Here is a 72,089-nt window from a genome sequence, read left to right on the forward strand (position 1 = left end):
GAAAGACAATAGATAATAGAAGATAGATAGATAGATAGATAGATAGATAGATAGATAGATAGATAGATAGATAGAGATATATCTACAAGAGCTAGTTCCAGAACAGGTTAGAAAGGTGCAGAGAAACCCTGTCTCTAAAAACTAAAGGTAAAAATAAAATAAAATAAAAAATTAAAGATTGAAAAAAAGAGAAAGAAATCTACAAATGCTAGTTCCAGGAAAGGCTCCAAAGCTACAGAGAAATCCTGTCTTGAAAAACAAAAAATTAATTAATTAACTAATTAAATAAAAATCTAGAAAATAAAAATTAAAGACACAGCTCAATGGTTCCTGAGCCTGCCTTTCATCCCAAACAACTTTTCTAGTTCAGCAGAGATGCATTTCCATAGCATGTGCCCCTGGCTCTAATAGCAGACCCTGCTGTCTTCCTGATCTCCACAGGCACTTTCCATTCTTCTCCTTGACACAATGTGGCTATCTAGCTCATACAGGCCACAATATACTATGTCCCTGTCCCACAGGTGGAAGGATGTCTAGAATATTAACAGCTAAAGGGAGATTTAAAGATACAAAAGGAGATATTTGTTATTGTGAGACCCTCACCCTGTGGGGGCCAGCCATGAAAGCTAAGTCTGGGCAGCTCATCCAAAGGAAGTTCTTTACTTCCAACCATTATCACCTGGGACTCTGGCCATCAGTGAATTTAAATGGAGTCTGGAGTCTCAATAGTTTACTTTGAGACAATGCCTGGCAGGGCGAGATTACCCAACCCCTACCCAAGAGCAGACCATTCAAAGGAAATTCCTAGCTTTCCAAGCACTGTAGATAGAAACACCGACCAGCACTTACCAGGACACCCCTAGACAAATGTTAGCCACACAGGGGTCCTGAACCTCAGAGATTCCTCACTGTAATGTTCTCTCTTTTAAGAGAGAAGCCAAGGCCACTCACTCTCCCATTCCACCTGAGGAGCTCTTCCTTCCTGCTTGCAGGCTTAGTCTCTTTTTTTGTTTGTTTGTTTTTTTGTTTTTTCGAGACAGGGTTTCTCTGTGTTTTTGGAGCCTGTCCTGGAACTAGCTCTTGTAGACCACACTGGTCTCGAACTCACAGAGATCCGCCTGCCTCTGCCTCCCGAGTGCTGGGATTAAAGGTGTGCACCACCACCACCCAGCTTTATTCTCTCTTTTTTTCCACCTCCCTCTCCCTACTTCTCCCCTTCCCCTGCTTCTGTCTCCCCCTTCTCTCTTTCTGCTCTTCTCCCCCTTTTCCCTTCCTCCTCATAATCCACCAAATAAATTTCAACCTCACTGTGCATGGTGTGCCTATCCATCTGTCTCTGACCTGCTGCCACCATATGGCTCACCACTGGGGACCAGCCACCTTCAGAGACCTGTGGCATTGTCTCATGCTCTCTCCCTGCCTGGGACTGGCTGCTTTGGGACCCGCTGCCCACTGCCTGCAGCCATTGGGATTCTTGCACCAATTTTTAATAATCTGTTACACTCACCCCCACCTTTACTACTATAAAACCCTATTCTAATTGAGCTCCAGACTCTCCAGTTATTCCAATACCTTGTACATGTGGAAAGACCGAGTTTGCAAACTTGATTAAAATAAAGGCTCTTTGCATTTTCATATGGGACTCAGTCTCCTTTGTTGGCTTTTGTGGGGACCTACGGATTTGGACAGAACACACCCCTCATTCTCAAAAGGGATGAGAAGAAATTTCCTAGCAAAATGTTTTAAAATTAGAAACTAGCTTCAAGTTCCCTTTTTTTTTTATTAAGAAAAGAAGAAAAAAAAACATAAACAAAAAACAAGTTTCCACCTCCTCCCAGCCTCCCATTTCCCTCCCCCTCCTCCCACCCTTCTCCCCCTCCTCCCACGCTTCTCCCCCTCCCCCCACTCCTCTCCCCCTCCCTCTCCAGTCCACAGAGCAGTCCGGGTTCCCTGCCCAGTGGTAAGTCCTAGGTCCTCCCCCCTCCGTCCATATCTAGGAAGGTGAATATCCAAACTGGCTAGGCTTCCACAAAGCCAGCACATTAAGTAGGATCAAAACCCCGTGCCATTGTCCTTGGCGTCTCATCAGCCCTCATTGTTCGCCATGTTCAGAGAGTCCGGTTTTATCCCATGCTTTTTCGGTCACAGTCCAGCTGGCCTTGGTGAGCTCCCAGTAGATCAGCTCCACTGTCTCAGTGGGTGGGTGCATGCCTCGTGGTCCCGACTTCTTTGCTCATGTTCTCCCTCCTTCTGCTCCTCATTGGGACTTTGGGAGTTCAGTCCAGTGCTCATGTGTGGGTCTCTGTCTCTATCTCTATCCATCACCAGATGAAGGTTCTATGATGATATGCAAGATATTCGTCAGTATTGCTCTAGGATAGGGTCATTTCAGGTTCCCAATCCTCAGCTGCCCAAGGAACTAACTGGGAACCTCATCTTGGGCACTTGGGAGCCCCTCTAGGGTCAAATCTCTTGCCCACCCTAAAGTGGCTCCCTTAACTAAGAATTGTGGTTCCGTGCTCCCCTATCCACCTTTCCTTTATCCCAATTCTCCTGATTCCCCAAGTCCCCCCTCCTTCCCTTCTACCTTTTCTCTCCCCATCTCCCCTTACCCCCATCCCACCCCACCCCCAAGATCCTAATTTTCTCCCCAGCAATTTGGTCTACTTCCCTTAGTTCCCTTTAAGATAGTGGCCTCCCCTCCCATTTGTGAAATTCCAAAGCACAAGGACACCTGGCCACCTGGCTGGTGGAGACTGATGAAGATGGCCTGATTTAGGGGCAGGGTAGCCTTGCTTTGAAAACAAAGAACAAGCTGAATAAACAGGATGGGAAAGGGAGCAAAATCTCACACCCATGTCAAACCCCTGTGATGGCTTAAGGGTTAGCTTGTTGTCTATACCTTTAAAAAAGCAAACCCAACAGAGGGACTCCGAACTCCTCTCTACCTTGCTGTGATGGAGTGTTGGAGACAGTTCCGAACTAGTTAGTATTACACTAATTCTAAACCTTGCTTATTGCAGTCTGGGTTTCTCTGGTTTCTGGTGGTCTCTCTGGGGGTTGTAATCTGGGCACAGCAGGTATTTGAGGCCATACTGAGGGCACATGAACTGAAGGCAATTTTTACCTGGTTGTCACAGGAACTTCAGATAACCAGGAAAGAAAAACAAGAACTAGATCACAGATTAAAAACAGATAAGAAGTCTTTCTCCTACCAGAAAGCTACATGATGATTCCCTTCCTTTGGAGTTTCATTCCTGAAATTCGGAACAAACTGTTGGCAAATGGATAATAACAAAGAGTAGTCATCAGGGAAAGTTGAATACTTAGAGAATAATGAGACTAGGAAAAAAGTGTTTGAACACTAATGCCATCACATCTTCCTCAATGGGCAGGTGAAAAAAACCCACAGCAGCATTATGCAAAGTTGTCTCCATGAATAAGACTGGTAGAATGAATCTCTCCATGTATATAAAAAGTGGATTTATTAGACTGTCTTACAAGCTGTGGTCCAGGTAATCCAAAAATGACTGCCTAACAATAAAAATTTGAAGAGTCTAGTAGTTAAGTTCATGAGGCTGAATATCTCAGCTGGTCTTCAGTGTATACCAGAATTGCAAGGAAGTAAGCTCCAATGCTGGTAAAGGAATCAACTTGGTAGCCAGAGCTAGGGCAAGCAGGCAAAGAGAAAGTTACCTTTATCAATAATGAGGAGTCCAGGAATAAAATATAGAAATTAAGGGTCTATTCCAGAAATACAGAAATGTAAAGTTTTAAGCCCAAACACATTATGGAGAGAGAGAGAGAGAGAGAGAGAGAGAGAGAGAGAGAGAGAGAGAGCTGGCAGCCACTGTTAACCTTTAACAAACACTTTCTGCCTTAAGAGCAGACATTCTGGCAGCCACTGTGTACAGAGGTAACCTTTTCCAGCTAGGCAGGTACTAGCAAAAAGGTTAGCTTCTAGCTATTGCCTCTATGGAACCCTCTGCTTGTATTCTTCTAATTTTTAACTGTCCCTTTATGTAACTCTACTCTCTGCCTTACATTCTCTCAGGCACAGTGAAAAGTGGCTGTGCCAGCCTCTAACTTTCACAAACATTCTAAGTTAGCATTCTAATGTTCTAGAAACAAAAGTTGCAAAACTAACAATGGAAGGTGACATCAAGCCTGACCTCAAGGTTGTAAAAGCTCTTTGACACACACCTGGTGCTGGTGCTTCACTTTACTGTAGGAAGAGGCTCCAAACAAGCCCCCAAGGCCACAGATTTAGAAGCTGATCTCTGGCTGTGGTCATTGCTATAGGTGACAAGCTTTGTGTGCCCATGGTGGTTTTATTTTTCTCTAGAATAAAGCTTGCTTCTGGTCTAATGGATTTGGTGGTCTATCCCAACATCATTGTGCGACCACCAAACACAACAAATATCCTTTATATATGTAGGTGACTACCTGAAAGTGTGATCCGGATTTAAGGCAGATCTTATTCTTTGTCTCATTGGTTCTTTTTGTTGTTGTTGAAACAGGGTTTTTTTTTTTTTTTTTTTTTTTTTTTTTTTTTTTGTGAATCCCTGGAATTCATTTCTGTAGATAAGGCTGGCCTCAAACTCCAAAAATCTGGCTGTTTTAGCCTTCTGAGTGCTGGGGTTAGATGTGCAGACAACAACCAAGCATCTGAAGGTGGATATTGCCTCAAATGATCCAGATTAAAGACAGGTCTTTAATTTCAAAACCTTTAGAAATATCCCTCAATGTTATACCCATTGGGTTTTAGTTAATTCCAGATATAGTCGATATGACTTCCAAGATTAGCCATCACAACAGTGAAGACAAAGAAATGAGAAAAATTGTTACCTGCAGGAGGCAGGGAAAGCATGGGAGTTATTTCCAGAACAATGCTTTTCAAAACAAAGGAAGCATGTGGATTTTACTAAGGGGGTCTCTACACATTTATGCAGAGTTCCGTCTATTCCTAAGCAGACTCAGTTAACAAACCCGTTTCTGAGCGTGACAACAATGTAAAAACAGGACATTCTCACATCAAAGTCATGTAGAAACATATAAATTATAAAAATGATGTAAAGAAATGTCTCTGGCATGTTCATCTTGTACCACAAGTGTTAGTATTCAGACATCTGTACTGGGCTGCCCTTGGGGTTCTGACAGGCTACATCCTCAGCTGTAGTCACTAAGAGCACCTCCTATGAACCTTAAAGGTGGGCCATGCCCACTTCCTCTCTCTCCCTCTCCCTCCCCCTCCCTTTCTTCCTTTTTTTTTCTTTCTACTTCTTTGCCAGTCTCTGTCTCTTCCTCTCTTCCTCTCTCTCTCTCTCTCTCTCCTGCTGCTGCTCTTCTACCCAAACTCTGGTCTTCCCACCTTTTTTCACATTCCCTCTACCATAATAAAAAATCCCTCCATGTGAGGTTTCTTTTTGTGACACTTTTTTTTTTTTTTTTTTTTTTTTTTTTGGTTTTTCGAGACAGGGTTTCTCTGTGGCTTTGGAGCCTGTCCTGGAACTAGCTCTGTAGACCAGGCTGGTCTCGAACTCACAGAGATCCGCCTGCCTCTGCCTCCCGAGTGCTGGGATTAAAGGCATGCGCCACCATCGCCCGGCTTGTGACACTTTTTAAATTTACGACAACAAGGTCGTGGCTCAAAATCAGGTAAATGACACAGTGAAAGAAAATTGCTTTGGAGCCTATGTGACCTGTCAATCTTGATGTTTGATCTAAAAGATAACTACCAGTGCCACAGTTCTCACATATACAAAAGATAGAGAACATAAATACAAAAGATTTCAAGGAAAGGTCATTTAACAGCACTGTGTACTCTGCTCTTAGATGGGGATTATGGTGAACTCCATTAACCTCAGAATAAAGCTGCTTTCACCAATGAGCAGGCTGCCTTGGCAGAAGACCACAAATGTTTCCATACAAGCTCAGAAAGAGTTCATTTTAACTAACCCTGGCTGCTGTCTCAGGACTGTGGCATCAGTGTAGAGAATTCTATTCTTTCTTTTCTCTAACTTTAAAAAATAAATAATTGTATGGCTATTTTGCCAGGATGTGTCTGTGCACAGTACTTACATAGGCCAGAAGAAGGCAGGAGATGCCTGGGATTGGAGTTACAGCAAATGGTTAGCTACCATATAGATTCTGGGAATGGAACCTTGGGATCTGTAACAACACCCAGTGCTCTTAATTGCTGAGCCATCTCTCTAGTCCCTCTTTTTATTTAAAACTTATTTCCATAATGGTGTAGGAGGTCCTTCTGTCTATATGTTGATTTTATTGGTTAATGAATAAAGAAAACTGGCTTGGTCTATAGTATGGGAGGAAGAAGGCAGAATTAGGAGAAGCCATGGAGCTGCCGGAGACAGACACTAGTTGGAATCTAGCTGATAAGCCACAGTCATGTGGCAATACACAGATTAATATAAATGGGTTAAATTAATATTTAAGAGTTAGTCAATCAGAAGCTAGAGCTAAGCCGGGTGGTGGCGGCACACACCTTTAATCCCAGCACTCGGGAGACAAAGGTAGGCGGATCTCTGTGAGTTCGAGACCATCCTGGTCTACAAGAGCTAGCTCCAGGACAGGCTCCAAAACCACAGAGAAACCCTGTCTTGACAAAAAACAAAGAAAGAGAAAAAAAAAAAAGAAGAAGCTAGAGCTAATGGGCCAAGCAGTTATTTAATCAATACAGTTTTATATGTGATTATTTTGGGTCTAAGCTAGTTGGCAGCTAGGAATCAACTAGCGACCTCCCTACAACACCATAAAATGATAATTAAAAGATATTGCATCACTTTCCCCTTTTATCTCTTCATTCCCTCCTTTCCCAAATCCATTCCAATTTCTCCCTTGATTTTTTATTACTTTATAAATAATACCAATCAAAATTACCACTCTTCCCCTCCTCCCACTTCCCTCCCCCTCCCCCCCCACCCCATCCCCCACGCTTTCCAGTCCTAGGAGAGGGCAAGGTACCCTGCCCTGTGGAAAGTCTAAGGCCCTCCCTCCTACATCCAGGCTTAAGAAGGTATGCATCCAAAGAGAATAAGATCCCAAAAAAGCCAGTACATGCAGAGACAAATCTCAGTGCCATTATCATTGGCCCCTCAGTCTGCCCCAATTGTCAATCACATTCAGAGGGTCCAGTTTGATGCCATACTCATTCAGTGCCAGTCCAGCTGGAGTTAGTGAGATCCCATTATCTCAGGCACACTGTCTCAGTGGGTGAACCAACCCCTTGTGGTACTGACTTTCTTGCCCAGCTGGTACAAAGTTTGCCTAGAGATCAAAGGGCAGAGCTAACCACTATATACAGCAACACATATACAGAAGGACTTTCTACATCATCTCCCATTTTCTGCTTAAATAAAAAGGAAGGCTTAGCTTTAACATAGCAAAATTACATATACAAAACAGGTATCAAGCAAGAATTACTGTTACAATATTTATATCTACTTTATCGTTTATCATAATTAAGAAAAACTATCACTTTTATTATTATTATTCAACTCCATCAAAGATCCCAGAAGGATAGAATATTACCTACATAAACAGGAAGTACATTGTAAGCAACTTCCAAAACTAGAATTGATGGAGACATCTCACTGCCTGGACAGTCACCCAAAGTTCTTCTGTATTGTTAGAGTATCCATCTTCAGCCTACAGGCCTATAGTGTCTGGCAGACTTTTACATGAAGCAGGAAATTTCAAAGACAGTTCCACCTATATTGGCAGTTTGTCAGTGGCTTTCCTCTGTGTCCTGAAGAATGTCTGGCAGACTCTTTCATGAAACAAGAATGCCAAAGGGGTCTCACGTTTAGGCAAGTTCAACAATCATCTCTCCATGGGTACTGCATGTCCAGCTCACACAGCATAACATCAAGCAATCCAGGCAAGAGCAGTTTCTTGCCCAAATGGCTAACCAATACCATAAGGAGCCTCTTCAATGCCCATCTTCCTTTTGAAGTAAGTGGTGCTGCCAGGAGCAGATGTATCTCATTGTCATGAAAAGTTCTAAATTATTAAAACATTTCAAATGCCATATTCTGTAGCTCTTTGAAGTGGTTGAAAATACTTATCTATCTGAAATATATCTCTAGATCTAGAAAACCTAATTAACATGTCTATAAACTTGATTATTATAGATGACTATTAACCTATATTTCTTAATTATATATTGCATTTTTAATGAGCTGCACAAACACTAATTACCTTAAAATCAAGAGCAGAAATATATATAACCTAAATTTGTATCAATAGATCATGATCCATACCAAGTAAAATATCTATATCATATCTATAGCATATTTCCCTTTAAATATAAACACACATTTATAAAATATATTTGGAAATATGGGTGTAATTCTCTCCAAACTTCTTCCTGCTTTTTGTTGGGCAAAGTAATTTTTTGCAGGTGTTCACAGCAACCTTTCAGGGGATTTTGGTCCATCAAACCACATTAGTATGGAAGAAATCCACAGGTTCTTGGCTTCTATGGAAACAAAAGCAGGCCCTCTTTTCCAAAGCAACAAATCCTTAGACCCAAATTTGGAGGTCAAGATATCTTTAATATATATAGGTTTGGCTTAGCAGCCCATATAATGAAATGCTTCTCTGTACTTAGCTCCTTCACAGTCAAAAAATTCAAAGAAAACACAATGTTGTACATAATTCAGACCCTCTGTATATATGCCATCTTTACGTGATTTATTTGTTTTTATTCTTTTACTTCTATATTTATTTTATTATCTTTACTCCTTTAATCTATGACTGTCTGTACTATGTTTCTTTAAAGACTTTGTTTTATTTTTTTATAAACCATTTACTTCATTTTACAACTCTCTAAACTTTTTTTCTTCTCTCTCCCAAGCCTACATACTTCTTAATAACATATTGTCTCTCATTTAGAGGTCTTTTTTTTTTTTGTCTGACTCTATCCTATTGTATATCTGAAATCCTTTTTTTCAGGAGCTTCTTAAAATGTTAAGCAGCAATTAAGGCTGTTTTGCCTTTTGGCTCTGCTCAGTCCAACATGGCAAGGTGGGGGTCTGTTTAGTGCAGGCTATGCTCACAGTCCCAGGTATGCAGTAGATCTATGTCATGCCATTAAGCATATTGTAACATGGTGCTCACAAAACCCATTCCAGTTCTTGGCCTCCTGAAAGAGTCAGAGTTTGTGCTGGCAGCATGGCCCAGGAAGTTGCCTTTTTAAAACTGCACATTTTATTTATTTTTTTCTGCTACCAATGAATCAGCAATACCTCTCTTAAAGGAGCTGTGGCATGCTGCCAGCAAAATGCTGGCTAACAAGAAGCCATGCTTAACTCTGTTCTTGTGTGTCTAAAATTACTTTTTAAGCTTTCTCAGGTTTTATGTGGATAGAGTTGGTGTGAAACTGCTTTGTCCTATAGCAAGGCAGAATTTAGCTAGGTGGGGAAGACTAAACTGAATGCTGAGAGAAAGAAGGTAAAGTCAGGGAGAAGCCATGTAGCCCTGCCTGAGACAGACACTGGAACTTTACCCAGTAAGCCACAGCCTCATAGCGATACATAGATTAATAGAAATGGGTTAATTTACCATGTAAGAGCTTGCTAGGATTATGCCAGAGTCATTGGCCAAGCAGTGTTTTAAATAATATAGTTTCTGTGTGATATTTTGGGAGTCTAGGTGGCCGGGAAACAAACAAGGAGCCTTCCTATTACAGTTAACCATAGAGGCCAGGCAGTTGTGGCACACATCTTTAATCCCATCACTTGGGAGGAAGAACAGGAAGAACAGGAGTTCAAGGCCACACTGGGTTAAACAAGATTGAGTCAGTCTAAAAGAGAAACGGAGCCAGAGGCCCAAACCTTTGATCCCAGGACTGGGAAGGTGGAGACAGGAATATAATGCAGATGGAGACAGGATCTCGGCTGCCCATTCAGTCTAATGATTTGTAGAGACAAGATCTACACCATTTAGTCTGAGATTTCATAGAGGCAAGAAGTCTCTGATAACTGGCTGCTCTGATTCTCTGCTCTTTCGGCTTTCACTCAGATATATTACTCTGGGTTTCATTGATTAAGACTAATAAGGAGGGGCTGGAGAGATGGCTCAGTGGTTAAGAGCACTGACTGCTCTTCCGGATGGACCTAGGTTCAATTCCAAGCACCCACATGGCAGCTCACACCTGTCTGTAATTCCAGTTCCAGGGAATCTGACACTTTCACACCATTGCACATAAAATAAAGTTTGTTTAAAAGAAAAAAAAAGACTAATAAGGATTCAACTTCATACTGTTGAAGAGAAATCTTCACAACGGGCAGAAATTTGGGCATTACACATGGTCATTCAGATTGCTTTGAAGGAGAAATGGCCAAATGTACAATTACTCACTGATTGACCAGCTATAGCTAATGTATTGATTGCATGATCAGGAACTTGAGAAGATCATGATTGTAAAATTGGTGAGAAAGACATCGGGTACATTTGGTAACGAAGTATATGGATATATCTCTCCAAATGGCCAAAAAGTATGAAGATACTTGTATCCCAATGTAAATGTTCACCAAAAAGTGACATCAGATTAGGAGGAGTTCAATAATCAAATAGATAGGATGACTCTTTCTGTAAATAGTCAGCCTCTTTTTTCAGACATTCATGTCATTGTCCAATGGGCCTATGGTTGCAGTGATTGTATCTAAGCATGAGCCCCAAAACATGAACTCCCATTCACACAGCTGACCTGAATACTGCTGCCAAACCAGCCAACAGCAGAAACAAACATGTAGCCCCAGGTAAGGCACCAGTGGCAGGTAGACTACATTGGACCAAATCTCCTATGGAAAAGATATAAAATAGAACTACAGAAAATTAGAGCCTAAAAGATACAAATTAGAAGAGATCAATTGCTGACTCTTAATGACTTTCAAAGATTGCTAGGAGACATATTCGATCTAAGGGCCACTATTGGAATAGAATACAATGAAGTGAATAATTTATTCAAAATCTTAGATGGTGACAAGGACTTAAATGGTCCAAGAGAATTATCAACTGAAGCTGAAAGAGAATTAGCTTTTGTGGAAGAAAACTTAGAGAACACATATGGGGATCATGTGAACCTTAGGCTTAAACTACATTCTAATCATATTGCCCTCCTATTATCCATATGGGGATCGTGTGAATCTTAGGCTTAAACTGCATTCTAATCATATTGCCCTCCCAACATTTCCTTACAGGAATTTTAAGGCAGAGGGATGATAGGATCTGAGAATGGATCTTTTTAACACAAAAACAGAGTAAAAAATTAAAAACTTACGTGGAAAATGTCTCTGAGTTAATTATAAAAGGAAAATTGAGAATATGTCAATTAACAGGAGTAGACCCAGAAGAAATTATAGTACCTTTTAATAAGAATGAAATTGACAACTTATGGGCATAAAGTGAAACCTGGAATAGAGCTTATAGTTATTTTGTGGGAGAGATTTAACAAAAAAAAATCTGAAAAGCAAGATAATTGAATCTATAAAGAGAACTAACAGCATCCTTCCTCACATTGTTAGGGACACACCAATACATTCTATATTGATGCAAATAAATCAGGAGACGCAGGTTAAAAATCATAAAATTTAAGTAAAGTGAACCAAAGCCCTTATGATTCTTTCCAGAAGTCAGAAATATATGGTATTCTCATGTGATTAGTAGAATTTACAGAACCTCTCAACAGTCTACATTAATCATAAACTGGTTGGCCTAGTAGCTCAGGCTTCTTATTAATTCTTACATCTTACCTCTGTGTGTTTCTTTGGGACTAAACGGCTGTGGGACTTGGTGGGTCAAAAACCTCAGTCAACAGCTCATTGACGTTTGACAAAAGCGGGAGGAGACTCAGTCTTCTGACAAACTAAAGTCTTCTCAACAAATATGACTAGAATACACAGGCATCCACGCACACAAGACTTTATAACGTTCACAAAACTAACTCAGAGTGGATCCTAAACCTAAATGCGAAGTGGAAAGTACAGAAATTGTGCAAGAGAACCCCGAGAAACTAGGGGCTAACAGGCATGCCTCACAACTAACAGGCAATGGAGCCTGGTAGGAAATCACTCTATCAACTAAGCTACAACACCATTCCAGCCGTCCTTTTCAAATGTAAGATCTGTGCGCATAGGCGTACACTGAACAGAGATGTCACATACTGGGACGCTTAGGGCAGAGCCTCGCTGAGAGGTCTGTGCAGCTCGCGGGGGCGTGGCCGCTGACCAGGACTTCCATCCCATTGGGTTGCTGACCCAGTCCCTTCCCAGCCACGGGGAGGATCTACAATGTCAGACTCCAGTAGCGGCGTTCACAGGGTGGCTGGCTGCCTCCCCAGGACCCTTAGGGCAGAGCCCACGATTTGGCGATCAGTATAAGTCCGCCTCCGGCCGTTTCCTGGCGTAATTGGAAGACGTGGTCCAGATGTCCTGATTGGCAATAGAATAGAATGACAGGAACAGCATCCTTAGGGAGGGAGTGCAGTGGAAACCTTTGGGTCAGTCTGGCTGGTAAGGTTGGCTCAAACCCGTCCCAGCTGTCCATAGATTTGCAGCTAAGCAAAAAAAAAAAAAAAAAAAAAAATGTTCCCCGGACTCTGAGCTCAGGCCATTTTCCACTCAGTAGGCACGTTTTGTAACAGCGGCCTGGGTCTACCCCTGCTCCCGGCGTTACTTGAGGACAGTTTCTGGTCAGGCAGCTAAAACATTCTGTTTGTTTTTGTGCTCCCTTTGCCCCGCCTGGTGATTAGATTAGCTGTAAGGCTCGTTTACTCAATCTTGGGTGTGGCAATTTCCCACTGCTTGGGGGGAATTCCTTGTGCAGCAGCCAGGTAAAGAAGGATTTCCCCGAAGTTGAATAAGCGGCCTTTGGCTGATCTCCTTTTGAATGATCCAGGTCTCTTGTACGGCTCGCGTAAGGTACAGTGAAGTGCAAACAAATTGTACCGAGAGGGTAACTTTAAAATCCAAAGTCCAAAGGAGTGATAATATTCGCTTAATTGCTAGAAAGGAGCCCAAACTCATGCCAGTTTTCATTCGAACACCACATGATTTCCAGGAATCAGGAATTCACACCAAGGATTGCTCACACCTTTGTCTCTCAGGCTGCATAGGTTCAGCTAAAAAACAATAAGATCAAGTGGGGTCCCAAGTTTGCAATTCCAGTGCTCAGGACAAACGGGAAGGAAGCTCATGAGTTAGAGTCCATCCTTGACTACAGGAGAACGTTTGTTTGTTTCTTTGTTTAAAAACAAACAACCTAACAGATACCAAAAAAAAAAAAAAAAAAAACAAAACCACCATTAACGTCTGCGAAAAGTGAAGCTTAGAAAAAAGATTAAAGGAGAAGTCCATCAAATAGGCATTTTGGAGAAAAGAAAACATTGATACCAGATTTTGGCTCTATTTTGAAGATAAATATAATTATCATAAAGTTGGCTATATTGATTTCTTTAAAGGAGAGTCCACCTGCTAATTTCAGAAACTAAAGTAGAATTGGATGTAGTCATTGTCAGGTCCCAAAGAAACCTGGGACAAGTCTCACTCCTTACCTGCAGATCTGCCCCGCTCTTCTCAATCTGCCACCTCACGTAAACCTCTACAGCCCAGGAACCCCAGCTTCTGACTCCTATATAACCCATTTCAGGCTTGTATTCTCTTGGCCTCTTGATCCCTGGCTCCTCTCTTGGTCCACTTGCCCTCTCTCTTCCTCTCTCTCTTCTCTTCCATGATCTCTCTCCCGCTCTTCTCTCCTCTCCTGGTCCAGTTCAGTCTAGACCCTTCCAGATCCTCTCCTCTCACTCACATCTGAAATAAAACCGTCCTCCTCAACCATATCTTGGAGAACTCATGTCCTCCTTTTCCTTTGGTGGTGCGGTACTGTGATCCAATCACTTGAAAAGGGAAGCAGCCTTAGTCATTTTGCTGCTGTATTATTATAGATAATACTGTGTGGTGCCTCTTCACATGTATTTCACTATTTACACAAGACTTCACAGTTCGGGCTGGAGAGATGGCTCAGTGGTTAAGAGCATTGCCTGCTCTTCCAAAGGTCATGAGTTCAATTCCCGGCAACCACATGGTGGCTTACAACCATCTGTAACAAGGTCTGCTGTCCTCTTCTGGTCTGCAAACACACACAGATTGAATATTGTATACATAATAAATAAATATTTAAAAAAAAACAAGAATTCACAGTTCAAGTCAGTAGTAGTAGCCAATTCCTCTCAACCCAACTTTTGAGAAGCTGAGTTAGGAGGATTACCAAAAGTTGGAGGTAGGTCTGGTGATATTCTGAATTCCATAGTGAGAAACTGTGCCAATAAAACAAAATAAAATAAAAACGTAGAATTTACATACCTTTAGCAGAAACCACTCACTAGGGTTCTGCTATTGACCAATGATTTGTGAATCAAACATCACCTCTAGGTCCTCTTAACATGGCACTGAGTCTTCAGGGTAAGAGTATTCAATGTTGGACCCTAGTGTCCAATCACCGAGGAGGAGGAGTCGCCCCAAGAGACCATCTCTCATCACAGCTGATGTAAAAGCATGAGAATTTTATTAATTCTGTCATGACAGGGTCTTCCAGTAGTTGGGAGGCTATAAGACCTTGAATGTCTGGTACAGGCTATTTTTAAAGAGAAAAACCACAGAAGGAAGAGTGTCTGGGGGTTGTTCTTTAACTATTATGACTGGCTTATTCAAAAAGGCTATTACCAATAATAGCTGGCTGGAGAGTGGTTGCCAGGTCAGATGAGATAAAGGGAAACTTCTGAGGGTCACTTTGCCTCTTCCCAGGGACTAAGTCAAAACATCAGTAACTGAGTCAATACCTAAGGGTTATCATGCCCCTATTCAGGGAGATGGAAAGTTCCCAACATCTCAGTAGGAGCATGCATAGCTGTTAAGTCCTTGGTTCCCAGGGGAGGAGGGGAAGTACTGAGAGTTGTCAGAAATGGCTTCAGAATTGTCTTAAAGTTCTACATTCAATAAGGCCATCCAAAAAGGCAATAACATTTCTCCGGCTCTCTGTACATGTAGAAATAGCTTTCTCTTTCTGGTTTATATCGGACTGATCAATTTCTCTTCTTTTTGTTCATTTTATTTATCTTGTGTATATGTGAATATAGGATATGTGATGGCTAGTCTGGGCTGGTGGCTCACACACCTGAGAAGAGGAACAATACAATTCTGCTACAAATACTTCTAGCAAATTAGTCTGCGGGGACACTTCTTAAAATTTATAATTGACACAGGAGTGCCCAGCCCACAGTGGGCAGTACCATCCTTATGCAGATAGGCCTCTGGACTGTATAAGAAAGTAGTTGACAATAAGCGGGATGACAAGCCAGCAAGCATCATTTCTCCATGATTTCTGCAGTTCCCGCCGTTGAGGAGGTCCCCTCAGGTGTCAGAGAATCAAACCCATGAAGAGATGAGAACGAAAACTTGGTTCAGATCGATTTTGTCAACCTGGATTGGACTTTAGGAGTTTAATGCCAGGAGGTTCTTTGTCAGCATATTTAAAAGAGTACAATTTGAAAAAAAAAAGTTTCCAAGCAACTATCATTGCAATTCTAGGTGTACAATAAAACTTAAGGTGTGACTACTTAGAAACTCTTTTACAAAGTACATGTGACCATGAGTGTGGGTCCTATAGCCAAAAGACCCAGAATCTAATGTGGTCGTTCACTGATAGCATAGAGGTCAGTGAGCCATAAAGTACATGTGACATCTTCCCCAAGGATGGGTTCTAGTAACTGGGAACTAGAGAGAGAAAGAGAGAAAGAGAGTCTGGGGTAAATATTCTGGGGATTTTGATGAGGTCTACCTCCATAGCAAAAGGTGGGTGAGGTCTGCCTCCACAAAGGTCACCATCTCATTAAGAATATCCTCCCCCTCTTTCCACCCCCCCCCCCCCCCACTGGAACCATGGAGGCTGTGCCGGAGAAGAAAAAGGTTCCTGCTGCACCGGGAACCCAGAAGAAAAAGAAAGTTCCTGCTGCTCCAGGAACCCTGAAGAAAAAGAAGGTTCTTGCTGTGCCAGAAACCCTGAAGAAAAAGCGAAGGAATTTCGCAGAGTTGAAGGTGAAGCGCCCTCGGAAGAAGATCGCCCTGAAGTCACTGCGAAGGGCCCAGAGGAAGCTCATCTATGAGAAGGCAAAGTACTATCACAAGGAGATTCGCATGGCCAGGATGGCAAGGAAAGCTGGGAACTTCTATGTGCCTGCAGAACCGAAACTGGCGTTTGTCATCAGAATCCGAAGTATCAATGGTGTAAGCCCAAAGGTGCGTCATCTTCAGCAGATCATCAAGGCACCTTCGTTAAGCTCAACAAGGCTTCAATTAACATGCTGAGGATTGTGGAACCATACATTGCATGGGGGTACCCCGATCTGAAGTCAGTAAATGAGCTCATCTACAAAGGCGGCTAGGCCAAAATTCATAAGAGAATTGCCTTCACAGGTAAATCCTTGATTGCTCGATCTCTTCGTAAAAACTTTAAAGAAGAAAACTCAGCCAATGAGATATTTGAATGCAGTGGGTAAAGGATCCTACAGCCAAATGTGATGAGCTGCTCCTCGGGACTCACAAGGTGAAGAGAAAGAACAGTTCTCACAAGTTGTCCTCCAACCACCACATGTATGTCACGCCATGTGTACTGCCCCACCCACATAAATGAATAAATAAAATGTAAAAACAAGAAAACCCGCTAATTAAAAGAAAAGGAAAATTTAAAAAAATCACCGTTACATATTGGTTTGTTAGCCAGTGGCAAATAGGTTCCTTTACACATCTGTACAAAGAAATCACTTTCAACTCAGAAACTGCGGACTAAGACAACACGGATGTGGGTGTTCCACGTTTGCTCAAGCGGTGCTTCCTATAAAGCAGCATGTTTCTTAAACAATAAATTCTTCAAATCTGTCCTCCATGAAGGTTCACCAGCCCATCCGAGCATGTGCCTCTGGCAGCCCTTGCCCTTCTCCCCAATTCCCTCCACCTTGCTGGAAATCATTCATACATTATGAAATACACTCATAAACATACCAAGGTCTGTTCCCATATTTGGGAACTTCTTCTACCTAAGGTTGACTACCAAAGTGTTAAAAGTCCAGCAATCAAAATCCCCCTTTGGTTCATCGAGTTAACTCGCCCAATCAAAATATACCATTGCATCCTAACCCATTCTAATCTAGACCTCCCCTTTTTCTCTTCTTAAAAATTACACCTGCAAACCGGGCGGTGGTGGCACACGCTTTTAATCCCAGCACTTGGGAGGCAGAGGCAGGCGAATCTCTGTGAGTTTGAGACCAGCCTGGTCTACAAGAGCTAGTTCCAGGACAGGCTCCAAAACCACACAGAAACCCTGTCTCGAAAAACAAAAAAACAAAAAAACAAAAAAAAAAATTACACCTGCAAAGGTCATTTGCTGTGGTTTATCTGCCTGAGTCAGAAAGAAGCCACTTTAACTTTTCTTTCCTACTTAATAATGATCTCTCTGTTAAAAAAAAAAAGTATGTTTGTGCCTAACCAGGGATCCGAAGGAGACCCAGGATGTGCAGGTGTGTGTGTGTGTGGGGGGGTCTCCTTCACTGTACAATACTTCTCTCTGTTAAAATACTGTTTTAACTAGACATTGCCATGCTATCTACAGCACAGTTAATACTACAAATACAAAAGAAAAATTCAGGGTCTTTTCATGCAAAGCCCATGGAAAACTAACACAAGATTCATGATGAAGTATTTTGTATTTTAAGTGTAAAGCACACCAAACTAACTCACAAGGTTCATATTTAGCAATCACTTATTAACAAAATGCCTGGGAAACTTAGGTAGTTAAAAAAAAAGGCTTACTGCTCCTGCAGAGGTTTGGAGTCTAGATCCCCACATCCACACCCAAATCAGCACCCAAACCCATATGCCTGAGTTTTTTTTAAATACTTATTTATTTATTATGCATACAATATTCTGTCTGTGTGTACGTCTGCAGGCCAGAAGAGTTTTAAGGATGCCTTTGAATGCCCTCTTCTGGCCTCCACAGGCTTCTGTATGCATGCATGCATACTCCCAAGCAGACACACATACACATACGCATAGTGTGGACATGCATGCATACTCCCAGGAAGACGCACACACATAGATAATTTTTGCAAAGTGAAAGAAGGAAGAAAACTGCCGTAGCAACAACTGTGGCCAGGAGGTGCATTTGGATTCCATACAAGTGATTCATGGGTTATACTGTTTGTTGTTTGAGACAGGGTCTCTCATTGTGAGGTGCTAGCTGTTCTGAAGTGCACTCTGTAGCCCAGGCTAACCTCAAACACACATGCCTGAACCTGCCTCTGCCTCCAGAGTACTGGGATTAAAGATGTGTGCCATTATTCCCAGCTGTTTGTCTTTTGAGACAGGATGTCTTTGTGTTATCAAGCTGGCCTCTGACTTCTGGAAGCAAGTGATCCCGCTCCCCTTCCTTATTCTTGGTTAATTAGCTGAAACTAATTATAATTGTGTATCAGAGGGCACTTACAAATTTTCTAGTTTGGTGATGTGGGATTCCCCTTTGCATGCTGTAAATATGTTTTTTTTTTTTTTTTGGTTTTTCAAGACAGGGTTTCTCTGTGGTTTTGGAGCCTGTAAATATGTTTTATTACCATTGGTTAATAAAGAAGCTGCTTTGGCCTATGGCAGGGCAGAATAAAGCTAGGCAGGAAAACTAAACTGAACGCAGGGAGAAAGAAGGCAGAGTCAAGGAGACACCATGTAGCTGCCGAAGGAGAAGGATGCTAGAACCTGATCGGTAAGCCATGTATCGTGGTGATACATAGATTAACATAAATGGGCTGATTTAAGATGTAAAAGCTAGTTAGGAATACACTTAAGCCACTGGCTAAGCAGTGTTGTAATTAATATAGTTTCTGTGTGATTATTTGTGTCTGGGCAGCTGAGAATGAAAATGAAGTCTCCATTTACAGTTTGGCTTTTGTTTTTGCTGTGTTTGTTTATTTGTGGTGTTTTAGGTAAAGTCTTGCCATGTAACCAACCTCTGTTGATCACTGAATATTCAAAGTCCAGGTTAGCTTCCAATCTTCTCTGGGAAAGAATTACAGGCATGAGTTGTTTCTATTATTTAAATTATATATACTGGATTGTCTGTGCAGAAATTTGCCCCCCCTCCCCAGTGCAGTGAGAATTCACTCCATACACTCAGGAAAAATAAAGGGGTAAAAACTCTTTAATGATAGTTGGAGTTCAGCTCTGGCTAATGTACAGAGGAGCTGGGTGGGAATAGATTTTGTTAACTTATATACACTTTGGGCTTAGGAATCCTACAAATGCTGTCATCCTTGAATCTCTCTCAGGTCCTGCCCCCAGGTAACACTGAACAATTTAGACAGAGACAGAAGACTGTAAATCTGACCAGTTGGGCATATGGGAGATTTATACAGCAAAGTTATTTTTCCAGAATTATTTCTAAGTACACCAGTGTTTTTATTTTCCAATATCATGCATAGCTGGCAGAATTATGCTCTTCTTGGTAAGAGCAGGGGACTTAATGACGGACCAGGATTTAATGGTGATTGGGACCCTCTGCTGGCACCTCAAGCTGCCCTTTAGAGGCATGTTCTTTGACATGGGATGAGCGAGTGGACTGACCCTCAGAGCTGGTTGAAAGTCAAGACTGAATATTTTTGTTATAGGCATGAAGACAGACTGGAGGTCAGTCTCAAGGTACGAACAACAATATAACTTTTCTCAGCAACTCTAAACTTCAGTAGTACAGAACTTCCTCACAATTTCTAACAAGCCTGTTTAGCACACTACTTATCTTCAGTGGCATTGGAGACCGCGTTCCTTTACCTGAATTCAACTTTGTGTAACTTAATGTTTCCCAAGCAAGCTTAATAGTAAATCCTTTATAGTATCAATTTTATCGACTGATATCTCTGGTATCAGTATAAGCATATGTGCAGTGCCCCAATAAGCCATGAGGGGGCGTTGGAGCCCTTGGAGTTAGAGTTACAGGTAGTTGTGAGCTGCCAAGAATCCAAATTCATCCTTAGCTATAGCAAAACACACTACTGATTGCTGAGCCTGCTATGGGTCTGTGGTTATTCGGAGATTCACCAGTCTGACCATGAACATATTTTAACAAAGACGAGGCTTTTATGCAGAGACTGTTGCTAAGGCTTCCCTCAGGACACAAGATTCCCAAATGTAGCCCAGATTCACATTAGTCGGGGGTTCATAAAAGCTAAAACCATAAAGTTATATTCTTTTTTACAGCCAGTTATCTTTCAGGTGTCCTGCTTATCCCCAGCAAAACATGCTCCTGTTTACAGAAGCAGAAACAGCAGATCACTTTGGGACCATCTTGCACCAACAACAGTTTTGTTAAAGTTGCACAAGACCGGGCAATTACAAAACAACCCCTAACATTTAGATCTCCAATTTTGCTTCGTAGTTAAAATTTTTAAACAGAAAGCAGGCCATCAACATAACTAACGTTAGCCATCACAAGTATCTGTCCCGCCACGGGAAAGTTTTTTGTTTTGTTTTGTTTTTTTTGTTTGTTTGTTTGTTTTGTTTTGTTTTCTGCAAAGCATTTGACAGCACCAGCTACTAGAAAATAAAAAGAATTCTGCTTCTAATTTAAATTTGGCAGTGCAAATGTCCAGTAGAAAAGAAAAAAAAAATCTCAGTCTTTACACATCAATCCAAAATACTTCAGCCTGTGTCTGTTTTTTGTGAAGGCTGATATTATTTCCACTTACGAATAAGAAACATTTGTATATCAATCATTAGCTGATATAACTTTATCAGCTAAAGGTTTTTTGTTTTTTTTTTTCAGCCAAAAAGAAGCTAAGTTTAATTAAGAAGCAACAGCACACTCCTTGACTGTAGAAGACCACTCCAGCTGGTTTTTTGTCATTAACCAAATAAATAAATAAATAAGAAAGTATACTGTATTTTCACATCTTGTCTTTTTCTTTTTAAACTTGGTGGAACTGTGTTAAGGCATAGAGGTCTAGCCACAAATAGCATAAAATATCTTGGGGTAAATCTCAGCTAAAGGTTTAACTCTAATATTTAACCCGGGCCAGTATTTATAGAGGGCTAGAGAGACAGCGACCTCTTCTGGCTTTTGTGACCAACTGCACCCGCACCCCGCCCCTCCTCCTGTCGCCCGAAGCTCTGTCCAATCGAATGCACTGTTATAAGAGTTTCCAATCAGATTCCCTGACCGAGTAGGGGGCGGGCTTCGTTCAGAACTAAGGTTCTCCTACCAGCACTACCCTCCCCTTCCAACCCCTCTTGGCATCTGTCCCGAGCTGCTTCTTGGTCTAGGTACCCGGAATTCTCTGCCTGGTTCTGTCGCTAGTGACTCGCTACTCCCTGTTGCGGGGAGCTCCACTGCAAGGACGCGGGGGGGTCCAGGAACCGGACATGGTGAGAGTGCAGCGTCCAGACCTGGGCTCTGGGTAGACCCTCCGCACCTTCCCTCCCTGCCCCTCCGGGCGGTCCTGTGCTGCCCCGGGCGCTCAGATCTTTATCCGGGCTGCCGGCATCTCGGGCACTGGGCCACTGTGGCCGAGAGCGGCTTGCTTTGGCGGGGCATCCTGGGCCTGCGTCCGTGCCAATGCTTTCCCCAACCCTCGCTGTCCTTTGCGCGCAGAGCTTTACGTGCGTTTCTGGGTTTCTGTGTCTGTCTGCGAGCCTTTGTGGCTTTTAAATCTGACCGACCAAAATCGAGGTGCGTGAGCGCCGTCCTCCACTGTGGTTTTGCTGTCGCGGGCAGTTCTTTTTTTCCGGTGCGTCTCACTACTCTTTCCCTCAGGAAGTATTTCCTTGGGTCATTTGGGGTCAGTAGGAAGCCAGATTCTCACTTTGTGATTCTGATTACTAACTTTAACTCTCAGCTTGTTTCTCTTTGTGCGGTGAGGGGGCGGTTACTGAGAACAGAACCTAGGATTTCCTTACATGCTAGGCAAGAGCTCTATTACCGATGGTGTTGATTTTTTTTCCCTTAAATTTTTTTTTTTTTTTAAGGCAGCTTCCCTCTGTGTAGCCCTGGCTGGACTGGAACTAGCCATGTAGACCAGGCTGGACTATATTATAGGTGGCACCAGCATGACCGACTCCATATTTTTATTTATTTATTATTTATTTATTTATTTTGAGACAAGGTCTTACTCTTTAGACGATCCAGATTGAATTTGTGATCTCTCTTCCTTAGTTATCCAAAATGGAATTACGGACCTGCACTATGAGGGCTGGCTCTGGCGTTTGTGGAACTGGAGAGAGGCGCTCAGGGGAGGGGATAGTACGTGGCAGATACCCGGGAGCCATTTGCCCATCCGTGTCCTCTGCTCCACCTTGTTGCTGATGGGTTTAAGGGTGGTTCAGGGATTCTCAGAAGCTGAATGGGTGTCTCCTTGAAGTGTTCTTGCACCCAGCCAGTGTCCTTGAAGTACAAAGTGAAGCCAGGAGAATCCAAGGTGCACACAGTGAAAGAGATGTGGAGATTTGGCAGAAGTGCCGAGGGATAAACCAGAAAGGCACAGTTAGGTCAGGCAGTAGGGGATGGAAAGGTTGACACCTTCTGCTCCCCCACTTCCTGTCTCCCCTGGCAGAGGGGCTGGCACATGGCCCATTTGGTTTTGTTTTTTTTTGTTTTTTTTTTTTTTTTTTGGTTTTTCGAGATAGGGTTTCTCTGTGGCTTTGGAGCCTGTCCTGGAACTAGCTCTGTAGACCAGGCTGGTCTCGAACTCACAGAGATCCGCCTGTCTCTGCCTCCCAAGTGCTGGGATTAAAGGCGTGCGCCACCATCGCCCGGCTCACATGGCCCATTTGTGAGGACATGATTTCACAGGCAGTCTTCTCTTTTTCCCACCCTGTGTGTGTGCTTGTCCCAGAAGCTCTAGGCTTTTTGAATTTCCCCTGGGATAGAGTCACTGCTGTGACAGGGTTGAGCACAGCCCACTGAGTCCTCAGGGAAGGCGTTGAAAACTGAGTGGGGTACGGGAGTGGGAGAGCAAGGACTATAGACTTGTTAGGGGGGACACGTAGGCCATATACCTGTTAGCTGTCCGCAGACCTGTTAGGGAAAACACAGACCGCACAGCCTGTGCCCAGACCTGTTAGGAGGACACACAGGGGTCCTATCTGCTGTCTCGTGTCTGGGTACTGTTTCTCCATTCCTTGTTGATTCCAGTTTTGTTTTCCCACAGAAAAAGCCAAACTCTGTAGTTTACGACTAGCCTACAAGTTGTTTTGTTACCTAGACTGGCTTATCGATGCAGCCGTTCCCCTGCCGGAGGCTTCCAAGCACTGGAATTAATAGCTGTGAGCAACCAACTCTACCTACGATCCGATTTTTCTCTCTCCCCTATTCTGTGTGCTTGGGTAACTTCTGAGCAAGTCCCACAAAGTAGGTGTGGAGCATTGGCTCGAAAAGGAGCTTCGCCAGCTGGGCTGTGGGGCTCCACGTGCTGCTGTGTACAGAGGTTTTGCTCTTTTTGGTGCTCTGTTTATGGAAAATAGTGGAGAAGTGTTCAAATCCCAGTCCCCCTCCCCTTGGTTGTGTAGTTCTTTAATCCCAGCTGCTGAGGGGAGTGAGGCAGCAGGAGGAATCTAATGTTCAAATGTTCCAGACCACCCTGGGCTACGGAGGCATCTCAAGGCCAACCTAAGCAAGTTAATGAGATCCCCATCTCGAGGGACAGATCAAGAAGGAAGTGGGTACAGTTCGCAGCCAGGTCTGCTGTCTCTACTTCCCACATTAGCCCTGTGTGTGTACAGATTCTTTTCTGTCCAAGCAAGTACAAATGTGTTCTTGCGTGCTACCAAGAGGTCCTGTTATTGAGAAGGCAGTGACTGATTGTCTCTGTCCCCTCCAGTACCCACCCTGTCTATGCCTGGGGAGGTGGGTCCAGTGTCTGGACTACCAACCCCACCACAGTTCTTTGTGGGCCTCTGAGTTTGTGTCTGGGTATTGATCTGATTGTGTGTGATGTTTCTTTCTTGAATATCTCTGACTGGCTTTGACTGTGGGAACCTAGGCACGTGAACCCACTCACTTTATCTGTACTGTCACTTCGTCTTTGTCCAGTATCTGGATCTCTTATTCAACAGAAACTGTTTTTTCTGAGACCCTAGATTTCTAAGGCATGGGTTGGAGTACTGATTCCCACGTCCTGACTTAGTAACTTTGATTAGCCTCTTCTTTGAGCTATTTCCTTGTGTATGTGTGTGTATGGTACTCAAGAACGAACCTGGAGATTTGTGTATGTTAGGCAAGTTCGGTGCCATGATAGAGGCAGGGTCCCAGTGTAGCCCAATGGCCTTTCGCTTCCTATCCTCATGTATTGGCTTCTAAAGTAGCTGGGATTATAGACCTGCACCACCAGAGCTCCGTTTTTGTAGAGAGGAACCCAGGGTAGAGACAGACAGTTGCAGGCACCCAGGCACTACTTTTTTTTTTTTTTTTTTTTTTTTTATAGTTTTTCGAGACAGGGTTTTTCTGTGGTTTTGGAGCCTGTCCTGGAACTGGCTCTTGTAGACCAGGCTGGTCTCGAACTCACAAAGATCCGCCTTGGCTCTTGTAGACCAGGCTGGTCTCGAACTCACAGAGATCCGCCTGCCTCTGCCTCCCAAGTGCTGGGATTAAAGGCGTACACCACCACCGCCCGGCTGCCCAGGCACTACTTACTTGATCTTCTGTCATCTCTGCTTCTGCTTGTGATGAATCTAGTGGCCAGTGTGTGTGCACAGAGGCTGTGAACGGGTCTGGCCTGGTAAGGTCCCAACACCTTGCCCACTGCACAGAAGGTGGTCTTTAAGGAATGTGGATGGCCCAGTGAAAGAGACTTCTGGACCGAGGTGCAGACATGGTGAGAGACACAGGTCAAAAGGCCCATCAGCTGACCACAAATAGAACCCGAGGCCTGGCTCTGGTGTGGTGGCACGCTGATTCCTGTTTCCCTACTTCCAGCATCTGGGAGGGCTTGGCAGGAGGACAGCTGAAAGGCCTGTTTGGGGACATTAACTTGAAAGGCCGATTCAGTTATTCTCCAGTGTACCCTGATACAGGGAGCTTTCCAAGATTTCACCTGGGACAAGCCACTGCTGTGGTTGAGTTCTGGACAGTCAGTGTACGGCCAGGGACAGAGGGAAAGACTGTAGACATCAGGGAGATAGGAATGGGAACTGTACCCTAAACTTGGCCAGGGGCACATGGGTCGTCTGCTTCTTTATCTGTGTGTCTTGTGTCTACAGCTCTCACAGCTCTCCCTATGTCCCTTGTCTCCCATCATCCTCTCTCCTCTTTTTTTTTTTCCCTTGCAAGTAGGTCTCCTTGGACAAGCCTGGCCTTGGGTAAAAGTGGAATGGTTTTTACCACAGCTTGTGACCTTGAAGCATTGGCTTGTGACCTTGTGACCTTGAAGCTTGGGACTGCAGAAGACACTAGGCTCAGGAAAACATCTAATGGCTGGAAGAGACCATGCTGATGGTCCCTAGTCTCTGAAGGTGGACTGCGGACAAAGTGTCTTTTAGAGGGGGATATATATATATTCTAGATATAAAGGGAAAAGACAGGGAGGGACGAAATCAGGGATTTAGCAAGGAGGTGATGGGCTCAGGTAGGGAACGTAGCCTGCAGAAGTCTGAGGAGTAACTGAGGAGAAATAATTCTGAGGGCCCAGAGTTGGGGGAAAGGGGTCTGAGAGAAGACATTTGGCGGGAGTCTGAGGATGTGAGTGTCTGAGGGGGAAGACATTGTTAATCTGAGGTTAAGAGGAGGGCTCCTGAGAGAGAAGAGAATGCGGGAAAGATGTACAAGGGATGAGATTTTTTTAAAGTTAATTTTATTTCTTGAAATTATAATTACATAATTTCCCCCTTTTGCCTCCTCCTTCCAAACTCTTTTCTTCCAAAATTTTTTTAAATTAATTTAATTTAATTTAAAAAGGACTTTCTTTTTAATTTATGTCTCTTTATCTTTAATTGTTGGTGTGTGTTCCTAAATACATAAATACAATCTGTTGAGTCTGTATAATGTTAGTTGTAGGTGTGTGTTTTCAGGGTTGACCATTGGGCACTGGATGGCCAATTGGTGTGTGCTTCTCTGGGAAGGACAATGTCTATTCTCAGCAGTTTGTTGTTGCCAATAGTGATTTGTCTAGAGTTAAGGCCTCCTGAGCTTTTCCCTGTCCATGTCTTATGTCTGTTGGTGTTGCCCTTGTTCAGGTCATATTTAGGCAGCCATGTTGGTGAAACTTCATGGGTGTAGCTTCTGACATTTCTAGGGGACACAATCTCACAGCAAACTCCCTGTTTCTCCAGCTCTTATAGTTATTCTGTGCCCTCCTTGGCAATTGATGGTCCCTGAGCTTTGGGTGCAGGAGTTCTGTTGTAGTTGTATCAGTTGGCTTTAACTGCACAACTTTGCATTTTTGAGAGAAATCCTGCCTAATACTGAAAACCTAGACAACTACCCTGGGCTAGTGAAGTTATGGATCTTGGAGGAGAGCCTGCAGCTGCCACTTTACTAAGCCAGCATAACCTCTAACTACATTCTAAATGTTTGACCTTATACCCATAAGTAAGTGAAGTCCTCACCCCTCATGGAGGAAGCTACCTGCAGCAGAGGGATGAGATTTTGAGGGGACCTGAGAGGGAATGTAGATTGTGAGGGAGAAGGAAGGTTTGAGGAGATCTGAGGGCGGAAGCATAGCCCATGGAAGGATGAGGGAAGGGTTGGGGAAATGGCTTAATCTATAACATTTGGCATGAGAAAGTGTGAGGACCTGGGTTCAAATCCCCAGGACCTATATCAAAGCTGGGCATATGGTGTGCATGTTTGTAATTTCACTGTCCCTAAAGAGAGATGGAAGGCACAGACTGAAGGATCTCAAGGAGCTGACAGGCCAGCTAGCCTGGCGTGTCTTTTTTTTTTTTAAATATTTATTTATTTATTTATTTATTTATTTATTATGTATACAATGTTCTGTCTGTGTGTATGCCTGCAGGCCAGAAAAGGGCGCCAGACCTCATTACAGATAGTTGTGAGCCACCATGTTGTTGCTGGGAATTGAACTCAGGACCTTTGGAAGAGCAGGCAATGCTCTTAACCACTGAGCCATCTCTCCAGCCTTCATACACACCCACACGTTTACACACACACACACACACACACACACACACACACACACACACTCCCTCACCCCCAGGAAAAACTAAGGGGATATGAGAGTCCTTTTAGAGTCTGGTGTCTCTCTCCAGCTGAGAATCAAGAATTCCAGAAAAATCAACACGATTTCCTGTAAAGGCCTTTGTAGAGACCGCAGTCCTATATAACGGTGTTTCAGACAAGAATGTCAAATGGCAGTGTTTACAACTATGAACTCATGACCTTTTTACAAAAAACAGCCTGTGTCTTTTTCATAAACCTGGAACTTCCTGGGCATTGCCCAAACAGGTGTGTGCATTATTAGCAGTAAAAACATCTGAACTACAGCCCTTGGTTTATCTCCCAGCTATAAGCCTCTCCAGTGCAGCTTGGGAACCACCCTGTTATCTCATTTACCTTCCTAAGAGATCCTTGGAAATGCAAGGTCACTAGTTCTCAAAATCCTGTCTGTCTGTCTGTCTGTCTGTCTATCATTGCTCCAGAGAAACTTAAGGGTGTTGCATTGATAAATTCCAACTCTGTTCCACATTGACTTCTTCTGAGTGATTTTTTTTTTCTGTAGCAAAGTTAAGAATTCTGGCTTATCAGACTGGAGAAATGACTCAGTATTTAAGAGCACATACTATTCTTCCAGAGGACTCAGGTTTGATTGCCAGCACCCATATCAGGTGGCTCACAATTACCTGTAACTTCAGCTTCATGGGGATCCAATTCTTCTGGCTTCTGTGGACACCTGTACGTGTGCTCCATAGTTAAAAGTAATAAAAAAAAATAAATATAACTTTAAAAAAGAATTCTGACTTTACCTGAGTGGCAGTCTTCAAAAAGAACACCTCAGGCTGCTGCAGGGATCAGAGGAAAGTTATTCCCCACTACTGCTCACAATGAGACTGGTTTCTGAGGATCCTTTAAAGGAGGTGGAGGGGCAGAGGTGTCTGAAACCCATCAAAGAAGGAGAGGAAGGGGTAAGAAAAGGCATTGCCCTGTTCCTGACACATTTCCTAGTGCACTCCACTACTCGAAGGTCAGTGCCCAAAGCAGCCTCCTGTCTAGTGTCGTCAGGGAGATGCAGATTCAGGATGAGCACCCTCCTCGGCCTGCCAGCAAATTACTAAAATTCCATCACCCTATAAACATTCCCATGTGACTTTCCCTTCCCACACTGTGGTTAACGTTTTGTTCTTTATGGTATATTTCAAACAGTGTTCTGTTTGTTACTTTCCTCTGAATTCTGAGCAATATGTTTGGAGGGATTAAATTCTGTTTGTGAACATTTCACACAAGTAATCTGTGAAGATTCTTTCCTGCCCCTGTGTTACCAATCTTGGTGCCTCTCTTGTCTCACCTAGGCACATGCACCTTAGCAGGGAGTGTTTGTTTTTAACTTAACTTTTGCTGATTTTACAAGGGTGATGTGTCCTTATCCCAGCTGATGTCTTCCGGATCTCAGGTATTAAAACTGTCTAGAACTAGGAAACTAGAACTACTAGGTGCCCAAAGCGGCCATGTCTCTGCCTCATGAGTATCAGTCCTTGGGTCAATGGTAGCCTAAGATGGGATGTGCAGCCTCTTAGGAGAGCAGCTGGGTGACCTGCACTTGTGAGAAATGTCCTTCTATACTCTTCATCTAAGAATCATTTGAAAATGACCATCTGCTTGTGATTGAATACTAATATAGTCAACATTCCAATTCATTCTTTGGAATGCTGTTCTAGTTCCATTCTGTTGCTGTGACAAACATTATAACCAAAACAGTTTGTGGATGAAGGGGTTTATTTCAGCTTGTATTTCCAGGTCATGGTCTATCACTGAGGGAATGCAGGACAGAAACTTGAAGCAGAAGCCATGCAGTAAGCTGCTTGCTGGCTTGTTCTTTGGCTCACACTCAACTAAGCTGTCAACACAACCCCAGATCACCTTCCCAGAGGTAGCACTGCCCACAGTGGGCTGGGACGTTCCTACATCAATCAACAATCATGACAATTCCTCACAGACATGGCCATAGACCAATTTGATCTGGACAGCTTCGGAGTTGAGACTCCATCAGAGGCTGCCAGCCGACATTAACTAGGACAAATACATCCTCAAAACAATGACTATATAATACTATTATTATTATTTGTGTGTGTGTGTGTATTTCTCTGTACATGATGTGTTTGTGTGGCTGTGCCATAGGAGACAGGTTGGGGTCAGAGGAAACTTTTGTAGACTCCATTCTCTGCTACTTTCATACAGGTTCTGGGAATTGAACTCAAGACATCAAGCTTGCTGAGATATAATTTTTATTTTAAAAATAATTATTTTTTATGTATGTTTTGCTCGAATGTGTGTCTGTGCACCATGTGAGTACCTGGTGGCCTTAGAGGCCAGAAAATGACATCGGATCCCCTGGGCTAGCGTTACAGACAGTTGTGAGCTGCCCTATGGGTGCTGTGAATGGAACCCTGGTCCCCTGCAAGAGCAGACAGTGCTTTTAATTGCTGCGGTCCATCCTTGTTTATTTATTTTTTTTTAAGAAATAACCTATTCCTTTATAAAATAGCTGTACTAATTTTATATTCTTCCCCTTTAAAAATTATTTCACACAGGCATATGATATACTTTAGCACATTTACCCAGTTGTCTCTTCACAACAAATCTCCCTAAGTACTTTTATGTTTTTTGCTTGGTTTCTTTTTTTTTTTTTTTGGTGGTGTGTTAATGTGTGTGTGTGTGTCTATGTCCACTCCATTTTACTAGGACTTTTTTTGCATAACTTAGGTTTATTTACTTAAGCAAGGGCCTTCCTGGTTTCCACACCAATGAGAAATATGACAGCTCCTCCTCCAGCATCTAGTAACTGCCCAGAGCTCCACCGAGAAAGGTGAGGCCTTGCTGCCTGTCCTGCATCCATGATGGCTGTGGATGTGCAGGTAGGCACTGCAGGTGTGAGTTCCTAGGAGCAATGGCCCTGCCATTTCTGGAAGACAGCGTTTCCCAGTACTGCTGAGCAGCCAACAGTCACGTATTCTCAGCTGACCAGTTAAAAGTCTCAAGGTTTATAGCTATTGCCTCCTGTGAACAAGCTTCTCTGACCAAGCCGGAGAGCAGTGCTACAGAATGTAATATTCTTTACAACAGAGTCTGAGGGTTTGCCTTTAGCCACACTCCTGTCCTTTCAGACAGTCTCTCTTTGTAGACCATGTCGACCTAGGACTCACAGAGAAACATCTGCTTCTGCCTTCCCCAAGTACAGTACTGGTATTAAAGGCATGAATACCAGTCTCACAGCTGCACTGAGAGAACAGGAAGTTCCTTTCTGCATTACTCCTGGGGATTTCAGCCCATGGAAGTGGTTACATGCCTGCTTAAAGCCATTTGTTTTTCTAGGATCCAAGAGTAGTTGCATGTGTCCGGATCCCTTTATTTCAGAGCTTGGGTTGGGATGGGGGTGTTAGCCTGTCTTCCTTCAAGTCACCTGAGCGGAGACACTCAATGAACGGGCAGATTTAATGGGCCTAGAGACTTCAGTAACTTCAGACAGGGCATTAAATTTTGTTTATAGTATAACTGTATAGAAAGCTCTTTAAATAAATTCTTGAATCCCTGCATTAACACAGGTAAGATGTTTGTATTAATTTTTCTTCCATGATACAAATTAAGCAATACCTTCTATAAGATAGTACATCCTTAGCGAACAGGTTTTGTTTTTTTTTCCCCCTCAGTTAAGCTATTTAAAACCAAAAACAAAGAACACGCACATGCCAACTTAATCTTTACAGTTTGCCTTTGAGGCCTTCTATGATTCCACATCTCTCAAGTGTTAGTGGAAACCATTTTGAGCTCCTCATTTTATGTTTCCAAAACCGAGTGCTTGGGGTTTAAAAAGAAACGTATCATTACAGGATTCTGTATCGTTTGAGGACATCTCTTTGGACTTCACCTGGGATGAGTGGCAGGATCTTGATGCTGCTCAGAGGACACTCTACAGGGACGTGATGCTCGAGAACTACAGCAGCCTCATGTTCTTGGGTGAGTCTGTCCTGTAACTCTGCACCCATTAAATTCTTGGTTGCTAATTATAGGAATTATTGCTGACACTTCCTCCCTCTCTCCCTCCCTCCCTCCCTCCCTCCCTCCCTCCTTCCATTCCTGCCCTCCCTCCATCCCTCTCTCCCTCTCTCCCTCCCTCCTTCCTTCCTTACTTCCTTTCTTTTTCTCTGTTTAGTCTTGGCTATCCTGGAACTTACTTTGTAGAACAGACTGGCCTTAAATTCAGAGATCCACACGCCTCTGCCTCTTACGGGCTGTGTTTGCTGTGAAGAGACACCATGACACTGTCATTTAATCAGGGCTGACTTCCAGGCTGGAGAAGGAGCTGAGAGTTCTACATCTTGATCTGCAGGCAGCAGCAGGAGACTGTATCACACACTGGCTGTAGCTTGGGCATAGGAAACCTCAAAGCCCACCTCCACAATGACACACTTCCTCTAACGAGGCCACATCTCCTGTTGCCTCTTTCTGTGGGCCCAGCATTGAAACACATGAGTCTGTGGGGGCCATACCTATTCAAATCACTACAAACTGGGATTAAAGGCATTTGCCAGCTCTGCCCAGCTAGGATTATTGCTGACTTTTAATTCTAATTGTATATTATACATTAAACTAACATGTACTAGTAGCATATATTTACGGAGAACTTACGCAGTTATATATTAATGATGTGACGCTTAAAATTTAATAAAATTTAATGATCAGATGCAGCTGAGTATTGGGTAGCTCAGGCATTGCTTGTCTGTACTGGGAATATTTAACATCTCTCTCACAGGAATTTTAAAATGTTCAACTAATTGCCATGAACCATGTATTTAGTTCCGTTCTGTTACTCATCAACTAAGTGGTGGTGTGTGCATCCCTTTAAGCTCAGCACTCAGAAGACAAAGGCAGATGGATCTCTGAGTTCAAGGCCAGCCTGGTCTACAGAATGATCCGTGACAGCCGGGACTACAGAGAAACCATACCTTGGGGTGGGGGGAATGTTACTCATCACTTCCTTGTGCCTTTCAGTAAATACTGTCTTCTCTCCATTCCTCTCTTCCCTGTAACTTTTCCACACTAATAATTGCTGTGTTTTCTCTGCTGCTGCAGGGTGGGTAGCCTTAGCTTGCAAATAAGATGAGAACTGTCAGGTGTTTTCTGTTTTTGTTGGTGGTGGGATGTTTTATGACATGTTTGGATTTTGCCTTTGACTTTCCTGGGAAGAAATAAAGTGTTGATGTTCTGAGTTATGCGGGATGATCAAAGAAAGAGGGCCACTTCAAAATATAATCAGGCTCTGTGGCAGCAGGGATATCCAGTGTTGATGGACTGAACCTATAACAGCCATGTGGAAGCATATTTACTGATGGTAACACAAAAGTTTTGGGGGGTAAATCAGGGTCCTCATGCAGGACCAAAGCCTCTGATCTAATCTATGTATTTTGTGAAGGAGAACATCACACCCCTGCAACTTTAGTTCTCATTGTATACCCTTTGCCATACCCAATAATGCAAGACATTCCAGGTGTGGAATCATTCTAGACTAATATGGTTTGATGAACCAAGACCCCCTGAAAGATCACCTTGAACACCTCTCAAAAAATTACTTTATCCAATAAACAGCAGGAAGTAGTTTGGAGAAAACTACGCCCATATTCCCAAATATTGTTTATAAATGTTTGTTTACATATAAAGGGGAATATGATATAGATATGAATAATTTGCATTGGTATGGATCTTGGTTTATTGATACAAATTTAAGGTCAATTCTGTTATATGTCTTATTTAAAATGTAGTGTATAGTTAAGAAATATAAGTTAAGCCAGGTGGTAGTGGCGCACGCCTTTAATCCTAGCACTCGGGAGGCAGAGGCAAGTGGATCTCTGTGAGTTCGAGACCAGCCTGGTCTACAAGAGCTAGTTACAGGACAGGCTCCAAAACCACAGAGAAACCCTGTCTCGAAAAACAAACCAACAAACAAAAATATAAGTTAATAGATAATTATCTATAATAGTCAAGCTTGTCAGTTAGATTTTTCTAGATGTATAGAGATGTATTTCAGGTGAATAGGGATTCTTCAAATTTTTCAAAGACTTTCAGAATACAGTATTTAAAATGTTTTAATAACTTAGGACTTTTCATGATTATGAGACACATCTGCTCCTGGTAGCACCAGTCTACTTTAAGAGGAAGATAGGCATTGAAGAGGCTCCTTATGAAGTTTGTTAGCCATTTGGTCAAGAAACTGCTCTTTCCTGGACTGCTTGATAAACTGAACATGCAGGGCCCACAGAGAAATGACTGCTGAACTTGCTTAAAGGTGAGACCGTCCTTTAGAGTTCCTGTTTCATGAAAGAGTCTGCAGGACATTTTGCAGGGCACAGAAGAAAGTGACTGACAAACTGTCAAGATAGGTAGAACTATCTTTGAAATGTCCTGCTTCATGGAAATGTCTGCTGGATACTGTGGGTCAGAAGGCTGAAGATGGATGCCCCAACGGTACAGAAGAACTTTGGGTGACTGTACAGGCAGTGAGATGTCTTTTTCATTTCTAGAGTTTTGGAAGTTGTTTACAATATACTTCCTGTTTACTTAGGCAATATTATATCCTTCTGGAGTCTTTGATGGAGTTGAAGAATTTATAATTATAGTTTTTCCTTAGTTATGATAAAGGATAAAGTAAATATCAATATTGTAAGTGTAATTCTTGCTTGATACCTGTTGTATTATATGTAATTTTACTATGTTAAAGTTAAAACCTTTTTCATTTAAACAGATAAGGGAAAGTGATGTGGGATTCCCCTCTGTATGCTGTGAATATCATTGGTTAATAAAAGAACTGCTTTGGGCCTATAGTAGAGCTATAGGGGAATAGAGCTAGGTGGGGAAAACTAAATTGAATGCTGGGAGAAAGAAGGGTGGAGTCAGGGAGAAGCCATGTAGCCCCTGCCAGAGAGAGACACCAGATGGAACTTTACCTAGTAAGCCACAGCCATGTGACAATACACAGATTAATAGAAATGGGTTAAATTAAGAAGTAAGAGTTAGCCAGTAAGAAGCTAGAGCTAATGGGCCAAGCAGTGTTTTAAATAATATAGTTTCTGTGATTATTTTGGGGCTGAGCTGCTGGGAACCAACAAGCGCCTCCTAACAACATCATTGTATACTATTTGCCATACCCAATAATGCAAGAATTCCAAGTGTGTCAGGACTGTCTTGTGACTAAAGCCATACAAAGGCTGTAAAGCTCCTTCAGAAAAATAACTCTAAGTCACAGTAAACAATCACCATTTTCTGTTGTTTTAACTTCAGCACAGTGGCTGCACTCTAACCTACTGCTGTTTCAGCCAGCAATTGCAACTCAGCAATTACCGGCCTGTTTCTCTAGCCGTGGCCTGTAGGGAATTCTGTTCCTGAAGGCACTGGCCCTTGCTGCCTCGAAAAACATAGCTTTAACTAAATCTATTTTTCTGTTTATAAATAAGAATTAAGATTCAAAGGCTGGGGTAAAAACCTGCAAGCTAAGAGAGGTTGAATAGCAAAAAGCTAACCTCTCCTTGCTGGGCATTTCCAAAAGACCTGTGCTTCTGCTTTGCCTAACCAGAAAAATGTGCCACTCAGAATCCCACCTATTTCCCATGTCTGTCTGTCTCTCCTGGATGCCCTTTGATGCTCTATGATTATTTTCTGTCAACTGGTTGCTAACTCAGCCTCCTGACCCAAGGGTAATTGTAGGCGGAATTTTCCTTTCACAACCACCTGCTCCCAAATAACCATTCAGAGTCTTAATTATAAATGCTTGACCAGGCCGGGTGGTGGATTAAAGGATTGCGCCTTTAATCCCAGCACTCGGAAGGCAGAGGCAGGTGGACCTCTGTGAGTTCGAGGCCAGCCTGGACTACAAGAGCTAGTTCCAGAACAGGAACCAAAAAGCTATGGAGAAACCCTGTCTCGAAAAATAATATAAAAAAAAAAAAAGCTTGATCAGTAGCTCAGGGTTATTACTAACTAGCTCTTACAATTTAAATGAACCCATTTCTATTCAGGGTGTGCCACCCTCAGGTTTGTGGCATTCATCTCTCTGGCATGTCTTGTTTCCTCTCCATTTGGCTGGTGATTCCTTTGACTCCGCCCTGTTCCCCAGTGTCAATAGTTTGATTGTCCTGCCTATTCTTCCTGCCTGGCTACTGGCCAGTCAGCTTTCCAAGTCACCAATCCAAGTGACAAATATTCACAGTGTATAAAAATAAAAGGATTATTCCACAATAGTTAATTTTACTTAATCAGAGCAAAATCAAGGTTAATTTTAATCAGCAAATTGGGGTTCACAGTGTGATCTAATATCCCCCAACAGTTTTCTACAGTGATTTTTCCCAAGGTCTAAATACCTCCAACAAACAACTATTCTATTCTGATGTTTACCCTAGATACAGTGAGGACAACTATTCTATTCTAATGTTTACCCTAATTAACAATGACTCTATTAGATTTCCACTACAATAAAGAAACATCTATTCACCACTGTGAAGTGACTAGATAAGCCCAAAGAAAGATTCCATTGATTCCAGCATGGAGAATAAGTGGAATTAATGGGATTCTTAGAGAATAAGGGTATTCAGTCAATTGTACCACCAAAAAGTCCCACTCATACTCAGTTTATACCTACTCGTGCTACATAGTTGGCTAAAAGCCAGTCCTGAATGGAATTATATTATCACCATCCTAGACCCAGAGATCTCTGTTGCCATGATCGTCGGCCAGTGGGTTGACAAAGGTTTTTGTTCTACCTGGACCTGCTGCCGTTCAGTCCCAAAGAAACACAGAGAGGTTTCCATTAATCATAAACTGGTTGGCCTAATATCTCGGGCTTCTTATTAAGTCTTACATCCTACATTAACCCATAATTTTTGTCTTGTGTTAGCCACGTGGCTTGGTACCTTTAATCAGTGAGACATTCTCATCTTGCTTCCTCTGTGTCTGGGTTATGACCGCAGACTGAGTCTCTCTCTTCCCAGAATTCTCCTGTTCTTGTCATCTTGTCACCCCGCCTCTATTTCCTGCCTGGTTGCCCCACCTACACTTTTTGCCAAAATGCTACTGGCCAATCAGCATTTTATTAATACAAGTGTACAAGACCATTGTCCCACAGCGCTGCCAGTTTCTGCTACAGGTCACCACAGCTGATTGGCTTTAAGCTCAGAGAAAATAGCAACACAGTAGACTCCATAACACCCTCCAGCGGTGTCTATGTCACTAGAGGAATTTTTATTCATTTCAGCAGAGCTGTGGGAGTCTATGGGCCACAGTCCTCCACCCTCCTCTGTCGATGGACCCTTAACTTGGTTTTTGTGAATGACATCGAAACACGCAGGGAGCTACAGATTTCTCTGCATAGCGCTCGTGTCTCTTGACTGTTCACCCAGCGGTGCAGACGTAGCATCATGCTGAAGTTCTGTTTAGTTTTTCTGAGGCTGTGTTGGACTGTATTTCATAGTAGCTGTACTAGGTTGTGTTAGTACCATCCTTTTGGCGGCTTTTTCAGCTTTTGTTATTGTCCATCTTAGGTGACCACGCTGAGATGAGAGAAGCAGCACCCCCTTGTGGCTGTGATTGATGCTCTCCTGTCTAGGAGTGGTGACCAGCTATTTATGTTTTTGTGGACTACTGGTGTTTGGAAAATGTCTCTTCAGGCCATTTTCCCAGTTTGGAACTGATTGACAGTGTTCCTTCACTGTAGGTCACCGCCATACAGCCAGCCTCCCTGCTCCTCATGAAAATGATAGTGGACTAAACCTCTGAAGCTATGAGCTGCCACCTCAATTTAATGTTTTCCTTTATAAGAGTTCCCATGGTCATGGTGTCTCTTTAGAGTAATAGAACCCCTAAGTGTTTTCTGTGTATGCTAACAACTTTGTAGTTTCAGGTCTCATATTTAAACTGTGATCCAGTTTTAAGTGATTTCTGCATATGGTGAGAAAGAAGGTCTGTTCCATACCTTTCTGCAACTGGTAGATATCCACATTTCTCAACAGGATTGCAAGTAAATAGCTTATCAGGAGGGAAGAGTTTTGTTGGCTTGTGGTATTCAAAGGTTTCAGTCAGTTATTCCTTGGTGTCTTGGTTATGTTTCTGCTGCTGTGTTAAAATGTCATGACCAAGGCAGCATCTAGAAGTAAGGGTTTATTGGGGATTTATGGTTCCAGAGGGCTGAGAGACTATTACTATCCTGCTGGGGAAGCATGGCAGAAAGCAGACATGGTAGCAACAACAGCTGAGAGCTATCTCCACCCACAAATGGGAAGTAGAGAACAAGCAACCTGGGAATGACAAGTCTGTCAATTTCCAGAACCCTTCCCTGGTGACATCCTTCTTTTATCAAGGACCCTTCTATCTTTCACTAAGTCGTGCCGCCCACTAGGAACAAAGTGTTCCAATGCCTGAGACTATGGGGTATCTCGTTCATACCATAGGCTGTGTTACTTTGAGCCTGTGGTGAAAGAGGCACCATAGCAGAGAAGATGTGGCGCTACAATGCCATTTGCCACAGTGCAGTCAGGAAGGACAGAAGGGATGCTGACATCGTTGGGGAAATGACCTCACACACGTCCTCTCGCTGGGTTCTGTCTGCTATCTGCTAACACCACCGCAGACTGGTGCTGAAGAATTGAGCTTCTGGTCTTTGGAGGATATTTTGGATCTAGAGGATAACAGTGAATATGTAGGATTTTATGCTTAGATCATCGATTTGTTTCATTGATGTGTGTGTGTGTGTGTGCGCGCGCGTGCGCGCGCCTGAGTGCAGGAGCCTGCGGGGTCAGAAAAGGGCATCAGATGCCCGGGAACTAGAGTTATATATGGTTGTGAGCTGCCGTGTGGATGTGACAAACTGAACTTGAGTCCTCTGCTCTAAACCACTGAGCCATATAGTCTTTGTTTGCTTTCTGACACAAGATTTCTCTGTTTAGACCCAGGTGTCCTGGAACTCTGTAGACCAGAGCAGCCTCAAACTCAAGAAATTTACCTTCCTCTGCCTCCTGCCATGCCTTCTTGTGCCTTCTGTGTGCTGAGTGTTTGGAGAGATGGCTCAGCCGTTAAAAACATGTGTTGCTCTCACCCAGGATTCAATTTGGGCCAGGTGGTGGCGGCACACACCTTTAATCCCAGCACTTGGGAGGCAGAGGCAAGTGGATTTCTGTGAGTTCAAGGCCAGCCTGGTCTACAAGAACTAGTTCCAAGACAGGCTCTAAAGCTACAGAGAAACCCTGTCTTGAAAAACAAAACAAAAGAAGGATTCAGGTTTGGTTTTCCAGCATCCACATAGTGGCTTATAGGCTTACAGCCATCTCTGACTCCAGTTCCCAGGTATCTGATGCCCCCTTCTGATCTCTATAGGTACCAGACATGCACTTGGTGCATATACAAACATGCAGGCTCCTAGAAAGACCTCCAAAGTCTGTGCTGCCAAGTCCTCATACACATGAAACAAATCTGGAAGAAAACTTTTAAACTTTTTAAAGGTTCAATACTTATAATGTTTATTTATTTGTATTTATTTTTCTGAAAATTACATGTAGAATCTTGGCAGCACAGACTATAGAGGTCTTTTGAGGAGGCTCAATCCAGAAAATGAACCATTCTGTGTCTTGGACATCCTTTCATTGCTCAGTCAAGGCAATTGTGTGGCTGGGCAGCGAGGTCAGAGCACAGCCTGCCAGCACTCCTCGGCAGTGCTCCCCAGTCCCTGCAGTGGTGGGCTGGGGATGAGCCCTACTCAGCAACTACACTGTCTTCGTCTGCTGGGCCGCAAAAAATCCCACCCCATTCCCATCCCATCACAGCTGTATCTCTGGTCTCACCATAGTTTCTCATGTACCTCTGCTCCACCATCCTTCCCTTCCAGTTTTATGAGACCACTTTAAGACAGCTTCTTCCCATCAGGATATAGTGTGGGCTCTTCAGAGTCCTCTGCTATGCGCCTTCCCTCAGAGCCTCCAGGGGTCTCTCAGGCTCCTTAGAGCTGTTCCTTGGTCCCACAGGTGCTGGCAGCTGTCACCATCTTGAATAAAATCTATTTTTAAAATTGACTTAATGTGTATGAGTTTTGTATGCATGTGTATCTATGTACCACATAAAAGCCTGATACCCTGGGAGGCCAAAAGTGGGTGTTGGATCCTCCAAAACTATAATTATCAATGGTTGTGTGCCATTGTGCAGTTGCTGGGACTTGAACTCACAGCCTCTGAAAGATCAGTAAGTTCTCTTAACCACTAAAACATGTCTCCAGCCCCAATACTGAATCTTTTCTTTTTTTTTTTTTTTGTTTGTTTGCTTTCTGTTTTTGTTTGTTTTAGACAGGATTGCACTTGGTTGGTCTGGAACTTGATATATAGACCAGGTTGGTCTTAAGCTCCTAGAAATGTGGCTTCCTCTGGCTCCTAAATGCTGGGATTAAATGCATAAATACACTACCATGCCTGGCCATTTTTAAGGGGATTGTTCTGAATTTCTCAACAAATTTGTCCTTTGTTTTTTGTTTTTGAGACAGGATTTCTCAGTAGTTATGGAGACAGTCTTGGAACTTGATCTGTAGAGCAGGCTGTCCTCACAGAGATCTGCCTGTCTCTGCCTCCCAGGTGCCGGGATTAAAGGCATGTGCCACCATTGCCCCGCTCCTTTTTTTTCAGGATTTATTTATTTACAGTATTCTGTCTGCATATATGCCTGCAGGCCAGAAGAGGGCACCCGATCTCATTACAGATGGCTTTGAGCTACCCTGTGATTGCTGGGAATTGAACTCAGGACCTTTGGAAGAGCAGCCAGTGCTCTTAACCACTGAGCCATCTCTCTGGTCCCTGCAGATTTGTTCTTGATGCACAGAGAAGGTGTGAAGTTTGATGCTTGACTTCTGGTTTGTCACATGTTATGCCATCCATTGTCCTCTGTTTAGAGTCTACGGTTTTCTCCTTATAGCATCATCTGTAGATAGCCTCGCCTTTCCAGTCCGCTTTCTCCTTTGACTGTTGTTTCTTTACTTATCAAGTGCATATGTCTTCATTAGTAGGCTAAAGGGTGGTGAAACAGCATATCCTGCTGTGTTCCTGGAGCAAACCATCTCAGGCTTGCCCCACTCCCCTAGGCTTGGGCTGCGGATTTCTTACATATAATCATAGTTTATTGAGGTTTTTTCCCATGAAGATAAAAATACCTTTTATGCATCCATTGTATTCATATGACTGTTTTTGTTGTGATAATAGTGGTCTTTTTTGGAGACAGGGTCTCACTATACAAATCTGGCTGCCCTGGAACTCCCAGAAATCAGTTTGCCCTGACTCCTGACTTGTGGGATTAATGGCAGATGCCACTATATCTAGAAATACAGCTATATATTATTTAGTGCACGGATATGAGGGTTTCAGATTTCCATATGGTGAGTGCTGCATTCCTAGTATGAATCACACATGACCATAGGTTCTAATTATTTTGTGTGCTCTGTTGGTTTTTCTGTGCCTCTCTTTGTTCATTAGGGTTACTGTATCTGAGGTTTGGATGCTGTGCCCATGTGTAGCTTTGAAGTCATTGTAATGCTGGTGAATATGGTAACAGCTAAAATGCATGGCAGTACCTCCAGTGTGTGTTATTGAATATACAACTCTTGGCTTTCTTCTATTTTTCCTGTATGATTATAACCCTGAGTCATTTTTTGATGTATGCCTAGTCTCTCTTAATTATTATTTGGTGTCCTTATATTTTCTATAGAATAAACATGGAAGGAATATTTACTTTTCAGTGATGATGGATGTATTTTAAATTAGCCTTATATACTTTCAATTTTTAAAACTCTGCCTGGGTTACTTAATTTGTTTATTTTTGAGAAAATGTTTCACTATATGGCCCTGGCTGGCCTAGGACTCATTACATAGACCAGACTGACCTTTAACTCAAAGTGATGTGCCTGCCTCTGCCTTACAAATGCTGGAATTAAATATTGGCGTAACCATACCAAGTAATTTAGTTTACTTAAAGCATTTTTTAAAAGTCATTTGTATTTATGCCACGGTATGCAATACCTGCAGAGGATAGAGAACTAGAGTTACAGGTGGTTGTTTGCCACCTGATATGGGTGCTGGAAACTGAATCTGGGTCTGTACAGTATCAAGTATTCTTATCCACTGAGCCATCTCTTCAGTCCCTTGGCTGATTGTTTTTATGATTATTCTCCTGTATAATTTGTTTTAAGTATTAGGGTTTCTGTTGCTGTGAAGATACACCATGACCATGGCAACTCTTAGAAGGAAAACATTTAATTGAGGGGCCTCGCTTACATTTTCAGAGGTTCAGTCCATTGTCATCATGGCGGGGAGCGTGAAGACCTGCAGGCAGACATGGTGCTAGAGGAGCCGAGAGTCCTACATCTTGCAGGCAACAGAAAGTTGACAGACAGACACACTGGGGGAAGCTCAATCAAGAGTCCTTGAAGCCTGTCTCCATAGTGACACACTTCCTACAACAAGGCTATTTCCTTTGAGGACCATTTTCTTCCAAATCATCACAGATATCATTTTTTTAAAAAAAAAATTTATTGTGTCTTCTTTTTTATTCACCTCTGTTTTCTTATATTTTTTTTGGAAACCATTATGCTGATTGAGTATGACATTCTAGCCAGTGAAGACTGTTAGTGTAGACCCTCTAATGAAAGTTTTTGATTTCACTGATCAAAGCACAGGACCCAAATTAGCTCTGTTGCTTTATATTTGTGGGCTAAACCTAACACTTTTTCAAAATTTCTTTGTTGTTTCTCACTTACAGGGTACTGCATGTCCAAACCCGAGTTGATCTTCAAGTTGGAGCATGGATATGGGCCATGGAGTGTAGCAGAAGCCTCTATCCAGAGCCTTCCAGGTCAGTGAATGAAGACTCAGCTAGGGAGGCCAGCAAAAGGAGAGTTCATTATATTGGTCATTGTTGAATGCTTTTTACCACCATACCTAGTGTTGTGGGAGGCCACTTGTTTGTTCCTGGCTACTCAGCCCTGAAATAACCACACAGAAACTGTATTAATTAAATCACTACTTGGCCCAGTAGCTCTAGCTTCTTATTGGCTAACTCTTATACCTTAATTTAACCCATTTCTATTAATTTGTGTATTGTCACTGGGCTGTGGCTTACTGGCAAGATTCCGAAATAGTCTGTTCCTGGTGGCAGCTACATGGCAGTCTCTTGACTGCACTTTCTTCCTCCCAACATTCAGTTTAGTTTTCTCTGCCTACCTCTGTTCTGCCCTGCTATAGGTCCAAAGCAGTTTCTTATTATCAGTGGTAATCACAGCATACAGAGGGGAATCCCACATCAACCTAGCCCTGACCAGACTCTTCCAGTTTCTGGAAAGAATTAGCCATATCAACCCATCACCTAGTATTGGTTGTTTATGTTGTGTGGTTCCCTTACATGTAAACATGCAAGTTTTTAAATGGATGCTGTCCTATTGCTGGCACATAGCCTTGATGAGGCCAGCAGTCAGCCGACATACAGCACTCTCTGGTAAGGTGAGAACAAAGGATTTACTTACATTAGACTCTAGCAACACACCAATAACTGCCACCCTCCATTGACTCCTAACAGACAGTACTGTCAGAGAACACAGATGAAACAAACAAATGTGTTCTTCTCCTCTCTTCTTTAACCTCTTTACTTCATAGTGTTTTTACTTTTTTCCTTTTTCAGTTATTTTGTGCTTATATTTTTATTCTTCCTATATACTTATTTAACCTTGTATTCTTTATTTTGTCACCAGATTCATTATCACCTATGTTTTTCTGTTCCCTTCTCATTATTTCTTTCCCTGTTTGTTCTTTTTTTTTTTTAATTTAACCTGTTGTCTTATTTTGAGTTCTATTGCTATGAAAAGGCACCATGACCATGGTCTTACAAAGAAATACGTTTAATTGGGGCTGGCTTACAGTTCAGAGGTCTTATCATGGTGGGAAGAATGGGGACATGCAGGCAGACATGGTGTAGGAGAAGGAGCTGAGAATTCTACGTCTTATTCTGCTGACAGCAGAGGGGACTGTGTACACACTGGGCATACTTTGAGAATATAAGACCTTAAAGCTCACCTCCACAGTAACACACTTTCTCCAACAAGGCCACACCTACTCCAACAAGGTCACAACTCTTAATAGTGCCAACCCCTATGGTTCAATGGTTCAAGCATTCAAACACATGAATCTGTGGGGGTACTGCTCTCCACTTTTTTAGCTCTGCTCTTGTTTTCTTTTCTTTTCTTTCTTTTTTTTTTCAAGACAGGGTTTCTTTGGGTAGCTTTGGTGCCTGTCCTGGAACTAGCTGTTGTAGGCCAGGCTAGCCTCGAACTAGACAGAGATCCGCCTACCTCTGCCTCCCAAGTGCTGGGATTAAAGGTGTGCACCATTACCACCCAGCTCTTGTTTCCTTTTTATTATTTATTATTTTTACTTGGGTTTTTTGAGACAGGGTTTCTCTGTGTAGCCTTAGCTATCCTGGAACATTATGGTCTATTACGTAGACCAAGTTGGCCTTAAACTTACAGAGATCTGCCTGCCTTTGTTTCAGAGTGCTGTGATTAAAGGTGTGCGTCACCACACCCAACATGATATTTGTTAATTGTTATCTTAAATTTGTGCTCCATTGCTCACATATTCTAAGTAGTGTGTGCAGTTAAAACTGTAACATAGTGATGAAATTGAGGGGTTAGCGAGATGGCTCAGCTGATAAAGGGGCTTGAGTTCAATCCGTGAGACCAGTATGGTTGATGGAAGGAAGAAAAGCCTATGTATTTGTCCTCTGACCTCCACACATATGGTGTGGCATGTGTGCACTCTCACATATAAACAAATAAATAAATTTTTTAAAAAGGAGATTGAAGAATTAAAGACCTCATGTGTTCCTATATTAACACCATTAGTATACGCACAATATCTTTAAATATCTTATTATTCTTGTGTGGATGGGCATGCTGTGTATGACTGGGGCATTTGCATTATAGCCTGTTTGTAGAGGTCAAAGGACAACTGTGTGGAGCTCTTTCCTTCCTCTCTTCTGTAGGTTCTAAGGATTGGAGCCACATTGCCAGGCTTGAACAACAAGCAGATTTTTCCAGCTGAGCTATCTAGCCAGCTGCTAAATATCCTTTTAGTGAAAGCTATCTACACATTCAGTGTCCTCCCAGGAAATGACATCACATCCTTTAGAAAACGGGAGAATATAAACATGTGATTTTCTTACAGAAGAAATAATCCCAACCAGCATTGAAATTCTGTAGAAAAGGTGTAATGCTGAATGTATCACTGTAATTGCTCTCAAATAATGCTGTAAGAGCTATATCAGCAAAAGGAGCAAGCTGTTGGCAGAAACCATTTGCACAGTTTCTGTATTGAACTTATACAGTGGTCCAAAAGTATAATCACACAACGGTAGCCACCATTTTCTCAAACTACCAAGAATCTGTGTTTCAACAAAAGGACTTTAAAAGATAATTCTCTAAAAAGTAGATTCCCACACATAAAAGACTGAACCTAGACAACTATTTCTTCTCTTATACCTGTGGAACAGATACCTTAACAGAAGGCCTTTAATCTTGAAAGAGCTGGAGAAATTCATGTGAACACAATTTAATAGAAATATGTATAGAATAGAATTTAGCAGGGCATTGTGATTCATGCCTAAAAACCCCCAAAGTGAGAGGAGTTCGAGATTATCATCCATATAGTAAATTCTAGATCAGAATATGGTAGATGAGACCAGAGCTCAAACAAAAACAGCTTTAACAACAACAACAACAAAGAATGCTATCTTCCTAAATGTAAAATTTCTAACCAGCAGTCACCAGAATGGAGAAGTATCCCATAGGGGGAAAAAATACCTTTTCCAGGTACTCATTCAATATGGAATTAATATTGAGAATATATAAATCCATGCACACAGGTGGTGATAATATAGAATTATCCAGACACTATGGAATTTTTTTAGATAATGAAAAATAAAACTGCTGTACAACGTAGGAATCTTATCTCTGGCTATATGTGTGATGGGACTAAGGATACAGTGGCTGCCCCTCAAGTCCCACACTCACAGTAACTAAGATATGGTATCAGCCATTATGCTGATCATTAGATTCATCATAAAGATGAGGCACATTTCAGATGTATTAGTCAACTGTGAAAAGAATCGCATTGGCCTGGGCAAGGTGGCATATCCCATGGGATAGTCTGTGTTATTTGCAAGGTGAGGTAAATAATTTTTTTATTCTTCATGAAGAACAAAAATGTGTACCATTATCAAAAGTCAATATTATTTTATATTTTCTTTGAGGATAAGAAGTCACATGAAGAAAATTTCAGAGTTATTCATGGATGGGGTTATTTTTAATGTCATCTTAGGTGTTCATAAAGTGGCTGCTCCAATTGGGAACCACCAAGGATATCACACGGAACTTTTGTGGCAACTTGAGATCACCAACAGCCAGACATCAAATGAAGAAATTGTTGAAGTGAGTAAAATATTTAATATGAGCTTTTATCATATTTCAAATGTAAAGGTAAATATTGGAAATTAGGAATGTTTCTTCAAGAACTTAACCCAGGTCAACAAGATGGCTCACTTTGTAAAGGACCTTGTCATCAAGCCTAAACATCTGAGTTTGATCCCCACACCCCTTGTGGTGGATGGTGAAGAAAAAAACCCAAAACTTGTTCTCTGACTTCCATATGCGTGCCATGGCGTGCATATATACACACACGTGTGTAATTTGAAAAATGAAAAAAATTAACTCGGGCCTGGGGGGATTGTTTAGTCAGTAAAATGCTTGATGCAGAAAGCGTGAGAACCTGAGTTTGGATCCTCAGCACCCACAAATAGAGACCGCTGTGGTGATAGGTATCTCTAACCAGTGCATAAAGATGGAGAGATTCAGGTCACTGGGGTTTGCTGGCCTATGATTCCATCCAAACTAGGAAGCTTCAGGTCCAGTGAGAGACCTCAGAGATCTAGAGAGCTCACAGTTGAGTCTCTTTCTCTTTTATGTGATTGTTACCAGCTGGAGAAGAACATGATAATTTTAATGATAATGGAAAAATGATTCTGACATCCTGATCAGCTTAATTTGCCATAATCTCAGTCAAAATTGACAGTGGTGTTGTTCAATTTATTTAACTGGTGATATTGTTAAAGATAATATTATTTACACATGAATTTTTGTATTAAAGAGATCCCTGGTAAACTCGGTAAATATTAGAAATCATTATATATGACATTTATTTGTGTAGCACAAAAAAAGATTCCAAACAAAAATTAGAAAGCACATCCTAGGAAAAAGCTCTGTGGATGTATGAAGTATAGGTAATTCCTCTGTCTCTAGGCAGAACTGAACGTGACACAGAAAATCCACCCAGGGACCACATCTTACGAAGGCAAAGGACGTGTGAAGACATTCTGCCAGCAGTCACAGCACACGAGGGATCAGAGGACACACGCGTGTCAAAGAAGCTTCATGTATAAGTCCCTTCTCAGTGACTGTCAGAGACTTAAAGAGGAGACACCCTGTGCACATAGACAGTGCAGAAATGCATTCTCTTGGAAGCCACACCTCACTGAACATCAGAGAAGTCCTATCGTTGAGAAGCCACACGAGAGTACAGGATGTGGGAAAGCTTCCCACACCAAGTCTCAGTGTCAGATCAATCATACAGATGAGAAGCCCTACAGATGTCTGGAATGTGGGAAGTATTTCTACTACAAGTCTCAAATCACTGAACACCAGAGAAGTCATACCGGCGAGAAGCCTTATGAGTGTACAGAATGCGGAAAATCATTCAGCTATAAGTCACATCTCACTGTGCATCAGAGAAGTCATACCGGGGAGAAGCCACATGAATGTACGGAGTGTAGGAAAGTTTTTTACTATAAGTCACAACTCACTCGACACCAGAGGAGCCATACGGGGGAGAAGCCGTATGAATGTTTGAAATGTGGAAAATCTTTCTACTGTAACACACACCTTTCTCTGCATCAGAGAATTCATGTAAGTGAGAAGCCTTATGAGTGTACGGAATGTGGCAAAGCTTTCTCTTTCAGTGCATGCCTCACTCGACATCAGAAGACCCATACAGATGAGAAGCCATTTGAGTGTCCACAGTGCCCCAAAGCTTTCTACTTTAAGAAACAGCTTACTCATCATCTGAAGACGCATACTGCTGAGAGGCGCTTTGAATGTAAACAGTGTGGAAAAGCGTTCTACTGGAGGTCTAACCTTACTTTGCATCAGAAAACTCATACTGGGGAGAAGCCTTATGAATGTAAACAATGTGGAAAAGCATTTTACTGCAAGTCCCACCTCACTGTACATCAGAGAACTCACATAAGTGACAAGCTCTTCCAATGCACAGACTGTAGGAAAGCATTTTACTCTCAGGCACAGCTTACTGTTCATCAGAAGACTCACACTGATGAGAAGCCCTATGAATGTACGCAATGTGGGAAAGCCTTCTACAGCAAGTCTGGGCTTACAGCACATCAGAAAACTCATACAGGTGAGAAGCCCTATGAATGTAAACAGTGCGGAAAAGCCTTCTATAACAAGTATTTGCTCATTGAGCATCACCGAGTTCATACAGGTGAGAAGCCCTATCAATGCACAGAATGCAAGAAAGCATTCTACTGCAAGAAATACCTTTCTCTACATCAGAAAACTCATGCAAGTGAGAAGTCATTTCATTGTGCAGAATGTGGGAAAGCTTTTTCCTGGATGTCACACCTCACTCAGCACCAGAGAATTCATACAGGTGAAAAGCCCTACACGTGTGAGCAATGTAGGAAAGCTTACTACTTCAAGAAACAACTCACTCGGCATCAGAGAACTCATGCGCGTGAGAAGTCGTTAGATGCAAATAATGCAGGACATGTCACAGCAAATCCTTCTTCTCTGTGCGTGAAAGAACTTGTACAGAGGAGAAACCCTGTAAGTGTATCAAATGCAGACGTTCTTCCTCATGTCATGCCTAGGAGTGTAACGAATCTGAAAGCTCACCCAAATGTATAATCAGAACGCTTGCAGGTAAGAATCTGATTAGTGTGAAAACTCTGGGAAGTTCCTAGTGTAAGTCGGCTGTAACTCTGCCAGTGAACACATACCACAGTGAGACATATAACTGTGAAGATTGGTAGAAGGATTGGTACCACAGTGCTCTCTGTAAAAGAAGCCATACATGGGAATATCTCCTGTTGATATAAAACATGTAGAAAGGCTGTGTTGTTCTTCAGCTGAATTGAGTATATTGTACGTGAGTAACATTGGATGGAAAGAACAGAGGAAAACTTTCTAACATTAAGTGCCATGAATTCACGCCTGGAAACTTATGCAGGTGTGGGGCCCAATGAAACTGATAAAAATAGACATGTTTTGAAATAGAAGTCAGGCCTCTACATTAGAAACTTCATATGTGATATGCCAGGTACAGCAAAAAATTGTAGTGAGTTATATACTGTATGCTTTCAAGTCTAGATCATCATCCTGCAGGTTTATTCACACACAGTAATTGAAGACTAGCCTTAGCAACATACGCTATCATTCCATATGCTTAAAAGCAATAAAGCCTTTTTGAAGAGCCCCATGTCAGGTAATGAATTTATTGCAACCTTTGTGTTTAAAGCCCCAAAAATATGAAGAGTACCAAAACTTTGGAATTGAACTTAAAATTCATCTGGCTTCAGAAGCCCAGTAGAGATGATTAAGCAGAGGAGTCCAATTTGAAAACACTTTGGTAGTCCAAGCTGAGTTTGTTACAAAGATTCACCAACAAAGCATAGATGTAAGGAGTCTAGAACAGGCATTCAGCCATGGTACGACACCACCAGCCATCAGTTAACACATGAAAGTGAGAGCACATTTGAAGTTTAAACGTTAACTTGTTTAAATGTGGCTCAGTGGCAGTATGTATATGAGTCTTGTACTGTACGTCTTCACATAGACGTTTTCATGTGTTATCTTGATTTAGAATATTTACATTCATGGGGCATTTGGAAATCAGTTCAAATTGTCTACAAGTTTTAATGTCTCATCAGACATGAACATTTTGATGCTTTTTTGACATTTTGATGTCACATTTTTTTTTGTTTTGTTTTAATTTATTTATTTATTAAGGATTTCTGCCTCGTCCCCACAACCGCTTCCCATTTCCCTCCCCCTCCCCCGATCAAGTCCCCCCCCCTCATCTGCTCGAAGAGCAATCAGGGTTCCCTGACCTGTGGGAAGCCCAAGGACTGCCCACCTCTATCCAGGTCTCATTTGATGTCACATTTTTATAGTTGTTTAGTTTTGAGACAAAATCTTGATTGGTAGCTTGAGTGTCCTCTGGCTTCTGAATGTGCATAGTTACATACCCATACACATGCATACAGGACATGAGCACACAGTAGAAAAATACCAATTTTGTTTTACATTAGGAAATTGTATAGCAAAGCATATGTAATTTTCATGTTAATTTTCAAATGAAGTAACATAATAATATTCCTTGCCAATAGCAATCAATCAACTTTTATTTCTTTTTCTTTTCCTTTTCCTTTTTTTTTTTGGTTTTTCGAGACAGGGTTTTTCTGTAGATTTGGCACCTGTCCTGGAACTAGCTTTTGTACACCAGTTTGGCCTTGAACTCACAGAGATCTGCCTGCCTCTGCTTTTCTGGTGCTGGAATTAAAGGCATGTACCACCACCACCCAACCTGCAATTTTTATTTTATTTTTTAGGTTTTGTTCTCTATTGTAATGTATTGGATTAAAATCACAATCAGGAATTCTAGGCAAGTGCTGTATCCCCTAGGCAATGTTTTGATGAATTTGTTGTTATCACTGCAACTTTGTAGTTGAAACTAATCTATTAAAGGCCATATATACATACATAAATATCTGTACTTTCTGGGTAGTAGGCTTTATCTCCTTGAGTTGCTTTAGCATAACCACATAGAATATGTGAAGTTTTGTCTATAAATATAGCAGCTGAAGGTATATTTACCTTAGTAATAAGGCATATGTCTCTGCAAGTACACTGTGTAACTAATCCCCAGCACAAAGAACATAGACAGATTTAAAGATATGAAGCATAATACAAAGAGAAGGTATCAGATTTATTCTTCAAAACCCTGTCTTTGTGACCTTACCCAACTGTGTTACACACTCTAAAGTTTAAAATACTTCCCCAAATAGTGTCACAATTTGAAGATCAAACACTCGGAACATAAACATTAGGCAGACATTCCATGTAGCTGCACAGCAGTGTCCTCAAATTGTTAAGTTACCTAATATTTTAAAGAAGCCTAGGAGACTTCTATTAAAGCAAATACAATTAAAACCAATAAACCCAAAGATAAAATATATAAAGCATTTAGAAATAAATAACACATTTTAATTAGAAAAATATGCACAGTAGGTAACATCATAAAAATTAGAGGCACAGTATCAGTGAAATAGCTTTTAAGTAAAGAAGGAAAAATAAAAATCAGATACTGAGTTCTGTGTTTAGCAGAGTATCCTTTAAAGAGCTGAGAAGAGGATGTAATGTAATTCAAGTTATATATGAGTTTCACAAAAACTAAAATTGGAAATATGAAGTGCTGATGAGAATCTTTTATTACATATATTTATTGTGTATGAGTCCATACTCCACTGAGTGTGTGCGTGTGTGTGTGTAGGTTTGAGGGCAACTCTGTGAACCTCTAAATGTAACCTATTAGGAATAAGTGTTGTTGTATTTGTAATTAAGCGAAAGACCAGGATATGAATGATGTCATCCTGGGTTTCCAAGCTGAACCCTAAATCAAATCACACTGTCCTCATTAGGAGTCACAGGAGAAGTGGGTTGAAGAATGCCTGTCTTCTTAGTGACTCTGTTGGCCAAGGCAGTAGGTTCCCAAGTTGAAAGTCAGTCTGGGCTCCATGGTAAGTACAGGCCACCATGAATGATTGAAATGCTGTCTCATACGAAAAAGTACAAAAACCGTACCAAGACAAGTAGAACACTGTAAACTATTAGGAGGTGGAAACAATAACATCAAAGTTTAAGATTTTCCTCCAGCATGATATAGACTAGCATTTGCACAGCCTAATACTTAGTGAACAAATGAAGAAATAGCTCACAGAGAAGCAGCGTCCTCAAGGAATTCGCATTTCTATCCAAAATTTATTAATGACCAGCAAGCACCATAGGACAGTAGAAGAAACTACCAGAAGTCTAAGACATGGGGCTAGAGCACCCCTGAGATCTCAGTACTGCAGAAGCAAGTAGTCCATGAGTTTAGCATTAGCCTAAGAAACAAAAGACCCGATTTGAAGAAGCAAAATGGGGAAAGGCAATCTACTTGAAAAACTGCATTGTGTTCTGAATTTTCCAGGGTCTGCACAATATTCAAGATTTCGCAGATTTAAATGTTAAAAAGTAAAAGACTTCTGGAATCTATAGGTAGATGATTTAAAAAAATACTAGGCATTTTTTTAAAGTTTTGAAAATTATTTTATGTATATAGCTGTTTTAGCTATATGTATGCCTGTGGGCCAACTTGGACCTGGTCCCCAGGGAGGCCATGAGATGGTTTGGAACTGGATTTACAGGGCTGTGAGGTACCACGTGGATGCCGGGAATCACACCTGTATTCTTAAGAAGAGCATCTGGTGCTCTTAACCACTGAGCCATCTCCCCAGTTCAGGTCTCACTGTGTAGATCGGGCTGACCTCAAACTTACCAGATCTTCCTGCTTCTGATACTCGAGTGCTTAGCAGGGATTTGTCTTCACAGTAGAAAAATTAAGCAATAAGGCAACTAGCAACTTCAAATATTAAAGTTAAAGGAATTAACGCCCCTTCTGAAAATACCGCCCAGAAGAGAAGGCAGATTTGCAATATATGCCATATGAAAAGATTTGGGTGCAGAGTAAAACTGAACCACACCTATGCCCTATAATGAGAAGACTAATGTAGGTGCAGTGCATATATGCACACACAGATTTAAAAGATGAAAGCCTGGATGGCACTGATCCCTTCTCTGTGACAACTAGGAACTAGTGAGTCAAAACAGCAAGTAAATGGGTTCTCAGATTGACGACATGGTCAAAAATTAGTGTTCTGGAGAGAGCTGCTTCAGTTTTTATGTATTTGAAATTCCCCTTTGGGAAACCTTTACCCAACATTCCTAACTTTACTGATAGAAAAAAAAAATCACTTAAAAATTTGGGAAGGAAATAGGAAAGATAGCTTGGCAGTTAAGAGCACTTGCGGTTCTTCTGGAGGACCTGAGTTTGCTACTGCAAACTACTTCAGGGGTCAAACCATCAAAGATGCTTATTTCATATGGACCTCTCATTTAGCAAGATGAGGAGTATTGTCACCAGAGATGCGCACCTCATTAGCCTTATCTGCAGAGCGATAAGCAATACTGCCTTCTGGACGTGTTAAGCTGTCTCTGTTGCAGACTTCTTGTGTGAAGAGCTCTTTCCCTCACATTACAGCTTGGAAAATCTTTCCACAGTACTGCAGTACGTTAGTAGTTTACTGAGCATAATTCCTTATGCATTGGTGTATTGGATGACTCCCACACAGTGTGTGGTTCTGACAAGAAAGTAAACACAGTCAATGTCCTTCTTCTCTCAACCAAGTCTTTGTCTAAACTTAGAAGTCTGCCCTCCTTCAGTTACCTTCATTGGCAGACAGTTGGTCAGTGTTAGAGCACAGGCAAAGAGACCTCCATTGACATAGCCACAAATGGCCAAGGAAAAGAGTTATAACATGTCTGAACTTGTTGAGCCGTAGTTCTCAAGAGAAATAGGGAACAAGAGTCCTGGATTCGCTCTGCCAGCAGATTGAAAAGTACTGCCCTAAGACTGATTTACATGCTTCTCTTTTTAAACAGAAAAGGGTAAGATGTCAGGACCATTTATCATGGGCTATTATTGCAGGCCATGACACAATTACAACTTACTCTGAAAAACTGTTGCTTTCATCTGTAATTTCATTTGTGTAATAACAGCTATGAATCTCCCTATTATACATTTTCATACAATGTGTACATGTAATCTTATGATTGCATCTCAATCTTGTGGGCACACATATCCGTGGATGGTTAAATAGATGACTTTTTATTTAGATGTATAGTTTTGATATATAGAATATATACTGGGACAAGTTTTATAATTAAATCTGTTGTCCCAGGAGGGCCACAGACACCTAAAATCCTACCTGGCAGAAGATGTGGCAAAGGTAGACATTGGACTAATTAATGTAGATCAACAAGGGACAGTCAAGGTAATCCTTTGCTGTTAGGAAACAACTTGAGGGACTTCTTGTAGGCTCCCATGTCAAATTCAGTCATCATGGAAGAAACTCTGTCCCAGAGCAATTAAAGAACCTAACGCTTATTGTAAGAAACCATACTACTCTGGATGATAGAACAGCTATAGAAGAGAGAACAAAAAAATATTCAGGAGAAGCCACAGAGCAGATATCTTGGCAGACTTCTATAAATGAACAAAGATCAAAATAAAAAATACAAATGTTTGATGGCATCATTGAATTTCTTGTCAACACAGATGCATTTATAAGGATAATTCATCAGAATCTTGGCATCCAAATTGGCCTCTTCAGGGGGTAAATACTTAGCTTTTAGGTATTGGAGCTTTATCTTCGATAAAACAGAATGGGAGGTTTGTCAGATGTGTAGGACCAGAGGAAAGTAAAAGCCATATGTGGCTAACATGGCAGTGAAATTATGGGAACATGATTTGTTACAGCAATGGAATTCTCAGATTAACATTACTTCAATCTTAGAAACAAACCATACATTAATATGTGTTTCTGGGGAAATTATGGGAGATATTTATTTAACAAAAAGTTGACACCTGCCTGTTGGCCTGCGAGCTCAGTGGAACCCTGGAACACAGCTTGCTCTAATACTGTGGGGAACTAAGAGGTGAGTCAGTGGCCACAGGGTTGCACAGCCAGATGCCCCACTCTCTGGGAACTCTCTAGTGGGACAAAACCCTGGGGCCCCTCTGCAACTCCCTAGGCTTTCTAGCCAGTCAGCAGGGATTATTCCTGCAGCTGGGCTATCCCCCAACATACTGCACCCCCACACCTGCCTGTTCACCTGTGAGCTCAGTGGAAACCCTGGAACACAGATTGCTCTCTGGGACCTCCCCAGTGGGACAAAACTCAGGGGCCCTTCCCCAACTCACTTGGTTTTTTAGCCAGCCAGCAGGGTGTTTTCCTGCAGCTAGGCTATTCCCCATCCCACCCCACCTCCAAATCTGCCTGCTCACCTGCGAGCTCTGTGGAACCCTGAAACACTCCTTGATCCAATACTGAGGAGACCTAAGAGACAGCCACTGCAAGGGTTGGACCAAAATGCCAAGACACAGCTGGCCTCATTTGAAGGAAAAGATGGATAGGCACCAATAAAAGAATTTCTACAACATCCTAAAAAGCAGCAGGGTAACACCAGAACCCAGCAGACAGCCAAAAGGAAGACTTGATCATCCTAACCCAGAAGAAGTACGAGAAAATGACTTTAAACATAACTTTATGAAAATGGTGGAGACCTTTAAAAAGGAAGTGAAAAACTCCATTAATGTAATGGAAGAAAAGACAAACAAAAAGTTGGAAGAAATTAATAAATCCCTCAAAAAAAAACTCAAGAAAACCAAGAAAAAGCAATCAAACAGGAGAAGGAAACAGTTCAAGTCTTGAAGACTGAAATAGAGGAAATAAAACACAAACCGAGAGAATTCTGGAAATGGAAAATCTGGGTAAATGAACAGGAACTACAGAAACAAGTATAACCAACAGAATACAAGAAATAGAAGAAAGAATCTCAGGTGCTGAAGATACTATAGAGGAAATAGACTCATTGATCAATGAAAACATTAAATCCAACAAATTCTTAACACAAAACATTCAGGAAATCTGGGATACCATGAAAAGACCAAGGGGTAGAAAAAAGAGAAGAACTCCAGCTCAAAGGCACAGAAAATATATTCAACAAAATTGTAGAAGAAAACTTTTGCAGCATAAATAAGGATATCCCTATGATGGTACAAGAAGCTTACAGAACACCAAATAGACTGGATCAAAAAAAAAAATCCCGCACCATATAATAATCAAAACACAAAAGATACAGAATAAAGAAAGAATATTAAGATCTGCAAAGCAAAAAGGTCAGGTCACATATAAAGGTAAAATTATCAGAATTACACCTGACTTCTCAATGGAAACTATGAGAGCCAGAAGGTCCTGGATAGATGTGCTGCAGACACTAAGAGACCATGGATGTAAGCCCAGGCTACTATAACCAGTAAAGTTTTCATTCACCATCAATGGAGAAAACAAGATACTCCGTGACAAAAACATATTTAAACAATACATATCCACAAACCCTGCCTTACAGAAAGTACTAGAAGGAAAACCTCAACCCAAGGAAGCTAACTAGACCCACAACAACACAGACATATGATAACTCCCCCACCAGCATAGCCCAAAGAAGGGAAACACAAATACTACTACCTAAAAATAACCAGAGTTAACAATCACTGGTCACTAATATCCCTTAATATCAATGGACTCAATTTACCTATAAAAAGACACAGGCTAAAAGAATGGATAGGAAAACAGGATGCAGCATTTTGCTGTTGACAAGAAACATACCTCAACCTCAAAGACAGACACTACCTCAGAGTAAAGGGTTGGGAAAAGGTTTTCCAATCAAATGGACCTAAGAAAAAGCAGGTGTGGCTATCCTAATATCTAACCAAATTGATTTCAAACTAAAATCAATTGAAAGAGATGGAGAAGGACACTATATTCATGATAGGAACAATTCATCAAGATGAAGTCTTAATCCTGAATATCTATGTCCCTAATACAAGAGCACCCACATATGTAAAAGAAACATTACTAAAACTTAAATCACACATCAAACTCCACACACTACTAGTAGGAGATTTCAACACTCCAATGGACAGGTCAACCAGACAGAAACTTAACAGAGAAATAAGAAAACTAACAGATGTAATAAATCAAATGGACTTAACAGACATCTATAGAACATTCAACTCTCCCTAAAAGAATATACCTTCTTATAAGCATCTGATGGAACCTTCTTTAAAATTGATCACATACTCGGTAACAAAGCAAACATCCACAGATAAAAAAAAAAAATTGGAGTAACCCCCTATGTCTTATCAGATCACCATGGAGTAAAGTTAGAATTTAACAATACTACTCCCAGAAAGCCTATAAACTCATGGAAACTGAACAGTCAACTACTGAACTACCCCTGGGTCAAGGAAGAAATAAAGAAATTAAAGTCTTCTTTGAATTCAACAAAAATGAAAGCAGAACATATCCAAACCTATTACAGTAGTGCTAAGAGGAAAGTTCATAGGACTAAGTGCCCACATAAAGAAAATGAAGAAAGTTCACATTAGCAACTTAACAGCACACCTGAAAGCTTTAGAAAAAAAAAGCAGAAGGAGTAGAGAACAGGAAATAGTCAAATTGAGGGCTGAGATCAACAAAATAGAAATGCAGAAATCAATACAAAGAATCAATGAAACAAAGAGCTGGTTCTTTGAGAAAATCAACGAGATTGACAAACTCTTATCCAAAGGTGGAGAGAGAACATTCAAATTAACAAAATCAGAAAGGAAAAGGGGGACATAACAACAGACACTGAGAAAATTCAGAGAATCATTAGGTCTTAGTACAGAAACTTGTACTCCACAAAATTGGAAAATGTAAAAGAAATGGACTATTTTTAAGATAGATACCATATACAAAAATTAAATCAAGACCAGGTGAGCAGATTAAATAAACCTATAAGACACAAGGAAATAGAAGCTGTCATCAAAAACCTCCCAAACAAAAAAGCCCAGACCCAGATTGTTTTAGTTCAGAATTCTACCAGAACTTTCAAGAATAGCTAATATCTATAGTCCTCAAAGTGTTCCACATAATAGAAACAGAAGAGTCATTGCAAAACTCTTTTTTATGAAGCTACAGTTACCCTGATACCAAAACCGCACAAAGACTCAAAAAAGAAAGAGAATTACAGACCAATCTCACTCATGAACACGGATGCAAAAATTCTCAATAAAATACTGGCAAACCGAATCCAAGTACACATCAAAAAAAAAAAAAATTCATCATGATCAAGTAGGCTTTATCCCAGAGATGCAGGGCTGGATCAACATACAAAAATCTATCAATGTAATCCATCATATAAATAAACTGAAAGAAAAAACCATATGATCATTTCATTAGATGCTGAAAAAGCATTTGACAGATTCCAACATCCCTTCATGATAAAGGTATTGGAGAGATTAGGGATACAAGGATCATATCTAAATATAATAAAAAGCAATATACAGATAACATCAAATTAAATGGAGAGAAACTCAAAGCCATTCCACTAAAATCAGGAACAAGACAAGTCTGTCCACTTGCTCCATATCTCTTCAACACATTTCTTGAAGTTCTACCAATAGCAATAAGACAACAAAAGGAGATCAAGGGGATTCAAATTGGAAAGGAAGAGTCAAGCTTTATTTGCAAATGATATGATAGTGTACATAAGTGATCCCAAAAACTCTACCAGAGAATTCCTACAGGTGATGTGGCAGGATACAAGATTAACTCAAAAAAAAAAATCAGTAGCCTTCCTATACACAAGGATAAATAAACTGAGAGGGAAATCAGAGAAACATCACCTTTTACAATAGCCACAAATCACATAAAATATCTTGAGGTAACTCTAACCAAGGAAGTGAAAGACCTATTTGACAAGAACTTTAAGTCTTTGAAGAAAGAAATTGAAGAAGATACCAAAATGGAAAGATCTCTTATGCTCTTGGATAGGAAGGGTCAACATAGTAAAAATGGCAGTCTTACCAAAGGCAGTCTATAGATTCAATGCAATCCCCATCAAAATACCAACGCAATTCTTCACAGACTTTTTTTTTTTTTTTTTTTTTTGGTTTTTCGAGACAGGGTTTCTCTGTGGTTTTGGAGCCTGTCCTGGAACTAGCTCTTGTAGACCAGGCTGGTCTCGAACTCACAGAGATCCGCCTGCCTCTGCCTCCCGAGTGCTGGGATTAAAGGCGTGCGCCACCACCGCCCAGCTCTTCACAGACTTTGAAAGAACAATAATCAACTTCATATGAAAAACAAAAACCCAGGATAGCCAAAACAAACCTATGCAATAAGGAACTTCTGAAGGCATTACCATCCCTGATATTAAGCTCTATTACGGAGCTACAGTAATCAAAACAGCTTGATACTGGCATAAAAACAGAGATGTTGACCAATGGAATTGAATTGAAGACCCAGATATTAATCCACACACCTATGAACACCTGATTTTTTTACAAAGAATTATACATGGAAAAAAGAAAGCATCTTCAACAAATGGTGCTGGCATAACTGGATGTCAACCTGTAGAAAAATAAAAATAATTCCATATCTATTGTCATGCACAAAACTCAAGCCTAAATGGATTAAAGACCTCAAGGTAATCTGACCACATTGAACCTGATAGAAGAGAAATTGAGAAGTAGCCTTCAATGCATGGGCACAGGGGACCACTTTTTAAATATAACCCAGTAGCACAGACAATAAGAGGAACAATAAATAAATAGGCCCTCCTGAAACTTAGAAGCTTCTGTAAAGCAAAGGACACAGTCAAGAAGACAAAAAGGCAGCCTACTGAATGGCAAAATGTCTTCACCAACCCCACATCAAAGGACTGATCTCCAAAATATATAAAGTACTCAAGGAATTAGATATTAAAATTCTAAATAACCCAATTAAAAATGGTGTACTGAACTAAACAGAGAATTTTCAAAAGAAGAATTTCAAATGGCCAAAAGATACTTACGGACACATTCAACTTTCTTAGCTATCAGGGAAATGCAAATCAAAACAACTCTGAGATAACATCTTACACCTGTCAGAATGGCTAAGATCAAAAATACGAATGATAGCTTATGCTGGAGAGGATGTGGAGTAAGGGAAACACTTATCCATTGCTGGTGGGAATGCAAGCTTGTGCAACCACTTTGGAAATCAGTATGGTGGTTTCTCAGAAAATTGGGAATCCACCTACCTTGGGATCCAGCAATAAGACTCTTGGGAATATACTCAAAAGATGCTCAATCATACTACAAAAGCATTTGTTCAACTATGTTCATAGCAGCATTATTTGTAATAGCCAGAACCTGTAAACAACCTAGATGCCCCTCTACTGAAAAATGGATAAAGAAAGTGTGGCAATTTACACATTAGAGTACTACTCAGCAGTAAAAAAACAATGACATCTTGAGTTTTGCATGCAAATGGATGGAATTAGAAAATACTATCCTGAAGGAGGTAACCCAGACCCCCCAAAAGTGAATATGATAGGTACTCACTCATAAGTGGATACTAGCCATAAACAAAGGACATTGAGCCTATAGTTAATGATCCTAGAGAAGCTAAGTAATAAGGTGAACCCAAAGAAAAGCACATATAGACCTATCTGGGAATTGGGAACAAACTATATCACCTGACAAAATTGGAAGCATCGGGGCAGAGGGTAGAAGGAAATGGAGAAGGGGAGTTGGGGAGAACTTGAGGGCATGAGATTGTTGAGATAGAAGAAGTAAAGATGAGAGCAAGGAAAGAGATATCTTGATTTAGGTAGCCACTATGGTGTTAGCAAGAAACCTGGCTCTAGAAAAGTTCCCAGGAATCTACATGGATGACCCCAACTAGGACCCTAAGCAATAGAGGAGAGGGGGCCTGAACTGGCCTTGCCCTGTAGTCAGACTGATGATTATCTTAAATATCATCATAAAACTTTCATCCAAGAATAGATGGAAACAGAAGCAGAGAACCACATTGGAGCACTGGGCTGTGGTCCCAGTTAAAAAAATTATTTATTGATTTTATATGTTTGAGTGTTTTCTCTACATGTATGTATGTGTGCTACATGTGGACCTGGTGCTTGCCGAGGTCAGGAGATAGCATCAGATCTCCTGGAAATGAAGTTACAAATGGTTGTGAGCTGCCATGTGGGTGCTAAAAACCAAGTCCCATGTCTCTGCCAAGAGCATTTAGACATTGAGTAGTCCTCTGCTGCTTTTTTATTTACATTACCAATTCAGACTACACTACTAAATAAGACTATTCAAAGGAAGCCTCTTATTAGACACAATGCTGCAACACCAAGTAATACAGTACAGGACATTGTCTACCATCCTGTTCTCCAGGTGAGTTGCATGGGTGGCTTATATAAGTAGAGTAGGGATGTTTGCATCAATTTTAGTAACCTCTTATGAACTTTACAGTTGTCATTGAATTAATCATAGCGTTGTTTGTTTAGTAGCACCAGTCATGAAAGTCTCTCTGATAGTCCACCAGAAGGGGTCCTTTCTGATCTGGATAGGAATGGTTGTAAGATTACCTAGGGAGCCTAGGCAGTTTGGATGCTCACCTTACTAGACCTGGATGGAGGTGGGTGGTCCTTGGACTTCCCACAGGGCAGGGAACCCTGATTGCTCTTTGGGCTGACGAGGGAGGGGGACTTGATTGGGGGAGGGAGAGGGAAGTGTGAGGCGGCGGTGGGGAAGAGACGGAAATCTTTAATAGATAAATAAATTAAAGAAAATTGGGGGCTGGAGAGATGGCTCAGTGGTTAAGAGCATTGCCTGCTCTTCCAAAGGACCTGAGTTCGATTCCCAGCAACCACATGGTGGCTCACAACCACCTGGTCTGGCGCCCTCTTCTGGCCTTCAAGCATACAGACAGAATATTGTATACATAATAAATAAATAAATAAATAAATATTAAAAAAAAAAGAATGAAGCCAAATGCTACACTGAGAAGACTTTAACAAAAAAATAAATTAATTAATCAAAGAAAATTAAATATATTGCTTATGAAAATTCATGGCAAATAGTACAAGTGCTCATGGGCATATTAAACCACAAATGTATGCACTCAAAATATATATAGAGAAAAATAATTTAATCTTCTACGTAGAACAAGAGACTTCTTTCCAAGCCACACATAGGAAACTTAAATTTTTAATACCTCTCAGTCCTGATCAACCGACCTATCTGCTTAGTTTGGAAAGCATCAGAAGAGGCATCTTTAGCCAATCCACTGCTACATGCCCACTAAATCATCGCAGAGGTTCAGAAATATTGCTGTTATCCATTTAAATTAACCCAGGAAAGCAGGCATCGGAATAAGGGGAAGCGCCTAGGTTAAAGTTTGGGATATTAGACAAGTTTGGGTGCCTTCTAAGTTCTCTAACATTATTTTGAACAACTAGTTCCAGTCATAATGAGCTCTGTCGGTCAACAGGCTGACAGCTTGATTGGTCCCTATCCATATGCAGTACAGCAGCCATGGGTCTGAGCATAATCAGTAATCCTGGCCAATTTCTGCTTTGGGGAATGATTAAGTCTATTTCCAGAATCTCTTCCTGTAGAACACAGTTTGATTTCCCAGGTTTTTGTTGTTGTTTCCCAAAGGCCAGAATCTTTTCTAAGAAACTTTTTTTGGAAGCCTCAGTTTTACAAACCCAATTTTTGTCATGGAAACTCCCTTGTTTCTGGTAACCAGAGAACCCAGCCACAGGTCATGCATAGAATTGTAAACTCTGTATTCCTATCACATAGCATAAATTCTCATATTTTTTTCTCCTCCATACAACCATGCATTTAAAGTAGGTATCAGCAAGTAAAGGTCAAGATGGAATATGGGTTGCTGGTCTGTAGTCACACTAATATCTTCCCTGTATCTATCTTCCTCAGGTCCCAGATCCAGGCCTGAGGGCCATGATGGTTGGACCATAATACTGTATTCATACCAAACACAAGTATCAGAAGGAGGTAGAGTTACAGGGAGTTGAAGAGCCTGGTGCCCAGTGAAACCTTAATTTCAATGTTTTCCATAGTATTGAGGTTGTCCATTTGGCAGCAGCATCTATGGCTTCTGTTTTTTTGACATAGGTGTGGTGGATCAATGATGTAATACCAGCTACCTTCACTGCCATAGAAGTGGAGAGAATCAATTCATTGGGGCCTTTCTATGTTAGTTTCAGTGCTCCTTTGGATACCCTTTGGAATAGTTGGAGAGTTCTGCCGTTGGTGTTTCCCTCTACTTCTTGTATAAGTCATGACGTCTTATTTTTGTATAGCCATTGAGTGCGTATGCATATATGACTGCATGAATAAAGCCTGGTGATAACGTTTCACGTTGCTTGCCTGTTTCATGTGACATCTTGGGAATGCTAATGTAGTATGGGTTCCTCTCTGAACAAGATTTTTTCTTAATTTAATAGTTGGTAACTGGTTCTTAAATGATCAGTTCCTCAGTAACTGTTAATTTCTTGTAACTCTTCTAGTGGGCATCCTTGTGAGAATTACCCCCCCCCCCCCCCCACACACATATGTAAGTTCTTGTCCAGAGAACAACTGACCGTGGAGTACCCAGCCCCTGTTGATATCATCCAGCACAACAGTGCACATAAGATGTTGGGAATGCTCTAGAAGATGGGCTGGGTAGATATTAAGAGCCAGAGACCAGTGGGATGTTGCTTACCGTATTTGATAAGGAACCTTACCTAGACTAATCTCAGCAGTGTGGTTGCCTCAAAATGGCTTGGAATATAACGCTATCTTGTGCCTTTAGATTTAAAATCTCTGGCTGTCTGTAATTCCCAACTACCTTCATGTACCTCTACAGCGATCTGTGCAGTTTATCTTTTTTATTTCTGTTTTCTAACCCCTGGTAAGAACCAAAGCTAACTGTGACATTCAACTGGAGATATCTATATCAACATGAATAGTGTGCCCATTAAACAAAGATTTAAAAGCATAGTGAAAGTAAGGGGAGAAGTGATCAAAAGAAACATTTTAAAGTTTCTTTCCTTACCTGACATGGTCAGGGGGAGAGGATCAGCAATCCACAGTACATTGGAGCAAGGTAATTGGTCATCCTTGTCTGATCAGCTGACCTCAGTGGCAAGTGTGTCCAGTATCAGACAGCACTTACTGGTCACTGGTCACAGGTGACCTGTGGTGATCCAAATTTGTTTACAGGCATTACCATGGAAACACCAAGATTCTACCAGGTGCTGGTAGGGTAGGAGGGAGAATGATGTCATAAATAGGCAGCAGCCAATGGGGATGTCTGATTCCTAGCTAAAAGATGGGATTGGATAGAGTAGATGTCAGAAGACCAACAGCAGCCATGAAGGCTGAAATTGGGCTAAAGAAAGGAGGAAATTATGGTACAGAAATCCTGCTTCCCATGGCGTTTAGCCTAGGCTATCATGGCAGTGCTTCTTCTAAGGTTCACTGATGAAGCTGTGCATGATGTGCATATGATGTATCACATTCTAACAGAATGTGCCCCGTCAGCCTACCCTGTCCATACAGTCGGTCCTTGGGCAGGAAGGAGAGGAACACCTAGCTTGAGGGAACTCAGGTGGGAAACCATTTCAGCTCATCTGCTTTATGAGCTGTCTATTAGGGTCTGAGAGAGGTCCCATAAAGGACCACCTGTCAAGTATGCAGTCAGCAAGAACATTTATTAATAAACTGCCAACATATTGGTGTGGCAAATGGCAATTCCCAGAGAAGCTCACACACATCTTTTTATTTTATTTTATTTTTTTATTTTTATTTTTTGAGACAGGGTTTCTCCATAGCTTTTGGTTCCTGGAACTAGCTCTTGTAGACCAGGCTGGCCTCGAACTCACAGAGATCCGCCTGCCTCTGCCTCCCGAGTGCTGGGATTAAAGGCGTGTGCCACCACCGCCCGGCTCACATACATCTTTTATACATGGTTAGGGGAATTCTAGAGAGGAGAGGTTATTCTGGGGGCTGATTGGTGGGTATAAACCAAACTTTCATAGGATTGGCAGGTGGCTCTAGGAACTTTGCAACAGCAGGGTAGGGAAAGCTATCTTTAGCTAGCAGGAAGCTGTGGGGCATCTCCTGAGCTAGCAGAAGGCTTTGGGGTCCCTGGTGACTGGTTGCTCCTGAGTTGTGGTTTTTCCAAGAACTGCTTGCTCAACTCCAGCCAGTTCCAGTAAACCAACACTAAGGCCTGGTCACTGACAGGGGTTGTTAGAAATCTGTCATGCCTGTGGTCTGGCTCCCTGGCCCTCTCATCCCCCCTTAAGTAGTATTTAAAATCCTTGAGATGTTTTGCTTCTAAATTTATAGGCTTGTATTGTTGTTTAGAACCACTAGTTGGACCACAGAGATCTGCCCCTTTATAAATTTGACTAGGGCGTTAATGATGCAAGGTCCATAGGTTAAGGCCAACATTAAGTGGATCAAAGGCCCAGCCAATGATGACAGGAGAGTAATTAACCAGGGTGACCAAGTGAATAGAAATTCATATCATAGCTTTTTATTTTTTATACATTTTTATTGATATTTATTGAGCTCTACATTTTTCTCTGCTCCCTTCCCTGCCTTTCCCCTTTCCTCTTCAATCTTCCCCGAAGGTCCCCATGCTCCCGATTTACTCTGGAGATCTTTTCTTTTTTGACTTTCTGATTCCCATGTAGATTATACCTATGTAAGTCTTTGGAATTGTGGTTTGTAGGCTGGCTTTCTTTGCATTATGTTTAAAAACCACCTATGAGTGAGTACATATGATAATTGTCTTTCTGTGTCTGGGTTGCCTCACTCAAAATAATGTTTTCTAGCTCCATCCATTTTCCTGCGAAATTCAAGATGTCATCATTTTTTTTTCTGCTGTGTAGTACTCCATTGTGTAAATGTACCACATTTCCTTATCTGTTATTCGGTCAAGGGGCATTTAGGTTGTTCGCAGGTTCTGGCTATGACAAACAAAACTGCTATGAACATAGTTGACCACATGTCCTTGTGACACAATCAAGCATCCTTTGAATATATACCCAAAAGTGGTATTCCTGGGTCTTGAGGAAGGTTGTTTCCTAATTTTCTGAGAAATCGTCAAACTGACATCCAAAGGGGTTGTAATAGCTTGCACCAAAAATGCAGAAGTGTTCCCTTTTCCCCACAACCTCTCCAGCATAATTTGTCATCAGTGATTTTAATTTTGGCCATTCTTACAGGTGTAAGATGGAATCTCAGAGTTGTTTTGATTTGCATTTCTCTGATGACTAAGGATGTCAAACATTTCCTTAAGTGTCTTTCAGCCATTTTAGATTTTTCCATTGCGAGTTCTCTGTTTAAGTTTGTACTCCATGTTTTATGGATGATGTGTTCTTTTTTTTTTAATATTTATTTATTTATTATGTATACAATATTCTGTCTGTGTGCCTGAAGGCCAGAAGAGGGCGCCACACCTCTTTACAGATGGTTGTGAGCCACCATGTGGTTGCTGGGAATTGAACTCAGGACCTTTGGAAGAACAGGCAATGCTCTTAACCACTGAGCCATCTCTCCAGCCCCGGATGATGTGTTCTTTTGATGACCAATTTCTTGAGTTTTTTGTATATTTTGGAGATCAGACCTCTGTCTGATGTGGGAGTTAGTGATGATCTTTTCCATTCTGTTGGCTGTTGTTTTGTCTTGTTGACTGTGTTCTTTGCTTTACAGAAGCTTTTCAGTTTCAGGAGGTCCCATTTATTAATTGTTTCTCTCAGTATTTGTGCTGTTGGGGTTATATTTAGGAAGTAGTCTCCTGTGCCAATACATTCAGGTGTATTTCCCACTTTCTTGTCTATAAGGTTCATTGTGGCTGGCTTTATGTTGAAGTCTTTGATCCATTTGGACTTGAGTTTTGTGCATGGTGATAGATATGGATCCATTTTCATTCTTCTACATGTTGACATCCAGTTATGCAGCACCATTTGTTAAATATGCTTTCTTTTTTTTCATTTGATATTTTTTGCTTCTTTGTCAAAAATCAGATGTTTGAATGTATGTGGATTAATATCTAGGTCTTCTATTCAGTTCCTTTGGTCCTCCTGTTTGTTCTTATGCCAATATCAGGCTGTTTTCAGTACTGTAGCTCTGTAATAGAATTTGAAGTGAGTGATGCCTCCAGAAGTTCTCTTATTGTACAAGATTGTTTGGGCTATCGTGGGTTTTTTGCTTTTCCATATGAAGTTGAGTACTGTTCTTTTGAGATCTGTGAAGAGTTTTGCTGGGCGTTGCATTGAATCTGTAGATTGCTTTTGGTAAGATTGCCATTTATACTATGTTAATTCTACCTACCCAAGAGCACGGGAGATCTTTCCACTTTCTGGTGTCTTCTTCAATTTTTTTTTTCTTCAAAGAATTAAAGTTTTTGTCATAGAGGTTTTCCACTTGTTTAGTTAGAGTTACTCTGAGATATTTTATGCTATTTGTGGCTATTGTAAAGGGTGCTGTTTCTCTGATTTCTTTCTCAGCCCATTTATCCTCTGTGTAAAAGAGGGCTACTGATTCTTCCTAGTTAATCTTGTATCCTGCCACATTACTGAAAGTGTTTATGAGCTGTAGAAGTTTCTTGGTAGAATTTTGGGGTCACTTATGTAAACTATCATATCATTAGTAAATAGTGAGTGTTTGACTTCTTCTTTTCCAATTTGTATCCCCTTGATCTTCTTTTGATCTCATTGCTCTAGCCTGAACCTCAAGTACTATATTGAATAGATATTGGCAGAGTGAACAACCTTCTCTTGTTTTTGATTTTAGTGGAATTACTTTGAGTTTCTCTTCATTTAGTTTGATGTTGGCTTTGGCTTGCTGTATGTTGCCTTTATTATGGTTAGTTATGTTTCTTGTCTACCTGCTCTTTCCAAGACCTTTATGATGAGGGATGTTATATTTTGTCAAAGGCCTTTTCAGCATCTAATAAGACATAAGGTAGTTTGTTTCCCAGTAGATTACATTTATGGATTTTCATATGTTCAACCACCCCTGCATCTCTGGAATGAAGCCAACTTGATCATGGTGGATGATTTTTCTGATGTATTCTTGGATTTTGTTTGCCAGTATTTTATTGCATATTTTTGCATCAATGTTTATGAGTGAGATTGGTCTATAATTCTCTTTCTTAGTAATATCTTTGTGTGGTTTGTGTATGAAGGCAATTGTAGCCTCATAAAATGTTTGGCGATGGAGAACCCCTCTTTTTCTATAGACCATACCATAATCATGGCCATTAGTAAAAGTATGCTGATAGACAGTCTGTGTATATGTTGGTGAACTTTCTTTTCCTCATCTGAAAGCCTGGGTCATATCAATCAGTTCTGCTCTCTGGGATGAGGTACCAGGCCTAGGTTCAAATTGTTTCTGCTAAAGTAAGTACTGTAGCTTCCATGTACTTGGCTTTATCTTTCATCTTCTGACAGTCATGGATAAGCACCTGTGTCATCAGGGAAGATGCTGGAAGTCATACAACTTTGGGGGGAGACAAGGCCTGAGAATAACATGAACAAATTCTTGTGGCAAGGCCCTAAAGAACCTGACCCATTTTGGCAAGGCTGTGGACAGTGCACTACATAATTCTGGGCATGACCCCAGGAGCATATGTGCTACCTGCTCTCCTTGCTTTCGTTGTACAAGCCATATTGCTGCTGGCTACCACTAGTTGCAGTTTATTAGAGTTATGGATGCAACAGCTTTACAAAAGGCAAACTTCCCCCTGATGACTGTACTGTGGCCGAGCCAGAGGGGATGTTGTTAAAATATACAGTGGATCTAATTCATCCTCTAAACCCTTTCATGTTTCAAGGGTGATCATGAATTCAGGCCTTTTCTGTCTCTGTTTGTATTCATTTTATGTACCAAACATAATTCCCCATCCCTCCCCTCTTCCTGCTCCATCTCTACCTTCCCTCCAACCCCCATCCACTCCTCAGAGAGGGTGAGACCTCCCATGTGGAGTCAATTAAGCCTGGTGTATTGAGTTGAGGCAGGACTAAGTCCCTCTCCACTGCATCAAGGATGAGCAAAGTATGCCACCAGAGGGAATTTCCCTAGATCAGGTTCCCCGTAACTCCATGATGGCTCCCTCTATCAAGATGTCCCTTTCATTGTTCTCCCTCTCTATCCCTCCCCCAACTTCATCCTGTAACAGAATTTAGACTTCTTAAGAACAGGATGTTTCCTTCCCAATGCACCCTGTGACAAGCCTGAAAGTGTCACAGTAGTTTATGACATTACAGATTTTCATAAATATTCTGGAAAGGATGATTTTAACAACAAGGATCAGGGAGAAGTGAAAATAAGTAGACAATATCAGGAGTTAAAGGGAACAGTCTAGGAACGGGGAATGAAGCATAATCATAGAAACCCACAATGCCCTCATTTCTAATAGCTGTGCTAATACTGTAGCAAGTTGATAGGAAGGGTACACAGGGACAAATGATAAACAGTGCCAACCATTAGGAGAAAGCTTTTAAGTGATGTGGCTTACAGGATGATAGGAAAAACACTGGTATATCCCATAGGAGATTGAGTAGTGCAGAATGAAGAATTAATTGATCCAGCCTTGGCTGGTGAAATGATTATGAGAACTTAGACTTTATCAGAAGTAAATATTAACCACTAGTGACAAAACTCTTCTTCATTTTGTATGACGTTGTAACTGCTAAGACTGCCAACTGGGCACACTGTTCTACCTGTAGGTGTGCCTAGTTAGAGAACTTCCTTCTGTTGACTGCAACACTGCTTATGCTTCTAACATTAGAGCTATGAATCAAGTAGGTAGTGGTTGCCAGTGGGAAAGTTGGGGACAGAAGGAGAATGAGGTAAAGGAACAAACTGGCAATTATTGTAACTATTATTAGAAACTTAAAGAAAAAATTTGATTGTAAAACTGTTCATGCAAACCATTGAAACTATAAATAAAAATGACCCAGGCTATCTTCTTGGGCCACTTGTTTGAAATAGGTGGTCATAATTTCTTCATTGTGCCAACTTCACACATCCATCCCAGGTCACTGAACCACTTTGGAGTAAGGCTCCTTGCAGCAAGAAGGTATCCAAATTAATGGTGGTGGTTTTTGCAAACAGGACTCAAGGTTGAGCTAGGAGTCACACAATCATTAGCAGCCAGTGTTAGACCTCTTTGAAGCATTAGGCAGCAATTGATCAAAGGGAGCTCTGGGGACTGTAACATCTCGGGTTGTGCACCCTCAGGTGCTCTGAGACCCCTGGTGTCTTGAGGTCTGGCCTCTGGGATTTCTGGAGCTGGGGCCTCCAAAAATGTCGGGTATTTGCAAGAGAAGACTGATCAGATAGAAAGCCTTTTTTAGCCAGCAACTACACTGGGTGTTCGGGTTCCCAGTTTATCACCAAGCTTTTATCAGGGTGAGCTTGTAAAGACAAAAGCCATACCTTCACTGCTGGTCTGTGCCCTTTGTCATCCTGCCTGGATTAGGCTCTTTCCCAGTGACTTTAATAACAGGACACAGTAATACCTCAAGGAGCTCAAGCACTCCAGACATAATCTTTCTTACCTCCATTGTGGAGAAGCAATCCATGATAATATGGATCAATTAATCCTCCTAACACTGCTATTCCTCTTTTAGCCTGTTGGTTTAAGGGCATTAGAAGCCCAAAGTGATCTGAGGGAAATCTGAACTTTCAGTTCAATGTGATGTTTGTTGTGAATCCTGGAAGAACCATTTCTTCTTCTGTAACCAAAACTTCTAGGCCACCAGAACTTAGGATCATGGGAACAGGAAGCAAACATTTTCCTTAGTGTTTTACTAGGTGTGATAATGAGTGGAACTATTCCCTTTTTCATCCCTTGATTCCTAAACCCATGGATCCTGGCTATAGAAGAAACCATATCATACACTGGAACTGATTCAAGCAAATCATATACTACCTTCTGGAGAACCCTGCTGGATACCTCCAGGTACTGACATCTAATTAGCACTGTAACAGTGTTTCCAAAAGGCTGTTCTGTCTTTCATCAGGTCAGCTGCTCCGGGATGGCAGACAACATTGTAAAACCAGTAGATTCCATGATAGTGAATCCAAGGTCACACTTCTCTTGCTGTGAAGCAATACTGTGTTGAATACTGTGTTGAATACTGTGTTGAGTACCATGACAGCAAATAAGGCATTCTATAAGTCCAGGGTTGGTGATGTGGGCAGAAGTATTATATGCAGGAAAAGCAAATCCATAACCAGAATAAGTATCTACTCCAGCAAGAACAAAGCATTGTCCTTTCCATGTAGGAAGTGGTTCAATGTGGTCAACTCACCACCGGGTTGCAGGCTGGTCACCCTGAGAAACGCTAACATATCTAGAGCTCAGTGCTGGTCTCTGCTGATTGTAAATCTAGTATTCATTAGTATCTGCAGCCTGGTAAATGAAAGTCCTTGTTATTGATCTCATGCATATTGGGGCCCTGTGAGTGACAGCCTCAGTGCCCCCTCAGGGTTCAGACAGGATGCTTACAGCAAGCGGGGATTGGCTAAAGGGATCTGAGGGTGAACAAATCAATTCATACACATCTTCTCATTTCTCTGTATTGTTCAAAAATGTTCCTGCTCCCCACAAAGCTTCCAGTTTATATATACATACAGACACAATTAGCAATTCTTTGGTGATAGCAAGGGTACCAGGCATGCATTTGTAGCAAGGAGGGAGGCCGCTTGTTAGTCCCAGCCACCCAGCAGCTTAGCCCTGAAATAACCACATAGAAAGTCTATTAATTAAAACACTGCTTGGCCCATTAGCTCTGGCTTCTTATTGGCTAACTCCTACATCTTAATTTAACCCATTTCTATTAATCTGTATATTAGCACGAGGTCATTGCCTACCAGCAAAGTTTCAGCACATCTACCTCCGGCACCAAATCCATGGCGTCTCCCTGACTCTGCCCTTCTTTCTCCCAGCATTCAGTCCAGTCCTCCCTGCCTACCTAAGTTCTTCCCTATCATCAGGCCAAGGTAGTTTCTTTATTCATTAATGGCAATCACAACACACAGAGGGGACTCCCACATCATGCATTTCACAGGGCCATGAAGATAAATAAGTCTGACAAAGTAGCGGCCTGATATCTTACATATGTCTCTGAGAGGTCATGGCTGTGAGACTCCCTGGAAAAAACCAAGGTGAAGATAAGTACGGAATATTCATAGCTTGTTAAGGTAGAGCAGGGGCCAGTGGGTGGCTCTCTCGTAAGACAGCTGCTAGAGAAATCAGGGTGCCCAGTCCTCCTTCTCAGTGCCTGTCTTTTGAGACTCTGAATGTGGTCTATTTGCAAGGCTTGTCTCCTTGTCAGATGTCCAACCATAAAAGATAATTATGTGTGCGTGGGAGGAGTATTTTTATGTAGATTTGACTATGAGAAAAAAAAGGTTACTTTGACTGAGTGATTACTGTTATACCGGAGCCCCAAAGTGTGGATAAAGATCATCCAGTTACCAGTACAGAAGGGAGTTATGCCCAATAAAAGATTAATACACTGCTGAAGGTTGTTTGTTTTTTGTTTTTTCGTGTTTTTTTTGTAGATGAATCCCACCATGGAAAAGGGAGTGTTATGGCTTCATAGGGTTTTTACAAAAATGAGAACGACTATTCAAAAGGTAAATATTCCCAATGCTCTCTAATTTGGGTGTCCTCCACTGGAATATGTGGTTCCCCTGGGTTAGCCTAATGATTTTATCAGCTGCACTCTCACTGTATAATCCTGTGGACCACAGCACATGTACAACCCCCATCTCTGCCATCATGGCCATTTTGTTCATGGGCTCATTGCATAATGCCAGGAATGGCTGAGGAAATAAGATGACTTTCCACAGAACTTCACCAAATCTATGTGATTATTAAACTCCTTCTCA

General features: G+C 41.6%; 1 protein-coding gene and 1 pseudogene across 1 annotated transcript; both read left to right on the forward strand.

The window, feature by feature from the left end:
* The first annotated feature begins 15,959 nt into the window (after window positions 1–15,959).
* Window positions 15,960–16,576, forward strand: LOC121433372 (annotated as a pseudogene).
* Window positions 16,577–21,330: 4,754 nt separating this feature from the next.
* Window positions 21,331–49,462, forward strand: LOC121433342 (zinc finger protein 25-like). Its single transcript, XM_041631710.1, has 5 exons — window positions 21,331–21,479; window positions 31,107–31,233; window positions 42,046–42,138; window positions 45,654–45,763; window positions 46,631–49,462. The coding sequence occupies exons 1-5, from the start codon at window positions 21,477–21,479 to the stop codon at window positions 48,308–48,310; spliced, it is 2,013 nt and encodes a 670-aa protein (XP_041487644.1). The 5' UTR covers window positions 21,331–21,476; the 3' UTR covers window positions 48,311–49,462.
* Window positions 49,463–72,089: the final 22,627 nt, after the last annotated feature.

The sequence above is a fragment of the Microtus oregoni genome, unplaced genomic scaffold (genome assembly GCF_018167655.1).
Source record: "Microtus oregoni isolate MIOR12 unplaced genomic scaffold, Mior012 000038F_ref0000394, whole genome shotgun sequence".
Lineage (NCBI taxonomy): Eukaryota > Metazoa > Chordata > Mammalia > Rodentia > Cricetidae > Microtus > Microtus oregoni.

Excerpts from the sequence above, each read along its gene's own strand:
- LOC121433342 (XM_041631710.1), top strand. Across the intron at positions 42,139-45,653 it reads CTCTATCCAGAGCCTTCCAG|GTGTTCATAAAGTGGCTGCT; the intron begins GTCAGTGAATGA and ends ATGTCATCTTAG. Across the intron at positions 45,764-46,630 it reads CAAATGAAGAAATTGTTGAA|GCAGAACTGAACGTGACACA; the intron begins GTGAGTAAAATA and ends CTCTGTCTCTAG.